General features: G+C 51.8%; 3 protein-coding genes across 21 annotated transcripts in view; 1 reads left to right on the plus strand and 2 right to left on the minus strand.

Annotated features, from left to right (window-relative positions):
* Positions 1-7,484: 7,484 nt before the first annotated feature.
* On the plus strand, positions 7,485-28,285 carry GPAT4 (glycerol-3-phosphate acyltransferase 4). Of its 2 annotated transcripts, XM_032838096.1 has the most exons (12): positions 7,485-7,702; positions 16,505-16,574; positions 16,947-17,247; positions 18,056-18,130; positions 19,275-19,364; positions 19,542-19,635; positions 20,231-20,346; positions 21,161-21,216; positions 21,739-21,824; positions 25,176-25,304; positions 25,398-25,477; positions 27,249-28,285. In XM_032838096.1, exons 1-12 carry the CDS (start codon positions 7,538-7,540, stop codon positions 27,355-27,357), a joined length of 1,371 nt encoding a protein of 456 aa, XP_032693987.1. In that variant the 5' UTR covers positions 7,485-7,537; the 3' UTR covers positions 27,358-28,285. The 2 variants fall into 2 exon arrangements, with proteins under 2 accessions (XP_032693987.1, XP_032693988.1); XM_032838097.1 differs by lacking the exon at positions 18,056-18,130.
* Positions 28,286-44,962: 16,677 nt separating this feature from the next.
* On the minus strand, positions 44,963-49,076 carry NKX6-3 (NK6 homeobox 3). Its single transcript, XM_032838084.1, has 3 exons — positions 48,695-49,076; positions 46,560-46,729; positions 44,963-45,202 (listed from the first exon to the last, which is right to left on the minus strand). Exons 1-3 carry the CDS (start codon positions 49,074-49,076, stop codon positions 44,963-44,965), a joined length of 792 nt encoding a protein of 263 aa, XP_032693975.1.
* A 4,065-nt stretch (positions 49,077-53,141) lies between these two features.
* ANK1 (ankyrin 1) overlaps positions 53,142-69,117 on the minus strand; it is a 206,343-nt gene continuing 190,367 nt past the window's right edge. For 4 of the 18 annotated variants that reach the window (XM_032837943.1, XM_032837942.1, XM_032837950.1 and 1 more), the window contains 6 exons: positions 68,175-68,733; positions 65,273-65,558; positions 61,159-61,242; positions 60,056-60,196; positions 59,711-59,844; positions 53,142-54,228 (listed from right to left, as the gene is read on the minus strand). In XM_032837943.1, the coding sequence (XP_032693834.1) occupies positions 59,746-59,844; positions 60,056-60,196; positions 61,159-61,242; positions 65,273-65,558; positions 68,175-68,733 (1,169 nt within the window). In that variant the 3' untranslated portion in view covers positions 53,142-54,228; positions 59,711-59,745. Of the gene's footprint in view, positions 54,229-59,710; positions 59,845-60,055; positions 60,197-61,158; positions 61,243-61,851; positions 62,279-65,272; positions 65,559-68,174; positions 68,734-69,117 lie in introns of those variants that run through there. The other 14 variants (XM_032837949.1, XM_032837945.1, XM_032837952.1 and 11 more) reach the window with 9 other exon arrangements.

Raw genomic sequence — 69,117 nt, forward strand, 5'->3', positions numbered from 1 at the left:
TTAACAGATGAATAGCATTCCATTGTATCTTCTGTTGATTGTGGCCGGTGATGTTTCCTTGGCTATTATAGACAGTGCTGCAGTCAGTAACTGTGCACACACATCATCTTGTATATGCATCGGTACAGGGTTTCTCAGTCTCATCACCCTTGTCATTTGGGGCCGAGTAATTCTTCGCTGCCAGAGGTGACCTACGTATTACAGGACGTTTAGCAATACCCGTGTCGTCTTTGTACTCATTGCCGGTAGCTCCCCATCCCAAGTCCTGACAACTAAAGAGGTCTGCAGACATTGCCAAATTGTGGGGAGAGTGTTGAGGGAGAGGTTAGGGAGCAAATGGCCCCTGGTTGAAAACTACTGCTCTAATTTATGGGTTTTTTGGTTTGTTTCTTTGTTTGTTTTTTGTTTAGAGAGAGAGTATGCAAGCAGGAAGGGGCCTAGAGAGAAGGAGAGAGAGAATCTTAAGCAGGCTCCACGCCTATGTTGGAGATCATGACCCTGAGATCATGACCTGAGCCAAAATCAGGAGTTGAATGGTCAGCTGACTAAGCCATCCAGGCACCCAGCTAATTTATCTTTTTTTATCTAATTTAAGATACATTTTTAGAGGTAGAATTGCTGGAGCTGAGGTTGTGTGCATTTAAAATTATGATGGCCGGGGCGCCCGGGTGGCTCAGTCGTTAAGCAGCTGCCTTTGGCTCAGGTCATGGTTGTCCCAGGATTCTAGGATCCAGCACCTGCATCGGGCTCCCTGCTCAGTGGGAGGCCTGCTTCTCCCTCTCCCATTCCCCCTGCTTATGTTCCCTCTCTCACTGTCAAATAAATAAAATCTTATAATAAAATTAAAAAATTCTGGTGGCCTTTACTGAATTCTCTAAAGAGGTCGTACCATGTTTACACTCCAGCCAGCAGGATTTGAGAATATTTTCTCATCATCACCATTATGGTGGTTTATAAAATAATTTTTTTTTTTTTTTTGCCATCTCACTAGTTAAGTCACATTTCTGTGCCTTATAGCTAACCTTTTTATTGTTTTATTGAGCACCTAGTGCTTGTTAGGCATGTAGTATTTTTTGGCGGGTGGGTTTTATGACATACTTTGAAATGCTTTCCTCCCTCTCTTAAGATTTGGTATTTATAACTGAAGACAGGGGTGCCTGGGTGACTCAGTCAGTTAAGCAGCCCACTCTTGATTTTGGTTCAGGTCATGATCTCAGGGTCCTGGGATCGAGCCCCATGTTGGACTCTGGGCTCAGCAGAGAGCCTGCTTGGGGTTCTTTCACTCTCCCTCCCTCTCCCTCTGCCCCCCCGAACTCACACATGTGCTCTTGCTCTCTCTAAAGTAAATAAATCCTTAAAGAAAAAAAACTTAAGACAATACCCTGGGTTTCTTCTGATCCTAATGGATTGATGGGACATACCATTTATTGAAATCTAATACGTGACAGACATTGTGCCTTATGTGCTTAAAAAATGCATTATCCCTGTGTTGCCTAACATTTATGTTTAAGAAAATTGTGTATTTTCTTCCTTTAAGTTGGTATGTGGCATCTCTCTGATCATATTCTGGTAGTTCTGGTCTCCTGAAGTAGGGTACATCTCAGAGAGGTAACAGAAGAAATGCAGTTGGCCCTTTAACAACATTGTTCTTAAAAACACCAACTCCCTATACAGTCGAAAATCTGTATGTAACTTTTAATCCTCCTAAAACTTAACAGCCTACTGACTGGAAGCTTTACTGATACAGTCGGTTAGATTAGCACATACTTTGTATATGTACCATATGCTGTGTTCTTATAAAAAAGGAAGCTAGAAAAAGAAAATGTTACTAAGAAAATCATAACAAGGGGAGCCTGGGTGGCTCATTTGGTTTGTTAAGTGTCCATCTTTTAGTTTCGTTTTTTTTTTTTTTTTTTTTAAGATTGTATTTATTTATTTATTTGACAGAGAGAGGGAATACAAGCAGGGGGAGTGGGAGAAGGAGAAGCAGGCAGAAGGAGCAGGAGAAGGAGCCTGATGTGGGGCTTGATCCCAGGACCCTGGGATCATGATGCAAGCCAAAGGCAGACACCCAACGACTGAGCCACCCAGGCGCCCCACTGCCCGCCCCCAGCTCTTGGTTTACGCTTGCTCGGGTAATGATCTCAGGGTTGTAAGATCTAGCCCTGCTCTGGGCTCTACCCTGAGCATGGAGTCTGCTTGAGATTCTCTCCCTTTTCCTCTCCCTCCCCCTCTGCTCCCTCTCTTGCGTGTGCATGCACAGATTCTGTCTCACATAAATAACATTTTTAAAAAATCATAAGGAAGTGGGGGGGCCTCAGTGGCTCAGTGGGTTAAGGCTCTGCCTTTGGCTCAGGTCATGATCTCAGGGTCTTGGGATTGAGCCCTGCATCCGGGTCTCTGCTCAGCAGGGAGACTGCTCCCTGCCCCCCCCCCCCGCCTGCCTCTCTGCCTACTTGTGATCTCTCTGTCAAATAAATAAATAAAATCTTTTAAAAAAAATCACAAGGAAGAGAAAATACATTTATGGCACTATATTTTAACAAAAAATCCATATGTAAGTGGACCTGCACAATTCAGACCTGTATTGCTGTTCAAGGGCCAGCTGTATTTGGTTCTGTAGTTAGAATCGTAATAGTCCTTGTCTTGTGATTGGGTCAGAACTGGTTTAAATGAGCTGATATAAATGAAGTTCCCTCTGTTATTTTCTCTTCCAGGATCCTCTTTTTCTTGCTAACAATCATCAAAGTGTGAAATTTTGCATATGCTTATTTGCTTAACACCTGTCTCTAGGCATATTTGTTCACCTCTAAATACCACCTGACCTAATGTGTGACATATACTATGTGCCCAGTGAATATATGTTGAATGAATGAACTTGTCACTCTGAGAACTGAGGAACACTGGAAATTGGGTCATTTGGGGGCCTAAAGCCTAAAGGCCCCATTTGCATTCAGTGGGCTAAAGAGTTTAGCTAGTGGTGGGTTGTGTCTTCTAAGAGGCTCATAACTACTTGGTTCTAGGTTTTTCTCTGGACCCTTTGGGCTGTTAGGGGTACTTTGGTGCAAATAACTTTCTGTGAGTTTGGCTGAAAGCTGTGGAAATTAAGAGAAATGAGCAAATACTACCTCATGGTTATGGAGTCATAGTTATATTTAGTTGAAGCAAAGGGATATCCTTTCCTAAGTGAGATTATTCTCCTAAGTGAAATTATCCAGATAATTTAACCACAATTATCTGGACATTGTGGTGTGGTAGAGCTCTGCCATGACTAATTTTCTGATATTATTTCCAGATATCAAAGTTTGTGTTAAGGGGGCCTAAGACAGCAGTCTTCTGGTTTCAGTGGCTGCTCTGCTAATCCAGCAAGATGTTGGGAACTCTGTTTGATAACTGCAGTTTGCTTGCTTTTTCTCTTTACTTCTAAGAATTTATGTGAGGATTGTTCAGTGTTGGCCAGATAACTTGTTTGGCTAGGTGACTGTTCTCTTTGTTCTGGAGTCTGGCACTCACAAACATGAACTCAAGGGGTGGGGCAGGACGGTAGAGGGCAGTTCAGTGCCCCTGGGTTAGGGAGAAAAGAGTGGCTGGGTCATGGGTTGGCAAACTGTAGGGTCAGATAGTAAGTATTTTAGGCTTTGCTGGCCGTGGTCTCTGTCACAAATTATTCTTTGTTTTTTTACAATTCTTTGAGGATATAAAAACCATTCCTAGCTTGCGAGTCTTAGAAAAACAGGCCAAAGCCAGATTTGGCCCACAGGCCCTGGTTCTCCAACCCCTGAACTAAGTGAAGAAATTAGTTTATTGCTAAATGTGTTTAATGTTTGGGGACATGAACCAAGAATAACCTTGGGAATTGTCAGTTGATTGTGACTCAAAGAAAAGAGATCTAAACTCTTGGATGGGAAGTCACAGTGACCCCAGTGTCTGTCACCTTGTGTCCATGAAACTCAGGGTAACCATGGCTAGTGGGACGGAGGGATTTTGCTGCTGCTTTCCCAGGGGAATGCTGGACGAGGGAGACAGGGACCGAAGAGTGGAAGAGATGTGGCCCTAGAATTAGGCAGGAATTAGGTTTAAAGAATACAGTGACTCAGCAAATTAATCAGGAATATTTCTAATTTCCTCAACCTCTGCTGGGTTGTTGTTAGAAATCTGGCATGTGAAGTCAGTTTGGCCAGTTTATAGAAAAGAGCAGGTTTGTACCTGGGATTCTGAGAACACCAAATTCTGATACGTGAATCCAGATTGGCCTTGTGGTTTTTCCCTGACCACAGAAAGTTCTGTAGAGCAGGCCTGGCACAAAGGAAGTGTTCATTTATTCCAGGGTAGTTTGGGAGCTAGGAGGGCATACTGGTTAAAGAGCATGGGCTGAGAGACAGATCCCCTGCTCCAGATTCCTGCTCTGCTACTTGGTAGCTGTGTCATTCTGGATAACGTACTTAATCCTCTAAGCCTCAGTTTCGTGCTGTGTCAGATAGCAGTGGTAGTAAAACTCCACCATAGGGTTGTGAGACTTAGGTAAGGGTCAGATATGGAAAATGTTTGCCATGTGAGCTCAGGCGCTGTTATGTTGTTAGCATGCAGTAAAAGTTAGCAGTGGTGATGACCGTGTGAATATGGAAGAACTGGAGGATCCAAAATAGGAACTACTGTTGGTGACTCAGTGCCACGAAATACCTTGTCCTTTGGATTTAATCATTAAATGTGTGGGAATGTAATGGGAGCAGTACTGGGTTAGGAGTCTGAAGAACTAGATCTATCTCTCTCTGCCTTCATTTTCTAATTGGTAAAATGGAAATAATACCGTTGGCAGGTTATAAAAGAAGCTATGAAAGGGCTCTAAGAGTTCTAAAAAGTCACTGGACAAAATTTAAGGTAATGGTAGTAACCTGCTTATTTGTTCAATTTCTTGACCTTTTGAATGTGTAGGAACTGAGCCAGAAGATGATTGGTGTGAAGCCGCAGTGTTTGCCAGAGATTTGAAAGGACTTTCCCAAGTGCAGGACTTGCATTGGTAACTTGTGGTTAAGGATAAGTAACTTGTGGTTAAGGATAAGTAATATAAAATTGAAATGCTTTTGTAAGATATTTAAAATACTGGAGTTCATAAGTGGCTGTATTAAGTGGAAAAAGCCAATCTGAAAATACAACTCCAATTATAAGACATTCGGGAAAAGGCAAAACTACCCAGACAGTAAAAGAGCAGTGGTGGCCAGGGTAGGGCCTCAGGAAAGGGGGGAATGAATAATCAGAGCCCAGGGGATTTTTAGGGCAGTGAAAATACTAAATGATACTATCATGGTGGATACATGTCATTATACTTTTGTCCAGACTTCTAAAATGTGCAGCACCAAGGGTGAGCCCTGATGTAAGCTGTGGACTTTGGGTGACTCTGATGTGTCAGTGTAGGTTTGTCAGCACTTGTAACAAATGTACCCTTCTGGTGGGGCTCTTGATAATGGGGTGACTGTACATATGTTAGTCATGTTAGGGATGGGGGTATGTGGGAAATCTATCTTCCTTTTAGTTTTGCTGTGAACCCCAAACTGTTCTAAGGAAAATAGTCTTTAAAACAAAAAAGAGCGACCAGTGTGGGAGATAGACAGCTGTAGTTTAATCTACATGTAGAAAATGAGATAATATCTTATAAAATTATAACTGTGTTTCCTTTTCCCCTGCAATTCCATTTCTAGGAATTTATCCTGAAAATATATTTATATTTCCATGTGCATTTTGTATGCTATCACGTATGCACAGGGTTGTTCATTACATTACTTAAATAACAAAAAAGTGGAAACATTGGTGTCCAACCTCAGGAAACCAGTTAACTGACTTATGGTACAGTCTTTCTTCCTTCCTTTCTTTCTTTTTTTTTTTGTTTAATTAATTTGTTGGAGAGAGAGTAGAGTTCAGGCATGCATGCAAATGGGGAGGGTCAGAGGGAGAGAGACTGTTAAGCAGAATCCCTGCTAAGCGTCAACCCTGTCGCAAGGTTCAGTCCCACGACCCTAAGATCACAACCTGAGCCGAAACCAGGAGTTGGCCACTTAACTGACTGAGCCACCCACATGCCCCTCTGGTATATATAGTCTTAAAGTTGAGAACTGTGCACCTGGAGAGAGTGAGGGAGCCCTGCCTGTGCTGATGGCGTATTCGTCCAAGACACAGTAAGCTGAAGACACAAACCGAAACACGAGTTGAAGAACAGTGTGCAGAATATGGCATCATTATTGTCAGGGTGAGGGGTAAGCAGAAAAGGAAGTTATGATTTCCTCCTCAGCACAGAATACCTTGGGAAGAATATGAAGCTGGTAACATGGTTGCGTCTGCAGACGAGGACCCTGGGGAGCTGAGGACAAGTAGGAGGGCGGTCTCCTTCTGTAGTATAAATGAAACGTGGTGTATATCCATACATGGTGGATTTTTTGTCCAGACTTCTAAAATGTGGCATATATCCATATATTTTCTCTTCAGAAAGTTGGCCACAGATTATTTGTTGGAATTGAAAGCCATATGAAACCTCTCCATTTGCTTTCTGCATTTGTGTCTGCCACCTGTTGCTGTGCCTGCTCCCTTTGACCTTGATGACTCAAGAAGCTGGCACTGACTCTAGGCTTACTCTACAACAGCCCCCCCCCACCTCCAAAGCATATTGATGTTTCTCCTCTTGATTTGTGTGACTGATGGTGTTTCTGTTTCCACCCCCAGCTTTGGCAGCATGTAAGCAACTTCTTGCCAAGAACCCAGGTCACCGCTGAGAAGGGGGCCTTAGGGAGAAGAATATCCAGAGGAAACCAATGCCAGACACGTCTGGAGTTACACTCAACTCAGGCAGCATGAGACATTCTGTGCCAGCATCTGTGTCCTGCTGGCAAAGACTGTAGCTCTCCCAGTTGGAGGGTCCTGGAAGCAGCACGCACCAGGAGCCTCTTGAGAGGAAGAATGGGGCCAGATGTGAACTCTCTACAATGAACACAGTTCTCAGCTTATGAAGGAGTTTTAAGTAAAACAATTATTTAATTTCCACATATTCAAGTTCAGTAGCCTTCTGTGTGAAGAGCCAGCAGTCACCCCCCCCCCCACAAAAGTTATCAGGATTGTTCTGGCACCAAGTTGAACTCTTCTTGGTACTTCTGGCAATGACAGATCTTCAGGACAGATTTATCTGTTAAATGCTCTTGAGCAGGAAAGAAAAAGTAAAACTTCTGGAAGGAGCGGAAAGTAGCAAAGCAGAGGTCCCTCCCTTACTACTCACTTTCACAGAAACTCTGCCTGGACTCGGATGCTTGTACTGAAGATTGGTCCTGCCTCATTCACTTCCAAAGTCCATCAGTTCTGGGGAGAGCTGGCATTTTCGGGCTGCCTCCTGTGGCCCTTTTTACTGTCCTTCTGCCTGCAGCAGGCAGTCGAATAATGTGACTTGGAACGGGGTTTGCTATCCTATGGGGACTCGCTTTCTTTCCCAGGCCGGTGCTGTCTGAAGACGGTGGTTTGTTCTTGGGGGTGGGCACTGGCCTTGCCTGGATCCTCCACCATGTTCCTGTTGCTGCCTTTTGATAGCCTGATTGTCAACCTTCTGGGCATCTCCCTGACTGTCCTCTTCACCCTCCTCCTTGTTTTCATCATAGTCCCTGCCATTTTTGGAGTCTCCTTTGGCATCCGAAAGCTCTACATGAAAACTTTGTTAAAAATCTTTGCGGTAAGTTGTACTATTTACAAATGGTTGCCTCACGGAGGAGGGGAGAAATGCTGTTATTAGTAAAGAGTTTTTCTTTTCTTTTTTTTCTTTAAGGTTATTTATTTATCTTTTTGACGGAGAGAAAGAGGCACAAGTAGGCAGAGCAGCAGGCAGAGGGAGAGGGAGAAGCAGACTCACCGCTGAGCAGGGACCCCCTCCCCCGCAATGTGGGGCTCGATCCCAGGACTCTGGGATCATGACCTGAGCCAGAGTAGATGCTTAATGGACTGAGCCACCCAGGCGCCCCAGTAAAGTTTTTTTCTTATTTGGAAGATTATCTCTTCATTGCATACAGAGAAATTTGGGAGAGTGGCAAGTAGCATTTTTAGTAAAAACGTCCCTAAATGTGTACCTGTGAAAGCATTTAACAGACCTTTTCTTTCCAAGCTAAGGTACTTGTATGTATGCTCGATTCTTCCAAGCAAAATTCCATAACTCCATACCTTCAAAGAGAGGGCTTAGCATTTAAGAAAAAATCACTGCCAGACTCTGCCTTATCTTATGTAGCAGATAATGAAACACAGAGCTGCTGCTCATGTATTCCCTCACTAATAGGTTTGGGAGAGACTTTTTTCTCTTTTTAGACTTAAATATCTTAAATAGGTTCTTGCATTTCAAATGAAAGATAACGGGGCAGGGCATTTAATGAATTGTTTGATTTTCTTAAAGATACAGGAGAAGGACAGTCAACTTCTTAACATTTGTCAGAAGTAGCTAATGATACCCTGAACAAAACAGTCCACAGTATAAAGGAACTATTTCTGGAAGTTGATCTTTGCCACAGGACTTTTATTTTTTTTTTTATTTTATTTTTTTTAAGATTTTTATTTATTTATTTGACAGACAGAGACCACAAGTAGACAGAGAGACAGGAGGAAGCAGGCTCCCCACTGAGTAGAGAGCCCGATGTGGGGCTCGATCCCAGGACCCTGAGATCATGACCTGAGCCGAAGGCAGAGGCTTTAACCCACTGAGCCACCCAGGCGCCCCGCCACAGGACTTTTAATATCTATCTAGAAAGTTGGTACTTTATTAGCAGTATCTGTTTTCAGTAGTCACCAAATCCTCAGGTATTCTTCTTCATAGCTGAGACCATATATAATTTGAGAAAACAAAAAATTTAAGAAGTTATTTGTTCATATAGTATCTTATGGTTCAGAATAAATTCATTCATTTTCCTTTGGTTCCTTATAATTCTTCAGTGGACAGGGTATCTACATTTTGTCAGTGAGAAAACAGAGACTCTGAATGATTAAGTGAGCTCTAGAAATGTTACTTTATAGTGGGAACTGTTTTTTATTGGGTTTAATTAATATTGGGTTTTGGTATTTAACATTCCTGTAAGAATGTTTTTGTCACATGTAAGAGTGGCATTTATTACATTCACAGTGTTGTACAGCCATTACCTCTGCTGAGTTCCCTGACACTTTCATCTCTGCCGGGGAAACCCCACACCCATGAAGCAGCTGTCCTCCATTGTCCCCTGCTCCAGCCACCATGAGTTTATGTTCCAGCTCCGGATTTGCCTGTGCTGGACAGTCTGTATTCGTGGAGTTCTAGCAGATGTGCTCTCTTGTGGTTGCCTTCTTCCAGTTAGCGTCTTTTTGAGATTCATCCACATTATGATGTATTCCAGTACTTCTGCTTTTTTAATGGCTGAATAATATTCCACTGTGTTTCTGTACCATGGTTTGTTTATCCATTCCTGTACGAGGGGAGGTGGCTGGGCCTGTTTGTACCTTCTGGCTGTTGTCAGTAGTGCTGCTAGAGTGTACGTGTTTGTGTCTGAGTACCTGTTTCCGATTGTATGATTTTTGAGCCCTGCAGATGGTCTCTGAGGTTATCTAGTTACTTGCTTCTTGGAAAGTAGTATGGATGCCAGCAGCTTGAGTTTCACCTAAGAGCAGGTTAGAAATGGAAGTCTCAGGCCCACTCCACACCTGCTAAATTAGAATCTGCATTTCTGCAAGATCCAGGTGATGGATGTGCACGCTGAAGTTTGAGAAGTGGTGACCTAGTCGGTCTTTGGACCCACTACTTTGCTTATGTGTAGTATTTATTTTAATTAGGAAATGTGATTTTCTTATATTTCAGTCCAAGAAAATCTTTATTAGAGCCCAGGATTCCTGTGGGCCATATAACTTAATACTCGTTTTGCCACTGTGGCCCTTTTGCCCACTGTGAAAAACCAGTAGAGGGGAAGTAGAACAGCTGGTAAACTTTTCAGGAGACAACATTGAGTGATGGCTAGCTTTCATTCAAGTTAAGAAGCAAGTGGCTAACTCACAGATCTATGGAAATCTTTATTTTTAAAACATAGAAATCATAGCATTAGCCTTTGAGTTATTCCGCAGTAGCTAAAATTTTCTAACTTGCATCACTTTGGGCCACAGAAGGCCTAGCATCCATGTATATTCTCTATTCTGTTTTGAATATGTCTCCTCAAGTTAATATTTTAAAGTTCAGTCAACTAAAATCCTTCTAATTATGACTGTATTTCTAAATGTATATTTTTGTAACATTTAATATAGATTATAATTACATAGCTGAAATTCATTAAATATGTATGGTTGGGTCGATCCATGGGGTAGGTAATCTTGGGCCATCAGAGAATTTTCTTTGCTGATCACGTCTCGAAAATCGCTAGTTTAAGGCACATTGATTTAGAAGTGATTTTGGCATATGTGTGTCTATTTATGTATGTACCCATTTTTGACCTCAAGATTTAGGATTTCAAGAACTGGATTTGTACTTCTATTTCCTAGAGATGTGTATATCAGGCACTGAAAGGATTCTGGGTACTCTGGGTGCTGTCCTGTTGAGCTGCATGGATAATTACAACTTGGCATATAAGCTAGAGTCGGCGGTGGGCTAGAAAGGACTGATACCATTCCAGCAAGGTTATAGGTGGCTCTGCAGGAATGTCTGGTCTTTTCTGACTCTGTTACTGTTCTGAGTTGACCTTAATGGACAGTTAAGAACTGAATGCTAGCAGGATTAGTATTAGACTCAAGTTGGATTTGGCCAAACTGGTTTTATTTTATTTTTTTTAAGGTTTTTTTTAAAATATTTTATTTATTTATTAGAGACAGCAAGGGAGGGAATACAAGCAGGGGGAGTGGGAGAGGGAGAAGCAGGCTTCCTGCGGAGCAGGTAGCCCCATGTGGGGCTCATTCCCAGAACCCTGGGATCATGATGTGAGCCAAAGGCAGACGCTTAAGAACTGAGCCACCCAGGCGCCCCTTATTTTAATTTTTTTTAGAAGATTTTATTTATCTGTCAGAAAGAGCACAAGCAGGAAGAGTGTCAGGCAGGGGGAGAAACAGGTACCTCCCTGCTGAGCAAGGAGCCCAATCAACTCAGTCCCGGGAGCCTGGTATCATGGACCTGAGCTGAAAGCAGACGCTCAACCAACTGAGCCACCCAGGAGCCCCACTTGTGGGTGTTTTTTGTCCTGTTTTGTTTTGTTTTAAATTGTAGCAATATTAATTCCATTTCCTTTACTATCCTTTGAATTATTATTGTCAAGCATTTTACTTCTACATATGTGGGTGTTTTTAATAGACTTATTTTACCTTTTTTAGCCTCTTTATCCTTCCTAAATCAGACTGCTATGTATAATTTTGGAGCTGGAGGAAAGCTCAGAGAGCACCTTAATTCTGTGGATATACCCCCCACTGCATATGAATTACCTGGGGAAGCATTTTAAAGTATTTGGGAACAGTAGAATCTCCCCAGATATCCTAACTTAATTGGTCTAGATGGGTATATTTTTAAAACTCCCCAGGTGATTCTGAGGTCTGCCATCAAAAGGTGGAGTCTGACTGACTTCCTCTTGAATAGGGGGTCCTGCCTTTTGACTTGATTCTAACAAACAGAACGTAGTGGACATGAATTATACTGTGTAATAGGGGAGATTAGGTTAGAAATGGCAGTATAACTTCTGCCTGTTGGGGTGCTTGCCCCTGGCACCCAGCCCCCGTGTTGTGAGGAAGCCCAGGCCACGTGTTCCGTATTCCAACTCACAGCCCCAGGAAGGCCCTGACAGCCAACATCGAGTGCTCCATGCAGGAGCGAGCAGTCTGCAGAGGACCCCAGTCCTTGGTCTTCCAGCCACCTAGCCGATGGCAAACTTCATGCAGTTTGCAGTTTCATGAGCAAAATAAGTGGTGGTGGTGTTTTAGGCCTCTGAGCTAGGGGGTAGTTTGTTATGTAACAATAGAGAACCAGACAAATAATATAATGTTAAAGAATTTTAAACATTCATTCATGTTTACATAGCTTCTAATACCTTAACATTCTTGTACATGTATTACCTTTCAGTATTTGACAACTGCATTCATTTTTAGTGGTTATGTTAATAGTGTGTATATCTAATTTTGTATCTGTATTTTCTTTTGGGATTTTATTGGCCATTTTTAATAAGTAATCTTCATAATGCATATCCTATTGGTCCATGCAGTACCTGGACTTGTGCTTTTGGCAGAACTAAGCAAGCCCTGGCTTAACAGCTAGTTTCCCATAATCAGCGCATCCTTGTATAAAAATGAATCCCGGTATCCCTGCCAAGGGGAGAAGGTAGGTGGGTCACTGTCTTCTCGGTTCCCTGTCCTGGAAGACTTAGTCGACTGAGTGTAGGTCCTGTCTGGTGCTGAGTTGCAGAAGGTTTTTGTGCGCAGAGCGCAACAGTGTTCTTTACAAGTGTTGTTTTCTTAATGTTGGTGCTTCATATTTACCCTCAATATAGTAATGATGGTATTATTGGGGTACAAGTCCTGGAAGTGGCTTTCCATTGATTTGAGAATGGTTTGGAGAGGGAGAAAATAGGAAGCCTGGAAGCAGAGAGATGGAAAGAAATGACCTGGGTGATTTTGCCTCATGGGCAAGGGCTTGATCAGGTCAGGTCAGAGACCATTGTAAACATTACAGCAATTGTAAACATGAGACTCTAGAGCGGAAGTGACTGATGGAGAGTCCTAGAAAGCCAGTGGTGGTTGTGAGGAAATTGAAGAGGACTGTACAGTGGGAGTGTGTAGTGGGATGGGCATGAGTTTTTGAGTTAGTGGCCCTTAGCTTGAAATCCAGGGCTCTTTGATGAGCTCTGAAACTTGACCTAAGTCGTTAGACTTCCCATGTGCTGCTTCATCTGCAGAGTAGAAGCCATAACCCCTGCTTCATATGCTTCTAGTGAAAGCAGTCCTGTCAATCAGGCATGTCCTCCCTACCCCAGTGAAAAGGGTTGACTTTGACATAACCCTGATGAGCTCAGAGGATGAACTGAAGAAGGTGAGAGTGTGACTCTGGCAGGGAAGGTGATGGGAAGTAGTTGTAGGTTGTATCCTTTCCGCTCTTATCTTTTCACATGGAGACCTTGATGGAGAGAAACACTGGGAGTTCAAGGCAGCCCTTAGCGACAGCCTACTAAGTGCAAGACCCTCTATCAGATTGCTGGAGTGAGAACACAGGTTGCTTCTGGCTCCTGTTCCTCAGGTTTTACAGTCTAGTGAGAAAGACAAGTATACGCATACATAACTAATTCACAGTTGGATGCTAATTCATATACACTGGGAAGGACGAGCGCCACAGGAATCGGGTAGGTGACGTTTCATAGCAGAGTTGGCATTTGAACTGGAATCTTAAAAAGGAAAAGCCATTCTTTTCCTTTTTAAGTGCAGATAAGAAAGTACAGTCTTACTTAGAGACTGTACTTCAGAGACTTACTTTAATTAGGGATTTACTTAATTAGAGGCTTAGAGACTGTACGTAGCTTAGTGGAGCAAGAACATTGGGTGCATAGAAGGGTGAGGTCAATTATAAAAGCAAATGTTTCTCTAGGCATTGAAAAGCCATTGAAGGTTTTTGAGCAAGGAAGTGACATGATCAGACTGGCAGCATGTGTCTGGTGGCTTGAAGGGAGGAAAGAGCCATTGAAGTGCCATGGCATTGATACAGGCAAGAGAATAAGCTAGGGGGCGAACGTGATGCCATCGCCCAGGAGGCAGCTGGGAAAGAGTGCCTTTTCAGGGCAGGATCGATAGGATGGTGACAGATGGGAAACTCGAAATTTTGGATGACCAGAGGGATAGTGATCCCACTGGCCCCAGGAGGTGGGCCAGAGGGAGGGGAGCACTTTCGGGGTTGGGAGGAGGTGTGCTGTCTTTAATTTGCAGCATGCTCGTGAGGGCTGGTTGGACTTGCATGGGGAGATGCCCAGCGGGCGATCGGGAGTGTGCAGTTGGCACTTCAGTGAAGTAAAGATTTGCACATTTGCTAGTAGCTACTTAGAGGTTACAGCTGAAGCAGGGAGAGAAGAGAGAGTTGTTAAAAGAGGTGGTGTTTGCAGGGGACTAGACGTGCTGGATGATGTGAGCCTGAATTTTCTAAGGGTCTTGCTCTTTGGGATATATATGGTTAGTTCATGGGACAGTGTAGCGGGGCTGACTGAAAAAGAGGTGGATTCTGCTGATATTAGGTTGCGAAGTCTGTGACTTGTGGTTAATTCCTAAATTGTAGTGTTCAGTTGAATGAATAACTAGCAAAAGTATACCATTGCACCCTCTGCCTTTCTGGGAGCTGGGCCTGCCTTTCACCTGCCAAGGTCTGCCTTGGCTTTGATGTTACCTAAGAGTGCAGCATTGTTAATGCCCTTAAATGGTCTCTTCTCTGCCTGGGAGAGGCTGAGACTGGAGTAATTGAGTAATCTGATGCTCAGTAGCTCGGTAAATGGCATCTCACGTCAGGGGGAGGAGAGGAGGTTTATAGGAATGAGCTCTGAACCTAGGCTTCTCAGTTTTGTTCTGCATGTCTGAACGCTATAGCTCTGCAAGTGAGTACTCAGAGAAGCCGGCTGTGGAGTTACCAGACACTGCTCATGGGCGGCACCCCTTTCCTTCGGTCTTCTGCATCGGGCCACAGCTTTCCGGTTCACCCATCAGCCTCTCCTCCTGAACAGGCTCTTCCCAGCTAACAGCCAGGTCCCTCCAGCCCTGTGACTGGGCACTTCTCTCCTAAACACAGAAGCATTTTGTAACATACCTGAAGTGTGAAAAAGGGAGGGTAAGGCAATGTTGGTGACAGCTCTGTGATAGAGCTAGGAGATGGAGGGGCTCATTTAATCTATACCTTTCCAGGTCAAACACCACAGCCATCTTGAGTTTTGCAGAGTGAAGCAGTCCTCACAGACTTCAATTCTAGTGCTCAGAGGCTGGATGTCATATATGGCAGCCTCCTCCGAGTTTCAGAATTGTCAGTACGGAACCGGGTTTTTCTGGTTCTGACTGTGGTTGCAGACTTGGCCAGAGTGGAAACCCACAAACTCCAGCTGAGAGGCCTGTCTATATGTCAGCCTTGCTAGATCCTCTTGTCCCTGGTCACCAGTTCACCTCTTCCCTAGATGGAATTCCCAGGTGGAGTCTACCTTCCTCCATTGTAGGAGTTTTGTTTACATTTTCTTCTAGAAGAGATCATCCATGCGTAGAGCCAGAAAAATCAGCGCTAAATATCTGAAGTATAGAAAATGGTCTGTGGGTTTTCTTGCCTTAGACCCCTTCTGAGCGAGTGACTCTAAGCTGTGTTTTTTCTAGACAGTGGTGTTGTGTGAAGAAATTTCCAGATGAGGTCAGATCACTGATGAAAAACTCACATCCTGCTTTTGGCTCTGCCGGACCACCCAGAGCCATCTGCTGATACTTGAGGCTCTGCCAGCAGAGTATACACCAAATGCTTAGGGCTGTGTGGGTTTTGCTGCGTCACGGGATGACAGGGTTCTCTCTCACCTTGCATAACTGTAGAAACAAGTTTAAAAAGATGCCTTTTAAAATATCTGTTCCTTCGACTTGCCATGGACTTCACTCTCTATACGGTGATAACATACCCCAGTTAGGGATAAGCGAGCGCGTTTTCACCTGTACTTACGGGGTAGTGGGTGAGGCCCTGGCTCGCTTACTGCAGCTAGGCTTCTTTTCTAGATGTCTTGTAGAGGCCATCATTATTTCAGTCACAGTGAGGACAGTTAGGGCGTTTTGCAGTTTCCCAAGTTCTGTCACATATATGGTCTCATTTGATCTTAAGCGACCCCATGAAGCAGGAGGTTGACATACTATCAGTCCTATTTTATAGATAGAAAAGATGAGTTGGGATGAGTTGCTTAAGGGACTTAGTATTAGTGTCCAATTAGATTTTTTGTTTGTTTGTTTTGAATCTCCAAATGGTGTTTTTGTGTATTTTTGTTTAACACTAAGCCCTTCTGTATCAGGTGGGGGGGTCCTTCTATTACAAGGCTGCTCAGAGCTGGATGGACAGTTTAGACATAAATATTATTTAAATTGTTGCTTCAGGAGTAATTGGGGAGGTAGGCAGCGTCAGGTGGTGGGCGGTTGCTTAAAGGATGCTTGGTTCTGCTGTTTGAGAACAGCTGCTGTTCAGCAGGGAGAGAAACACTAGAGGTCTGTGTGCTGCCAGCCTGTGGACTCCTTAGGTGCCCTGAAGACAGATGTAGGCGGAGAGAACCTAGGCCTGAGAAATTTACCCAAGCTTCTCGAATCTCCAGGCCTCTACTGTAGGTGACTCATCTTCTGTTCCTTGTCATCAAGGGAGGGAGATGGCTCTAGAAGGAGAAGCTTTGACTTTCCTTTTAGAGTGGGTGCTTTCTCAGCTACAGTGTGATCTCAGGTGACTGGGATTGAGGCTTTCCCAGAACGGATATGGAGTCAGTTGCTGTATGAAGAAGGATCTCATTCTCTGTGTTGTCATTTCTCCCTACAGTGGGCCACCTTGAGGATGGAGAGAGGCGCCAAGGAGAAGAATCACCAACTTTACAAGCCCTATACCAATGGTAGGACTGGCTCTTTCTCCTTATCTCACAAAGTCCCTTTGACATATGTTCCTAAGTGCTTTTAATTCCACACATACTCTTCACTCTATCAAAGGGAGTATATGGACTCTGTATATTTTAGAGACTTTTACTCATTTATTTATTTATTTACTTGAGAGACAGAGTGTGAGCAGGGGGAGGACCAGAGGGAGAGGGACAAGCAGACTCCATGTTGAGCACAGAGACTGACGAGGGATCCTGAAATCGTAACCTGAGCTGAAACCAAAGAGTTGGCTGCTTAACTCACGGAGCCACCAGGTGCCCCTGGACTCTGAATATTTTTAACATGCTTCCTCCCAGCATGCTGCTTGACACGGGTGTTCTCTGTTACAGGAATCATTGCAAAAGATCCCACTTCGCTAGAAGAAGAGATCAAAGAAATCCGTCGAAGTGGTAGTAGTAAGGCTCTGGATAACACTCCAGAGTTTGAGCTTTCCGACATTTTCTACTTTTGCCGGAAGGGAATGGAGACCATCATGGATGATGAGGTGACAAAGAGGTTCTCAGCAGAGGAGTTGGAGTCCTGGAACCTGCTGAGCAGGACCAACTATAACTTCCAGTACATCAGCCTTCGGCTCACTGTCTTGTGGGGCTTAGGAGTGCTGATTCGCTATTGCTTCCTTCTGCCACTCAGGTGAGGGCAGGCCTAACGGGGACAAAAGGCTTGAGCGGCTGCTGCCTAAGCCCAAGGTGTGGCTGACCTCCCTGTGTCACTCTGCTTTGCTTTCCCCCTTCAGAAAGGAGCAGAGTTTGATTCTGTCACTGGCCAGTCTCTTGGGAGGGAGACCATCCGACTCTTGGAAGGGTACACTGGGGGTGATCTTTTAAAGGCCCTTGGATTCTCTGCAAATCAGACAGAAATCGTGGGGTTTCTTAAAATGCTTGTCTAGGTGGCCTAAACACAGGGACAGGGAACATGGTGTACTTTCTGGCCACTTCTCCCTGGACATGACCAAGTCTCTCCTGCAAGCTTGCCTCTCTAATACAGAGGCAATATTGAACTCTCAGGTTTTCTGTACCATGTGCTATTCTGAGTATGCCTTGCCGGCTGCCGGTACCTTCAGGCTCTACTTCCTGTTGCTCCACAGAGAAGCTCTGCTTTCGCCAGGGTGTGGAGCCAAAGGGAAGGGTAAGACAGCAGGACAGCAGGTGCCTGGGGGCAGAGCGGCCAACAGCAGGCTTTTCCATCCTTCTGGCTGCCTGATGTTGGGGGAGATAGCGTCTGCTGAGAGCCAAATCCATAGCCTACTGTCAGTTTAGAATTAAAATGATATCTGGGTATGCTAGGCCTGCTCTCATTTCTAGATGAAACTCTTACCTGGATCCTAGGTGATCTGATGGTCTTGGGGGTGGTTTTCGTGATGTCCACTTTGTCACACATTCCAGTCTGTCAGTAGTGCAAGGGTTTGTTTGCTGTGTTTTCACGTGTCTTCTTCTTACAGGATAGCTCTTGCTTTTACTGGGATTAGCCTTCTGGTGGTAGGCACGACTCTGGTGGGATACCTGCCAAATGGGAGGTGAGTTGTTTGCGAGAGTCGGTGTATGGAGGACACTTAGCTCCGCAGCTGTGGCTCCAGCCGCACTACTCCTCAGGGCACAGCCAGACCTGCAGCATCTTAGGTAGATAAGATAACCCAGTGATAACAGTGTTATTTTTCACCAGTCTTGATCTGTGACTTTGCTCTTTACCCTCTAACGCTCACACTCTTATCCCTCTAAGACAAGCGAGGAACCTCCCAACTGTGGAGTCCAGGGCCAGCAGATTTAATGGCACGTCATTTAGTTTTGAGCCTTCTACTGTGTTGATAAATTGGTAAAAGGAAAAGAAATATAGGTAGGGCTTTTTTGTGTTTGTTTTGTTTTTTTTAAGATTTTATTTATTTATTTGACAGAGATGACAACTAGGCAGAGAGGCAGGCAGAGAAGGGGGGGAAGCAGGTTCCCTGCTGAGCAGAGAACCCGATGCGGGGCTTGATTCCAGGACCCGAGATCATGACCTGGGCCAAAGGCAGAGGCTTAACCCACTGAGCCACCCAGGTGCCCCTTGTTGTTGTTGTTGTTGTTTAAGATTTTATTATTTATTTGACAGAGACCACAAGTAGGCAGAGAGGCACGCAGAGAGAGAGAGAGAGAGAGACGGAAGCAGGCTCCCCGTTGACCAGAGAGCCCGATGCGGGACTCAATCCCAGGACCCTGAGATCATGACCTGAGCCGAAGGCAGTGGCTTAGCCCACTGAGCTACGCAGGAGCCCTGTTGTTGTTTTTTAAGAGAAATTTGTTCTTCTGGAAGTTCTGGGGCTAGCTCTCTTCTTCCCCGGGCTGGTGAGGTTAGAGACTCTGTCCTTTGCCCTGCCTGTAGGCATTGACTGGAAGGAAAACAATCAAGGAGGCTCATATTTGCTGGATATTTGAGGGCTATATAAATTCTAAACCCAGTCACTTTGGTAAATTGAAGCAATTCTTGTCATTTCTCTGTTTCCTCATATGTAGGCATAAAGACACTTGTGCACTGTAGAGTTTTACCATATGCACTAATGTTTATAAAAATAGCCTGCAGTCCTAAAGGGCTGTAGGCAGGGATGGTTACATCGTTCCAGCCGGTAACTTCTCTCGACTTCCTATGTGTAAAGTAAAAAAAAAATCTGTGTCCTGTCGTACCAGGTTTAAGGAGTTCCTGAGTAAACATGTTCACTTAATGTGTTACCGGATCTGCGTGCGAGCCCTGACAGCCATCATTACTTACCACGACAGGTGAGGGCACCTTGTGTGACATGGGGAACTGGCTCTGGCCAACCACGGCTCACCTGCACCTTGCCAGTGAGGGCTCTTCTGAGCTCCTGTAGCCCATGAGGTGGGTGAAGTAAGGGCTGAGTTCCAGATCACTTGTTTCACATGGATTTTATTGCTTTGCATTCTTTGTAAACACAGAGAAAACAGGCCCAGAAACGGTGGCATCTGCGTGGCCAATCACACCTCTCCAATCGATGTCATCATTTTGGCCAGCGATGGCTATTATGCCATGGTAAGACCTTTCTCTGTTGCTTTCTTGGGCAAGTAAGACCTTTAGCATGCTCAGGGCTGGGATGTTTCTGGACCCTTCAGAGAGCTCTTCCTGAAGAATATAAACATGGGACATGTAAGACTGTCGCCTCTGTTTCTGTTGCTTTGAGAACTCCGTGGGACTTTGATAGGAGGTCTTCTGAGTAGGTTGATAACGAAGAGCGCGTTTGGAGGTTATCCTTTGGGTATTGAGCAGACCATAGAAAGGGGTGAAGGACAGGGAAGGGGGATTTGAAAGGACTGGGTTCAAGGGCATTAGAGAATCTGCCCAGGAAAAGCACTTTTACACGAGGTATTACTCAGCTTCATTATTTCTTTTCGGGTTTTCAGCTATGTTTTTAATGATGTATCTTTGATATCACTGAATAAAAGGCAAAATTAAAGATTCAGAATCTAATAATGGTTTCTTAACAGTGAGAAACTTTACTCTTGTCAGTAAAATGTTAGAGGGTTAGAGGTTGGGATACTTTCCTTTTGGGATCTGGGGCTGTCTCCACATAGTGGGGATTGTGTGTGAGGGTGGCTTCACTCCCGGTTATTCCTTTGTGTGAAATCAGGTGGGTCAAGTGCACGGGGGACTCATGGGTGTGATCCAGAGAGCCATGGTGAAGGCCTGCCCACACGTCTGGTTTGAACGCTCTGAAGTGAAAGATCGCCACCTGGTGGCTAAGAGGTAAATCCACAAAATGCCGGTTGCTCTCTGTGATCAGTTAGGATGTATGTGCTTTAGGGGTTGTTATCCCTCCGCAGTAGAATCATAGGGTCTTCTACACTGAGTCCTCACTGCTTTCATAATAAAACACTTTCCCTAAAATATGGAATAGAAGAGGTATAGAAATCTTGGTATTATTTGTCAAGTTTGTAATCTCTCTTAACCTTTTTTATTCCTTGTACTCATTGTAATGAACCACATATGAACTTTTAATGCTATTTGAAATCTCGGGATGAATTCATTATCACAAATAGAAACAAACTTAAGGCAGCGGGAAAAAGGTAGAGCTGATGTACATAATGGCAAGAGCTTTGCAGGAAACTGAGAGGAATGAAGGCTCAGTTGGGACCATCTTCTTCAGGGACAGATGAGCCTGCCCCGGATTCCCTTTACTGCTTTTCTCAGGGACGGTATTAAGCCAGGTGGACTGCACGTTCAATCCAACGTGGCTGTCTGGAAGTCCAGTGACAAGTGCTTCTTGAGAGTGCTGTTAGCAAGGCCCTGGAGCAGGCATGTCCTTTAGGTTGTCCCAGGTCTGAGCAGTGTCCTCTACATAGACCTTAATACTTCACTGAACAGCTGTACGAGTTAAACTGCAGTCATCTGATTTTCCCTGTCTTTATATGTTTGGTCTTTATGAGATCCAGACTGGGGTTTGTCAGAGATCATCACATTTGTGGTTTGTGTGACATCCATGTAGCATATTTACAAGTACATTTTGGTGATGATGGATGTAACGCTGTCTGAGCCTCTGTGTTCTTTTTCCCTTCCAAAGACTGACTGAGCATGTGCAGGATAAAAGCAAGCTACCCATCCTCATCTTTCCAGAGGGTAAGAAGGGGTGGGGCCCTGCAGAGGGTTTCTGTATGGGAGGGTGGGGAGGCCATGCAGGATGGTGACTGTGCTGTTGCCTCAGAACCAACTCCCTCAACCCTGGCTGGGGTTATCTGTTTTCACTGTCCCCCACTAAACTGGTTGTGAGACTTAAAAACTCTGGGAAGTGCAGCATTTGGACTGGGAGTGCCAAAGTGCGACCTTCCCAGTACAGGAATCCCTTCTGTGATATGCCAGCGGGGTCTCAGCTTCTTATAGAGTTCTTCCTGAGACTTCCCAGGTCCACTCAGTGGCTCTGGCCTTTTATTGAGGCTGGGTGTGTTAATTGGGAAAAGTGATCTTGCAATAGCAGAATGAGAAACAGTACAGTGTTTTGCTTATCCCTGTTAAGTGTTCATTCCTAAGATAGGGAGATTATCCTATTTGAAGAATTTTTCTTACTATATTTAGTTCTTAAACTCCTAATCTCTGAGGTGAAGGACCAAAAGAAATCGCATTTTACTCTCTTCTGTGTTTTAGGAACCTGCATCAATAATACATCAGTGATGATGTTCAAAAAGGGAAGTTTTGAAATTGGAGCCACAGTTTACCCTGTTGCTATCAAGGTACGAGACCTCTGAGGGCGCATGTGGTCATTGTCGCAGCTGCTGTGAATGGGACGCAGGAAGAGAAAGGGGAGGAAGAAGGTGGCGTCACCAGTCAGCGGGTTGATCCTCCAGTGGGGCAGCTTGGGCCAGGATAGTGTGGGTAGAGTGTGCTAGAGGAAGAGAAGGGACATGTTCACGGTTCAGAACCCGCTGGGCTAGAAGGGACAGGAGTGTCCGAATGAGGACCATCAACCAGATCACAAGCTTGCATGTTGTCCCCCACTTACGACCTCTCCGTAAGCCTCCCAGGTGGGGAAGGTACTCCACTACAGAGGGGCATGCTGCGGGGAGCAGGGGTGTGGCCCCACTGGATGTGTACGTTTGGTGGAGAGGTGAGCATGTGTGGCTGCGGATATGTCCTAATACTGAAGGAAGAAGCAGCCGCACAGCTTTGGGCTTTGGTATCACTGTAAATACCAGGAGCCACTGATAAAGATGAAATACATCTTAAGAGCTTGTCTAGGCTGTCCCCCACTTTAGGAGCTTGTACTTCAAACTCACTGGGAAGATGGGATTCAGTCAATCATTTTCCTCTTTTCTTCCTCTCTCCACCTTTACATCCATCTGGTTTTATGAAGGCATACATCATGCTGTTGCTAAAAGAATGTTATTACTCACGTTATTACGTCTACACAGCACAGGCTGTTGTCGGTGTGTTTAGTGCTTAAGCTGAAATCGCAGCTAGGTAGAACAGCAAGGACGTGTGTGCTCGTTATACTTAGCATTTAGTGTCCATCCTCTCACGGGGTCTGCGTGCCATGTGCAGAGCTTTCTGTTGAATCAGCGTCACTTAGCTCAGCCAGTGCAGGGGAGGCAGGGTGTTTCTCTTGGGAAAGCCAGTGCTTCCCACCCAGCACTCCCCTCTACCAGGGAGGCAGAGCACTGGGGCAGGAGTGCCAGGTGCATAGTGGCTGGAGGAGAACTGACTGATCCATGGTTCGCACTCCCCAAGCCACCTGTCGAGGGTGCTGTCTACCGGAACAGCAAGAAAGCAAGCAGTGTGGTAGCAATGTCTGCTGGGGGAGGAGAGCCTGGGGACTGCTGTCCGTGTCACCTGCATCCCATCCTGCATTCAGTATCCAGTGCTCCCCGTCCATGTGCATTAAAAACATAACGAGAAGAGCCCTTCCTTAGTGTTCACTCCAGAACATCAGTTCTTTGTAGCTGTATCAGTGTCACCTGTGGCGGGACTAGGAAAACGCAGACTGCTGGCTGTTTCTGAACTTGAGTTTCTGACCCGTTCCTGGGTGCTACGGATGGGCCGGTGGGAACCACACTTGGGGAGCCCTGCTGTGGAGCAGTGGGTCTTAAACAGTTTTGAGACATGGACTCTTAGGACAGTTATGGCTCCTCTCCAAACAGAAAGTCCCATTAGTTTTACATATAATTTCATTCTGTCCAGATTTATTAAAACCCATTCAGGATTAAGAACTTCTCTACAACAACTTTGCTAGTTTTTATAAAGCCTTCATTGGTAACCAAATTTAGATAACCTTAGCAGTTTCAGGGCTGTTATATTTCCACCGAAATTAAGCCATTATTTGATTTTGAGAAATTTATCACGATTTTGAGTTTTTGCCTCATTTTTCTCTCTACACTATCAGCCCAGCGTGGAACAGAGATTCCACTCTAAACAAAGGGCTCTCACGTAGGATGTCAGCTATTTTATACATACAGTGCTTTATCAAAGATAACACCACTTTCTTCAAAACATGGGCATTAGTTTCTATTTAAAACTCATTCTTCTCCCCGATTTCCCTTTGCTATTATAATGTAATAGTTGAATCTAAATTTCTTCATTTAGTCCGTAATTCAGTCTAAATGTCCTCTCTCCTGCGTAGTCAGGTCCACGGCTAGGCACAATTATCCAGTCTCTGTTCGAGAATCATAAAATCTAGGCTTGAGGAGCCTACAAGGCCTGTGGTTCGCGCCCAGCCCCGACCCCTCACGTGGGGCTCCCGCAGCGTCCCCGCTGGGGCTCCTCTCAGGCTGCTCCTGGGGGAGAGGGGCAGCCTGAGAGGCTCACCAAGCCTGTGAGCCTTTCTGACGCCAGCGGCAGCCTGCTTCTGCACCATCACTCTTGCCGTTCTTCTCTTCCCGTTTCCACACTCTGGTCCTCCTCTTTGCATTACAGTCACAGCCTGAGGTCGTGTCTGTGGTGGCGCCTCGGACGTTTGCTGGCGGTTGCAGGACACTCCGTCCAGGTGTTCTCTTCCAGGACTCCGTTCCTTTTGTCGCTTCTTGTATAACTTCCTCCGGCACCTTTCGCCCCGCCTTGCTTACCTGCTGCTTCAGCTTCTCTTCTGTTGGGTGAAACTGCAGGTCACAGCTTCAGCCACATTTCCCACAGAATGCCACTGACGTGCAGCCTCTGCTTCCATTAGAGTCACTGGCAAAGGACAGTGTAGTGGGTCTGCTGCTTGGCGGGAAGCGCGGCACCTGCGTGGCGGAGGCCTCGGGAGCTATTGTGCGCGCGTTTGCCAAGGAGGAATGCCAGCGACGCGATCAGAGCAGAGCCTCCTGCTCGCACGGTCAGCTTTGTTAGTGGTGTCGTCACAGAATCCTCTCAGAAGCTTTGTCATTTTCTCCTTGGTCAGGGGCACCAGAAATAAACAAGTTGGTGTCTTTGGGTGAGGCACATGTAGCAGTAGGGATGAGCGAACGACGCGGTGTTGGCGATAGGCAAAGCCTGTGTGGTGGAATGTTCTAAAGGTTAAATCTGGGGAATGGAGGTATGAGAGTATCTTACCCTGTTCTCTTTGGTTTGGGATATGCTTGAACATGTTTTAAGAATTACATCTGTGGGCGCCTGGGTGGCTCAGTGGGTTAAGCCTCTGCCTTCCACTCAGGTCATGATCTCAGGGTCCTGGGCTGGAGCCCCGCATCGGGCTCTCTGCTCAGCAGGGAGCCTACTTCCCCATCTCTCTCTGCCTGCCTCTCTGCCTACTTGTGATCTCCATCTGTCAAATAAATAAAATCTTTAAAAAAAAAAAAAAAAGAATTACGTCTGTGAGTGAGGAAGACGTGAAATGGGTCAAAGAGGGGGCTCACTTGTTTGAGAAAAGCAGGTAGGGGAGTCCTCCCTTGTGACCTAGAGCAAAATCTTGAGTCCATTTGGGGGCCTCATGTTGCTAGAGTTCAGAACTGCGCGAGCATAGAATGGCTTCAGAAGTGTTCATGGAGGGGGTCTGGGAGCTGCTTTTTGGAACTGATACTGCCCCAATGAGCAGTCAACACCAGTTGCCGTCGACACCCACGTTGTGTTAGAATTGCTGACTTCTTACCGTCCAGTTTTCCACTGCTTTTCAGTATGACCCTCAATTTGGTGATGCCTTCTGGAACAGCAGCAAATACGGGATGGTAACATACCTGCTGCGAATGATGACCAGTTGGGCCATTGTCTGCAGCGTTTGGTACCTGCCTCCCATGACCAGAGAGGTAGGTCCTCGTCCTGACACCATGCACAGGTCTTGGCTTCCTTCTGTGGGATGCCAACCCGTGTTGAGGGGTCTCATTTATGCTTTCTTACAGACCAATGAAGATGCCGTCCAGTTTGCCAATAGGGTGAAATCCGCCATTGCCAGGCAGGGGGGGCTTGTGGACCTGCTGTGGTGAGTCAGAGCCAGGTTTTATCAGCAGAGTCGAGCAGGATGTGAATTTCTGAAGTAGATGCTGAATTGTTGACTCCTTTTACAAAGAATCCTCCTCTCCCTGGTGTGGAAAATTAAGCTCATCAGCCTTGGAGAATGAGCAGTGTGACTGCTTTCTCCTAGTTCCAGCTCAGAAGTGCCCCATGCTGCCTTGACCTTAGAGACACAGAGCCCAGAATGCTGGGCCTGAAGCAGTTGATTCTTCATATCTTCCGGGGTTTGTACCCATCTGCCAGGGCACCCAGACAGTCCTTGTCTCTTTAGGTGGGGGTGACTGGATGCTGGTCTGGAAGCTACATTAACTGGTCCCTCTGATCTTGAATATTTGGTAAAACTGGGCCATCCTTAGAAAGGCAGAAGTTTCATTTATTACATTTAGTTTGTTAACCTACTAGAGCAGGCGTTGGCAGACTCTCTCTGTGAAGAGTCAGTAAATATTTTAGACTTTGTGTATCGTGTGGCCGCTGTTGCAGCTGCTGCCTCCGGCACCCTTCGTTTTAAGTGCAAAGGTCAGCTCTGTTGGGCACTTGACTAAAGTGGGCATTTAGGGAAAAGGATATAGAGATTCAAATTTTAAACTGACATGGGGATTCCTAGGTAATGGCATGTCCTCAGGTATGGCCTTTTAAAAAAAGCTCACGTTCCTCCAGCTCTCGTTGTGAGCCAGGCTCCGTGCCGCTGGCGCCGGAGAGGACGGCCTCCCTTGGCCCTCGCCGTGGACCCATGCGGGATGGAGATTATCACTCCCGTTTCACATGTGAGACACCAGAGCTCAAAGAGGTCAGGTGACTGTTTTCCAGAGTCCCCTGGTAATCAGTGGACCAGATTCTGAGCTCAGGTCTGACAGGCTGCTCAAACTGGAGTGTCAGTCCACACTCCCTGGCCGCAGGGCCCCAGGAGGACAAGTGGGGCTCCCTTTAAAAGAGAGCCTTTGCTGTGGATCGTAAAGGGTATCGCACATATAAGAGCGTTGGGTGTAAGGTCTGTCCAGCGATGGGGGCGGGCTTCATCATACCTCAAAGGGGAAGTCCGGGTGTAGCAGAAATCCTGAAAAGGGACTGGGGTTTCTGTTGGTCACTGAAGGTAGGTGATGCTAATTCTAGCGTGAAGGCGAGCAGTCGGGGTGCCGGGTAGGAGTGGGACTTTGAGGAAACAAATCCCAATGTGGGGATAGCAGAGGGAGGTCTCGCCGGGGCCGTGAGCACAGGAGTATGGGCGTGACTTGGATTCCTCTCCAGCACCATCCCTCAAGCGCAGAAGAAGTAAGGACTCGCAGTTCCCTTACATTCATTGTTGGCATGAATCTCTGGGTCTGAATTTTACAGACTTCATTTCACAGATCAGATTTACAGATTCATTACAGTTTCAGTCGTTCTTAAAGCTGGCTCACCTTCCGTGATGCCAGAATGCCTCCTTTATCTTCAGTAAGGTGAGGGTGAACGTTTGAGTAGAAAGCGTTGTAAACTCCTTGGTAGGTAGGTTTGAGCAATGACAAAGTACCCTGAACGTGAGTACTGACTTATGACCCCAGGGCAGGAGTGAAAGATTTAAGGCAGAAGTGGTAAAATCGGGGAGGGCCAGGTCAGTATGTGAGGTCACCCTAGGAGGGAGAGATCCGTGGAGTGCTTTTGTTTCGGAAGGGTTCTTCTGGGGTTTTGAGCAGCGTGGTGCCATGATCTAAGGGTGGATAGGAGGCCTTCTTTGCTGTGACACCAGACTTTTCTCTCATCAGGGATGGTGGTCTGAAGAGGGAGAAGGTGAAAGACACGTTCAAAGAGGAGCAGCAGAAGCTGTACAGCAAGATGATTGTTGGGAACCACGAGGATAGGAGCCGGTCCTGAGCCCGCGCCTTGCGCTGGCGGGAGCCACCGCTCGCAGATCCTGACCCTCGAGCCAGCTGGAGCTGCTGCCGCCGCTGCCCCTGCTGCCCCCACTGCTGCATCCTTTCCAACTCCGGGGCTCTTCAGGCCGCTCTGGATCCCAGGACTCCAGCTGCTTCAGAACTGCCCCAGGGATCCCTGGGCACACCGTCTGCAGTGGGCACTGCCGGGGGTTGCTGCCCAGGACGAGATGCCTTCTTGTTTCTTTTACACTAAGTCCATTGGAGGAATGCCATTAAAGTCAGCTCTCCACCTGTGCACGTGTGGGGCTGAGTGGTTGGGAAGCCTTGGCCACGTGCCTGTGTTCAGGACATTAGGGTGTCAGTCTGTCACAGATGCCATATGCCAGGGACTTTGCTGAGGAAAGGCCCCCCTGCTTTTGAGGAGAGGCAGTGCCAAGGCAGTGTGACTTGCTTCAGCCCAAACATCACCGCCCTGAGCCTCGGAGCTCTGCAGACTGGGTGAAAGGAAAACTGTTGTCTGCGGGGGCTTTTGGCAAAATGAGGTTTTAAATCCTGTGCTCCTGTCCACAAGCAGTCACCAAAGGGGATGGCAGGAAGCACGGTGGACCAGTGACTAGGGCGTGGTGGGAACCAAGAGTCATTTTGTGTTCAGACTCCAGTGCTAATCCTGAACTCCCATGTGACTTGCTCTCTGTTAACTTGTGCCTCAGTTTCCCCATCTGTTACCTGGATCAGGAGGGGAAGGTGGTCATACCTACCTCACAGGGTTGTTGTGGGGATCGAAGTGCTACTTTGAAGGACAAGTTGCTCAGTGTTACAAGTATAGGTCCATGAAACGTGGCAGGAAAGGTCTGAACTCAGAGCTGCTGCAAAGGGCTTTGAGTTTGTTTTTGTGAGTAAATAAAATGTCTTTGATGGTCAATTAATTGAGGGGTTTTCCCTTCACTCTTTTCCCCTATAAGTAGCCCTAAGCAACATGCTTCATAGAGTTACAGTCCTCTGACTTGACCATAACCCCGAGACTGTCGGGAATCCATTTGGCTTCTGGAATGAGGAATAGTACCGTTCAGAAGAAGCTACTCCCCCTATCAGATGTTTGCCTCTCTGACGCACTTAGAATTTCTAGCACAGACAGGTGTGGAGGTCTCCACCGATGGGTGCCTGGGATTAGAGGCGTGTGAAGAGGTGCCATTTGTTGGGGACAAGGGTAGGGCAGTCTAGATGTAAGTAAGGACTGTGGGAAGCAGCAAGGTAGGAACAGAGGCTCTGGAAGGGTTAGTGAGGGGACAGGGGACAGGATGGCAGGAGGGGACACTGTGGGCTTCCACACAGCCGGAGGAAAGCTGGGAGCTTCCTGGGTCTCCTGTGCCCAGCTGCAGTCACTGTGAAGGCTGATCCCAAGCCAAACAACCCTCACCAGTTCTGGCTCTCAGGGTGTACCAGTTTCATGCCCCCCCCGACCCCCCATCTACCTATCCGTCCATCCCTTCACACTCCTGCCCCCGGCTCCAGCAAGGCATAGCCGTGACACCTGTCAGGATTTGCACCAGCCGCCGTAAGCGTCGCCTCTCCCAGGCTGCCCTGGGCCTGTGCCTGGGGCTGTGGCAGGAGGGTAGCCCTGCTCCTGAGACACTGACTTGATAGCACTTTGTCTTCCTCGCCCTGACTGCTTCCTGTTCCTTTACCTCCCTTACTGGCCTCCCGTTTGCTCTCACCTGGCCTGTTGCTAACCAGTGAGAAATGATTTTTCTTTCCAATAAAAACCCTGTTTTGACTGTTAGGGAACAGCCTCTTATGAACTGTTTTACAAAGAGTAAACAGCGGTTTTCAGCTTTTAGAGGAGACAATATAGTGTTTAAAAACCATCCAGAATGATCTTTAAAATCAGTTTTTGAGGCTCAGGTTCCTTTTTTTTTTTTAAAGTTCTTTTGAAAAAAGCTCTCTGTTGTTTAGTATGTTTACATCATGATTTTCATAGGTATGCTGAAAAGAATGTGAAAAAACTAAAAACAGAATATTAAAAATATGCCTGTCAGTTACCTAGCAGAGTATTGCAAGAGTCTGGGTTAGAATCAACTACTGTGTAAAGAAATACTTGTGGAAACTAAGCAAGGGTTATTGTACTATTTTACAAAGAGAAGAGATGTGAATTACGCCCCCCCCACCAGAAAAGCAATTTCTAAAATTTTTATTTGGTTCTTGTTGAAAGTATGGAGACTCATCACACTACACCACCTTTTTAAATTGGGGACCTGCAGGCCCCCCATTACCCCTAAGTCAGATGCTTGGTTTGGGATAGCTGGACAGGTTTTGGGTGGTAAAGCCTTACAACACGTAGGAACAACCACAGAATCATGTAAAGCAAAGCCAAGTACAGAAGACTCCGGATCCTAGCAGCAGTGAGGATGGTTCTGGAATAAAACCAACGGCATCAGTTGGTGGGATGAGCCCTGGCCAACCTCTAATCCCACTTCTAAACCGGCTACTCACTTGCTATTTTGACTTTATTTCTCCATTCCCTGACCCACAATTAAGGACTTGGGCCAGATGGCCTCCAAACCTCTTTCCATGTCTGTAAGTTTAAAAACCATGGTTCTAACTTTAGCTCTCATTTCCCAAGTCATCTGGTTCAGATCTGATTCGGATGCATTTGGTTCCTCCAGAACATAGAGCTAGCGAACGCTCCGCCAGAGGATGTCCCTGTGTGAAGGGGGGGGGGGGGGCTTCCAGGTTTCAGGTGAAGGGGGGCCGGGTGGATTTGAATGTGGATCTCAGCTGTTTCCACTCAACCATGAGGTCTCTTTGGTTCAGCTAGTTAGAGAAGGAATTTTCTTGAAAGGCTAGTGGGATTCCCCTGTCAGAGGAAGCTCGGTAGACGGCTATGGGCCAGGCCAGATCTCAGCAGCCTCAGCTTGATGGAGCAGTTGGAGATGATGGCCTTCCAACAGTAGAAACAGCTTTCGAACCTGATTCTGGACCGCGTCAGCCCCGGCTCCCTGCTGCTGCCCTGCCCAGGTGAGAAGAGGCTAGCGGTGAGGGGGCAGGGAGTGCCCCACGGAGCCCTGCGTGCCCAGCCCTTGGGGGCAGCAGCCTGCCAACAGCAGCCTCGAGCCCTGCTGTCCTGCAGAACTGTTCTGGGTCTGGAGATCCCGCCGTTCCTTCTGGGAACTGCCCGAAAACACCGTGGCCTCTGGGATTGCTGCTTCCACGTCGGTGACACACCAGCGAGAGCGAGTCCGCCATGGTGCGTGTCCCCTGGGCCTGCTGTACCTCTCAGGCAGCCAGACTCGATTTCTCCCGTTGCATGCACGCCTTGTGGCCTGGGACCCGGGGGCCGGAAGGGCAGCTGCACGCACACTGGCTCTTGGACAGGCTAAGAGACGACCAAGCGGCCATCCATCTTCCGTGGCGCTAACACCCCCTCTCCCCCCAGTCAATATGTCTCTCTCCGATGGGAAAGTTAATAAATTTTGCTCTAGATTAAAAGTATTGATCATTTCATTTGTAAACGATAAATAAAAAGGGGGGACTTTTCATTGCAGCAGGGGTGGCGTCTGGTGTATTTTGCCGGTGCAGTTGCGCCAGCCGTTGGGGGGGTGGGCTTCTCATATGCATTCCGGCCGGCCAGCTGCATTGATTTCCTATTAGTCTCCCCAGCACCACCCAGTAACACATCATTTCAGTACCTGCTATTAATGGTCTTTTGATAAATAATCACTTGTAAGTCAATAAATTTTTATTAAACAGTGTGGCTCTTTGATTTATTAAAATCCGACCGTGTTTGTCTGGGAGAAAAGGGATGCTGAATTGAAGTGGAGGCTTTCATACATCTTCCTGACGCCGAGCAGTCACCGCACACTCCAGAGAAAAACAATTGCATTTTAACAGAAACAAAACAGCCGACTTTGGAACTTGGGCCCGGGGAAACTTTATCTTCGTCAGTCTGATCCTTACCCTATAGGGAGCAGCCACAGGCCGGAGGGCGCCGCGTCAAGAACTTTGCTTCTGAGAGCAGTGAGGTACCTTGGCCGGGCCGCATGCGCGCGCACCCAGGGGTGGCACAGAGCCTGCATGGTCCCGCAGGCCACCCCACCCTCCAGCCCTTCTGGTGGAGAGCTGCACCCCTGAGCAGACACCCCCGACAAGCCGGCACTGGGGACCCATGAGAAAAGTTGGATGACAGGACCCTTTAGCTTCTATACCAGGTCTCCCAGGTCCCATCTTGTGGCAGGAAACACCAAGAGACCGTTTATATTTTACGTAGAGATCTGGCTGTATGGATGATTTTTTTTTAAGTGGGCCAATCGCCGAAGACTGGAAGTCTTTTCTTGTGAGATTGGCATTGGCATAAAATTTGCTGTGAAGGGTCGACAACTTTTTGTTGAGACCAGTAGGGCCCCACACGGATTGTCATGTATACAGATGCCCAAACACTGAATACAGAAGCAGAACTCCCAGCCCAGAAAGAAGTAGGAGAAAGGGGGGGAAATGTGACTTGTGAAATGCTTTTATTAAAGCTCACAGTTGGAACTCTCTGACCCTGGCCCTATCCAGGATACTTCTGTGACTCCTTTTCCCTCCCTGTTCAGTGTGACAGGTGTTAACAGGAAGATGTACAAAGCAGGGACTGCTAGTAAGAAGTCCAGGTGAGGGCTTTAATGTTTTTAAACATTTTAGGTTATTTAATGTCTAAATCACGTTTTTAAATGCTTTTAAAATGTACTGTCTTAAACCCACTGCAAGGTTGCTTGGAGTTCCTATTCGGTCCTGGTCTTGGTGGGAAAAGCTTTAAGGGAACCTCAAAGGTGAACAGAAAGCTGGAGAGCAGAAAATAAATGTGTGACCGTCCCACCAGGCAGGTGAGTATGAATGCGGGTTTTCAGGGCCGTGGCCCATTCTGCCTCCACACGCAGGAGGCTGGCCAAGGAGCCCAGATCCCCCTTCCAAGGAGCTCAGAGACTGTGCCAAAGGCTTGAGCCTCAGCCCAATCCCCGGGGAGTTGTAGTGATGTGCCCGGGCAGGAAAGCCACAGAGCAGCATGCACCTAGCTTTCTAGAACATGAGTAACATTAAGTATATTCTGTACCTTATGTGTGCAAGACTCAAGTCCACTTTCAAGGTAAAACAGGAGACCTGTGAAATGTGTCACTTAGGGGTTTTCCCTCTAGCCTTTGTTAATTGCCCCTCACTTCACTTCCCCTGTCCATGTTCTTTGGACTCTGTTTTTAGGACTCTGGTGGGGAAGTTGGGGAAGAATCATCTTAGGGCTTCTTGAGTTCCATGCGTTTACTTCCAGTGATGTGGAATCCAGTACATTAAACTCCAGCCCAGGGTGACTCTCGCTGCTGGGCAGCTTCCATCGCAGCTGCTGGCTGGGGGCCGCCGGTGTGAGGCTGGCACAGGAGTCACAAGGGGTTTCTGGGCCATCATAACATACCTGCACACCTGTGGATAGAGCCAGGTGCAGTAGAGGCCTGGGGAGAGTGGAGACTGGGAAAGAGGAAGCGGGGGAGACCTGAAGCTTCCAGATTGGAGGATTTGGTAATCCTAGAGAGCTATGACAATGGGTTTCCCTCCCTTGACCCCACAGCTCCCCAAATGCATATGCATTGCCTTTGAACCCCTCCGCATAGCACAGACTCAGCTCTGACTGGCTAGAAGTGAGGTCAGGAGAAGGTTAGCAGGTTTCTTCCCATCTCATCCCATCCAGAGTTCCAGGCCAAGATGGTCCTCGGCTCCTCATGCTCCCTTCTGCCCTGTTTTCCTCGATAAGGAGTGGTTCTGAAGGAGCTAGCGGCCGGGGGAGGTGCCCAGCCTCCCGGGGTCTCCAGTTCCCACCGCTGCCGCGCCCGGGCTTGGGGAAGGACCGCCTGCACTCAGATTGATCCACCAGCCGTGATTTGTCATTCCTGCGAGGCGGACGCTGTTTTCTCTTGCTTCAGGAGGCCCCTTCGACACCTGCTTTATTTTTCTTCCTGCGCTGACGTGACGGGAGACAGGTGTTAAACTACTTAATCACTTTAAAATTGTTTTAATTTTCTGTTTTTTATTGATCTTTCCAGCACCAATTAATCAGCTCACTGGACCAGGCAGTTAGTACATTAAAAATTGTCAGGGAGGCCGTGCATCTTGCAAAATGTCTAAAAAATATTCGGCTAGCAAATTTCGTTTTTCTTGGGCATGCAACAGTCCTTGGCCCCCAGGGCTCCCACCTGCAAAGGACTTTCTGCCTCAAGGGCCTGCGTCTGGGAGTATTCAGGGTACAAGAGGGAACCGGCCAGAGAGGCATCCATGGGGGAAATGGAAGCAGGTGCCCTTTTCCGGACCAATTTGCCACCTTTCCTTCCACTTTTGTGTTTCTCACACAGCTGGGTCTCCTTTCCCCAAGAGTGCTGGGCAATTTTGGTGGAAGGACGCACTGGCTCTGCGACCAAGTGTCCTGACCCCTACAAGGGCAGGAATTCATGGTTTGTAACTGTCCCTGCAGCTGGGCACCCAGCCCACAGGCGCTCTCCCTGGGACGTCAGCACCTTTGATGTGTCCTTCTGATGTTGCCAAAGCCACCTGCCTGGGACAGGGGGCCTGCTAAACTTGGAGAACTCTGTTGGCAGGTGGCTGTGTGTCACACTGTCTTGTCCCTCGCATCCTGGCGATGAACCTGAAGCCTTTCCACAGAATGTTCAGGACAGCTCCATCCCCACGGTCACCTGGTCCTGTGTTGCAAACACCTGGCCATTTATCTTTTATCACCCCTCTTGAAAAGTATTAACTGCTTGGCTGTACTTTCTGAATTAAATAAAAACATGGACGGAATAACCAGGGACTCCAGTGTCATTTCTTGGGGGGTAGAAATTTGGTTTCTGGTGTTCCCATTTTTGCTTGACTTTCTATCACTCTCCAGAAGCAAGCGCCTTATTTTTTATGTGGCAAACGAAACATCCAGCAGCCCAAGCGCACGCGCTGAGCTGACTGGGCCTTCCCAGTGGGTGCCGCCCTCCCAAAGCGTCTCCAGGCCCTTCTTCCTTCCTTCTGCTCCCAGGACTAAAGGCTGCTCTTCCCACCCCACCCCCACACCGCACCCCGCACCACTCACACAAGCTCCCCCCAGAACCTTTGGGTGAGGCCCCTTAGAACCAGGGCTGGCAGCCCCCACCTGAGGAGGAATAGGGCAGGAGCCCCAAGTTGTGGGGACTCTGGGGGCAGGCTCGGTCAGCCCCTGCATGCTGGCCAGCCGGACTTATCTCCCCCAAGCACCCAGCCCCACCCGCTCTGTATTAATTGGTATATGATTGGGCCAGGCATATAATCTAGTATTGATTTTCTCTCCGGACGCCACAGCTTTATTTGCTCACATCTGCCCTGTGTTTAATTGGCGCTTTGCTCTGGAAACGAGAGATCTTATCGGCTTGTTTGGTTTCTTTTCCTGGGGCACACAGGCACGCACACACCCTTGCACTCTCAACTTGGCCGGCCCAGCCCGGCCTCTCCCTGGCCCACCACCCCCCAACGGTGAGGCATTCCTGGGGATAGGAGGAACACAGAATGACCCCGAAGGCTTCCTCAGAGACTTCCTGTCTTTACACTTGACCTCACCCGCAGAGGGCGGATCGTTCCTGGTGTGAAAGTCTGTGTGACCATTACTTGGGGGGAAACACTGCCATCAGGGTCAGACCTGGGCTCAAATCCACCTCTTGCCTCTACGTGGCCTTGATGCAAACCTATTGGATTTTCTGGCCTGCAGTATCATCTCTGAGGCAGGCAGGGTACCTTTTTGCAGGATTCCTAGAGAATCACTGTCAGTCACCACACACAGTATCTGGCACTCAGTAGGTATTCAGTAAACAGCAGCTCCTGGACCAGTAACGCAGGCCCCATTCAGCCTATGCAGCTACAATGCTGACTGCCTGGCATGAGAGATCACAGCCATGTGTACTGGAGACAAAACAGTCACCTGAGGCCACGTCTGTCCATGCAGGGTGAGGGGTGCCTGTCTCCTTAAGGCTCACACTCTGGCGAGAATCTCTGGCCCCAAGGCACTGTGGTCACCACTCACCTTGTCTGAGGCTGGCAACATCTCCCACAGTCTCCCGGCACCAGAGAACTCCCAGCCAGGCCTCTTCTGTCACCTGGCCTCCCACCAAGCCTGGTCCCAGGCGAGCCCCTGGGCTGTGGGGTTTTCTTTTTCTTTCCTCTGACTTTGGTCCTGCATTTGGGCAGGTACGCCCCGGGCTTTTTGTAGCAAAGGGAAGACATAAAGACCAGAGGTAAACACTCATTTCCTATTGACACAACATTAATTCTCTCGCTTGGACAGGTGAGTGTGCTTTCACTCACGTGGCCAAGATTAATGATGTTTGTTTGCCTGCTCAGAGAGGCCCTAATGAGGGGTTTCTGAATGGCATGACTTCTGGGTTGGCTGTGGAGGAAGAGGCTGGCAAAGGGCTCTACACCGAGAAGAGCCAATCTCTCCCCCCACTTCCAACGTCGTTGTCGTCCCTGTTCAGGCTCTGGGGACTTTCCTGGAAGAAACAGGGATGAAAGCATTATTGGTTAAAGAATGTGAGCTCAAAGAATGTGAGCTCTTTGGGTCCTGCCCCCATGGGGTTATTACTGACAAGGAGACCTTCTCAACACCCAACACTGGGCTGCGGTTGGCCCTCCCCCACCTAACACTTGAAGCTCTCCCAGGGGGGCCTTGTCCCATCTGCACTGGGATGAGGGAGGGCCATCACTGGGGGGCGGGAGGGTGTCAAAGGTCGGGGCCTGAAGAGCAACAGATGCGATTGGCCAGGCCAGCTTCTAAAGAGTCACCGCTGGTGGACAAGCATAAGGACAAGGGAGGATGTCCCCCTCTGCCGCCAGGAGAGCGGACTCCTGTAACTGACATGGTCACTAGACGGGATCTGAGCTGCTTCTGTATGTGACTCTGCAGCCTCAGCGCAACCTAAATAGGGCAAGAAGGAGTCCGACAGCTTGATCCTTCTTGGGCCGGACAGCCAGGTAGATGGGGTGGGGACGGTGGTGGAGGGCTGTGGAGGAACCAAGGCCCTCCGAGGGGTCCAGGCTGCTGCAAATCCATGCACTATGGGGAGGGAAGGGTCTGCAGGGGGATTTCCTCATGGTGCCAGCTGCTGGGGTAGACCAGCCAGCTCTACCAAGGCAGCATGGCCGCAGACCCTCGAGGAGCTCAAGTGTCATCCCCTTGAGAGCCAGGGCTGCTCTCGTCAGGAATCTGAGCAGGGCTCAGAACTGACCAACACCGAGGAGGGGAGGAATCGCTTAATGCAGCCCCGTCCTGTCACTAAGGAGGGTCCATTCCCTCCAGCCTGGTCATCTGAGCTGAGGGGGCAGCCGGGAGTCAAGAGAAGAAGAGGGGAGCCGCCAGCGGTCAGTGTGGGTGGGAGGGAAGGAGCGTGGGGAATTCTCACCAGGGCGGCCCCCTCTGTCAGTGTACCCCAGGTGCAGGCCCCCGGAAGGACCAGCCTGTAAGAAAACAACAGGGTGGTTCGTGTTCTTTCTGTTATAAATGACAGAAACCCAATTCGACGAGCCTCGAGACAAAAGGGTATTATCTCCTGAAAGGAATGGGGCCGGACTGGGCCCGGAGGAGTTTGGCCTGAAACGGCGGCCCTCGTTCAACCCTGCTCTCCCTCCGTCTCCAGCCCAGCTTCTCCCGAGTTGGGTCCCTGCTCGGGCGGGCGCAGCCTCCCCGCGGCCAGCCTGCGCGGCACCCGGAAGCGCGCCCCGTGGAGAGGTAGGACGGGGAGCCCCGAGCACAACCTCGGTCTTTGCTCATTGGCTGCGGCTGAGCCCCGGACCAATCCCAGAGCCAACCTAGCACGTGACCGGAGAGGTGGTCTCCGCTGTTTGGCTCAGGGCAGTGTCACTCATGCATCCTGTGGGTGGGGTCAGCCCGCCCAAACTCAGTCGAGAAAGAGGCGGGAGGGTTGTTTTTCCCCTGAGGAGAATGAGGGTGGCCTTAGCCCGAGAAGGCAAGGGTCGGGGCCAGGCCAGCCCAAGCCGCAGACGTGCGCTGCGCGCTTTGACAACTCTCAGTGAGTGTAGACGCTGCCGTTTACCGAGCAAGGCGCAGTACTTCTCAGGGACCCCCGCACGTTGCCGACAGACCCCGCTGGTGCCGGCTCCTTTCGCCCGGCGCGTGGTGGGCCCAACGGAAGCCGTGTGGGACGGCAAGGCCGGCGTCGCTTTCTTTTCCAGGACACAGCGACAGGGGTTTACCCATCTGCAGAGCAGCGTCTCTCCCCGGAGCCCTTGAAGGACTGACTGTATTAGACCTTCTCGCAAGCATCACAGCCACAGAGCTGACTGGGCAGCAGGAGGCCCGGAGCGTCCCGCCGTCTCGCCCTCCCTCACTGGGAGGAGGACCCACAGCCCTTGCTGCTTTGCTTCCGTCGCGGCTGCCTTCCCTGTTTGAGTCTTGGTCAGCCGCGGAAGAAGAAACCCTACGGAACCCGATCCAGGCCCTTGTGAACAACTCCGAGCCCGGCAGGGAGAGCCAGAACTGTGGGTTTAAGTCAAGTCGGGCTTCTTAAGTCACTGTTAGCCAAATTTGTCCACTCCGGTGCCCTGGGGCACTGTCCCGCTTGCCCAACGGAGCCCGCAGATCCGAGGGGCCCTGGGAATCCGTATGCCGGAGAAATCACAGGTCGGGCGAACTGGGGCAACTGCCTCTGAACATCTCCAGCTGTGGTGTATCTGCTCCTTCCAGAGCCACCTGCCGTCAATGGCAAAGCCCCAGAGACCAGGCCGAGAAAAATGGAGTCGACTGTAGTCGTGCGCTACAACGCATTTGATCAGTGTGTCTTTGATTAGAGGACATCATCTGGTCCTCTCGTGTCCTCTGTACCTTTCAGGTCTCTACACGTCTGCGGAGGAGACGCAGCCCAGACTTCGAAGACAAGCAGTTTTGAACTTGCATAGATCTGTTTCCTCATAGGCAAACTGGGGCCAAAATCCCATGGCCAGTCTATCGGAGGATCAAATGAAAGCATGTTGTGGAAGGGTATGGAATGCCGTAGTGAGGATCGTATGGCCGTTTCATAGGAGCTTTCAGGCATCGCTTTTCATACAAACTCTGTAAATTCCTTTTTTTTTTTAAGATTATTTATTGATTTGACAAAGAGAGAGGCAGTGAGAGAGGGAACACAAGCAGGGGGAGCAGCAGAGGGAGAGGGAGAAGCAGGCTTCCCGCCAAGCAAGGAGCCGGATGGGGTGCTTGATTCCAGGACCCTGGGATCATGACCTGAGCTGAAGGCAGATGCTTAACGACTGAGCCACCCAGGTGCCCAGCAAATCCTATAAAGTCTAATGGTTAGGTCACATAGACACAGATTCTTACTAATGAAAGTTGCCTTTATTCTATAGTGCTCCTTCGTATAGGACACAGGATATAATGCTTTTGTTGAGATGTGGTATCGCATGGATCCACAGGGAATTGCGTTTTTGTTAATGGACATTGCCATTCATTAAGGCCTCTCTAATCCTTAACCACTGCCTCCTGGGGATCCCTCTGTTCCTTGTGAAGACATTCCTTACAGCACCAATAGCGTTGTGTTCCTGTTCTTTCTTGGCAGCTGGTCTCCTTCTAGACTGTGATCATCAGGAGGGTACGCAGCTTGTCCTCTGTTCAGATGCCCAGGAACAAGTACAGTGCCAGGCAGAAAGCAGACCCCAGATGTTGACAGCATGGATTTTAATTTATTGATACATATAATCCTGATTTTCTTTTTAAACGTTCATAGTCCAGCCCTCATTCAAATGGTTCCTCTCTCTTTTCCCTTTTATGGTAGTTAGAAGCAGAAGCTCCAAAGTCAGATTTGTTGAGCTGTGTGATATAGGGCGGGTTACTTAACCTCTCTGTGTCCCAGTGTCCTTGGCTATAAAATGGGTATCGTATTTGTGCTTATTTTATGTGGGATGTTTCTGAAAATGAAATGAGAGAAGCCTATGGAACTATGCATGGCCCTGTGAGTGTTTAACGAATGTGTGTGAAAAGCAAGGAGAGGTGGTAGATGCGATCGGTGCAGTGAGTGGACAGCGTGACTTTGAAGTCGAGCGGAATCACTACTGTATATCCATGGACTTGGGGTCAGACTCATATCAGTTCATTTCTCTACCTCAATTTCTTCATCTGGAAAATGGGGACACTAAATCCTATATGGCTTTTGGAAGACAAATGAGTGGGTGTGAGTAAAGCATTTGGAAGAAGTCACGTTCATAGAAGGTGCTGAATTCTTCTTGTGCCGTATAGGGAACAGACGAATGCCTCTTTGGCATTCTGGCCTGATGCCAGAGCTCTTGGCCTGGAGTCAAGGTGATCAGAGGGGTTCCCTTAGCCTCATTCCCATGACCTCTGCCTCCCGAATGACAGAAGTCCTTCCCACCACAGCTTTGTACTAAATTCCTCCATAAACTCCCAATCCATCCTCTGAACCAGGTTGAAATGACATGATCTGATAGAACAGCACATTTCTTTTATTTGATACCGTTTCCTTTATCCGAGCATCATCAGAGAGTGAATTGTTCTAAGCAAAATAATTTCCTGGTGAAAAGCTTTCTAAAGTACGCTCTTCCAGCACCTTACGCAGAGGATGAAGGACAGGGTTTAATCTTTCTGAGACAATCTCTGGGACATCATTGTGAACACTAACCACAGTACTGTCTTCAAATACCTCTGACCTATGTTGGGTTTTCAGTCCTGTTACCAAACGCTCGGAGAGGGCTATGCACTGGGCTTCCTCTTTGTCCTTGCGGGCTGTTGCACACACTTGAGCTACCCTGCATCTAGGGCCTCTTCCTCTGGTCTTGTACCCCAGGGCTTCTGGCCACCTGGGAGAGCAGTACGGGTAGCTGTTTTCTTGTCCTTGAGACTTTTAAAAATGTTTCTGTGGTCACAAACACTATGACTGTCCTTATGCTCAACGATATCAGGTGAACGACATTTTATTGAGGCCAGACTCTGTGCTCTGAGAGGAGAAGGGTTACCCACACACATTCACACAGCCAGACCCCCTCTGGCCCCTGTCACATGGTGAATGGTGAGCCTGGGAGCCAGATGGGGACCTAGTTAAAACGCAGATCTGGGCTGGGGCCCGCAGGTCTGTGTTTCTAGTAAGTTCCCAGGTGAGGCCACTGCTGGGGCCCAAATCAGGTCCCAGAGTAGCAAGGCTTCCATGCAGAAGAGACAGATCCAGACGTCTCAGGGGAAGGCAAGCCAGGCAGCCTTGTGGAACCCAGGTAGGTGGAAGTGCCCTGGGAAGTTGTGGGAACCCCTCACTGCCCTAGCTGACATTTCTACGGAAGCACAATCTGCCCCTGAAGAAACACATCTGTGGGCCACAGGCAGCTCTCCACGTCTGGTAGTGCCCAGAGCTACTGGGGGGATCCTGAGTCTCAGGCAGTTTGCAGGTTAAGAACCTGGTCACACGTGCCAGTCCCTCCACAACTGCGCGGAGAGCAGGTACACTGCTGGGGCCAAACCACTGATGGTGCCGGGAGCTGGTCCATGGCAGGTAAGAACCGTCTGGCTCTGACGCTCCCTGAGGGCAAGAACTTGAGGAGGGAGAGAGCAGAAGCATTCTCATATTTTGGTGCCCACACAGGTCAGCTCACTCTAAGAGATTTCCTTTCACCTTTTCTGTCTTGCGGAGTGCGGTGTCAGCCCCATTTTACAGATGAGGAGACTGAATTTCAAGAGGTTAACTAGCTTGGTCACATGACCCAGCTACTAGTTGGCGACAGGAGGACTCACTCACAGCCTCAAAGCCGTCCTTGGATGATGCAACCGGTCGAGTGTTTCATTAGTTCTTTCTTTTTTTTTTAATTTTTAAATTTTTTTATAAACATATAATGTATTTTTAGCCCCAGTGGTACAGGTCTGTGAATTGCCAGGTTTACACACTTCACAGCACTCACCATAGCACATACCCTCCCCAATGTCCATAACCCCACTGGTGTCTCATTAGTTCTAATCTGACCGAGCCCCCTCGAGGTCTGTGCAATTATTCCTGTCTCCCAGATGGGTATACTGAGGCTCTGCGGCAGAGCGACCAGCCCAGGCCACAGGGCAGTGGAGCTAGGATGGAACCAAACACCGTCCTCTATGTTGTGCGGCAGGAAAAGGGCTTGGGTCAACTGGTGTCCAGCTTCAACCCCTAGAGGGACCTGAGTAATGGGGAGGGGCTGCTGGAAGTGGAATTCCAATACCCTGTCTCCTCTTTAATGTCACCATCAGGATGTGGCCATCCTCAATTTGGTAAGACACTGCCATGCCCAGACTCGCACCCAGCCCAGCTCGGACGTGTCTCGTGTCCTTCTAACACCGGCAGCCACGATAATGGGTCCTGTGGCCGAATCTGCGCCTGCCTGTCCGAGCCTACTGGGCTGCCCATCAGAGCAGGACTCTGTGGCTATTGGGAGCACAGGCTTTGATTTCTTCCCTCTTGTCTCATCCCTGAAAAGTTTGCGATTTGGCAGGAGAGGAGTCGCAAGAAGCACGGATTGCCAAAATAACTTGGATTTTTGCTGCACTCAGGATATACAGGAAATCCCTTTGATAACCAGGCATAAAATGTCTAGGGCTTGTGATTTCTGTATGAGAGATGAAGGGCATAGCCTTGAGCTCTCCCCAGCAACACACAAGCACACGCACATGCACACAAGCACACAGGTGCACACATGCATACACATGTGCACACAGGTGCCCATCTGCAGAGAACCAGTCTTGTTCCAATTACCCTCAGGAATCTGGGCCATTCACCTTGGGCTCTTCTCCTGCAGTGGGTGCGGTGGGAGGCACCAACTCTGCCTGTGCTCAGGTGGTGGGGGGAGGGGGGAGGGGTGGAGTCTTGGAGCCAGAGGTCCCAATGGCAGGTGTCCCAGAACTTTGAGACTGGAGAAGATTTTGTTTAGCTCAGCAAATGTCTCCCCAGGGAAAAACTTCCCCCGGGCTTGATTTAATACTGATCCCAAATGACTAGAATCAGACATGCAGGAATCACACACAGCTCTAAGAGAGCAGTTGGGAATTATAATACACTTAAAAAAGATGGAGACAAGCTCCGTTTGGGGGCGGTCACTGGCCTCCTCCTCTATACCTGCTTCCTGACTATACCTGATTATGTTAGCAGCCTCCTCCCAGCCTGCAGGTTCCATGCTCTCCTCCAAGTGCTCAGGGAGACACCAGGCCACACCTGGCTTTTCATCTTGGGGGACTGTGTTGTGACTCCCCAGGAGCTCCCAGGCTGCTGTCCCACCTGCCCCAGCCTGGCTGAGCCCCCTCCACCCCCCCACCCCACCCCCCCGCAGGCCCCACATGTCAACAGAGGGCTCCTCAATGCCGCCTGTGGCCAGGAGTTTCCAGAGATGACGCTCCGTTCTTCCCAGCTGTCTTCTCGTTTCCTTCGTGTCTCCCACCTCACCTCCAGGGACACTGAGTGTGGCCATCGGTTTGGTTGAGGGTTAGAGCTTAAAAGCATTCCATGTTTTCTTGTCTGTCACTCCTGTCCTCTGGGAACAGTTTGGTGCCTCAGTCTCCAAGAGGCACGAGCTGGGGTCTTCCTCCTGCCCTGTTCCCACTCCAGGCTGATACCCCGGGGCCAAGTTCTCCCACCCTGGGGGCTTAAGGGATGGACTGGAGGACCTGGGACAGCAAAAGGAACTCAGGCCATGCTGGTGTTTGCCAGGATCATTCAAGTTGGAAGGTTCTGAAATCACAGCTTGTTTTGCCTCTCATTTTACAGAAAAAGACTTTGAGGAGCTGCTTCTTGAGCAAGAAGACTTGAGAGCCTTGGAATCCGCTCTCAGCTTGGTCACCTTCCCACTTCTGGGACTTGGCTTAGGTACCTTCTGAGCCCTGGTTCCCTCATCTGGGTGACAAGCGTAATACCTACCTCTTAAAGTTCTTTGTGAGGTCAAGTAAAGTCATTCAGGCCTTCCACGTGGGAGAATTTAGTAGGGGGTGTTCAATTAACATTAGTGCTTCTATTCTGCCCCCCCCCAGCTGTTCTTTATGGTACCTACTTCCCCAAATGGACCTTTTCCCCCACTAGGCTATTAATTCCTGGAGGTCAGGAACCCTGTTCCAGTCTTGGGTTTCTCAGCACCTATGACAGTGCCTGGCATTGAGCCATGAGATTTCAACTTGACCAGTGTGATGCCAGGTTTCCAGACTCCCTGAGCTCGAGCTCAGACCCGCCTATCTATCCTGGGAGTGGAGAAGCCTGCTACCCCCCACACCCGCCAGGGCCCCTCATAGCCCCCATGGCTGGGATTCCTCAGCCAGTTTCACAGAAGCACAGCAGCCATGGGGAGGTTTCTGGGACTTTTATTTTTATTCTTTATATTGTCAAAGCCAGTAAAGATGGGCAAACGCTGTCCCTTTTGGGCTGCCAGCCCCCACCCGCCTCCCTCACCCCTCCCACCTGCTGGCCACTACGAGTCACCTGGGCTAAAAAATGCCACCCAGCCAGTGTCCAGCACTGCACCACCCCCACTGCCAGGCTGCGGGCAGTCTAAGGAAAGGAAGGGCCCGGAGCAGGAGTCCATGCAGGCCCTGGGTGCAGCCCATCCCTGCAGGGTCCTCCCCTTTCCTGTGTGGGCCCCAGTTGGCAAAGCAGGGGGTTCTGAGGTCCCTTCCAGCTGTGCCAAGCTCCCCTCTCTCCAGGTGATCTTGTCCATTGTATCAGCACAGAGGGAACCCTAGGTGGGCGGCTCTGGGTGGGGGCAACATCCGCCCCTCAGATTCTCTCATCTTTTCTCTGCCTCCAACCTCCCTCTTTCTCAGCCCAACGGAGTGTGTGTGTGTGTGGCGGAGGGGGGGGCTGTCTTGTCTCTTTCTGGGAAATCCCTGCTGAGGGCAGAATGGAGGGAGAAAGGGGTCCGGGAGGACTTGGCCCTGGGGTGGTGTGTGATCCTGGAGTTAGGGTGTCAGGAGCGTTTCTCCTTCGCTGGGACCCACTTCCCCTCCCTGAGGTGGATTTCCTCCAGCCCGGTTTCTGTCATTCGTTCTGGCCCCTCCAGGGGGATCCCTCCTACGCCAAGGTCGGAGGAGGGTACCTGGACATGCCCTCTTTTCTTCTGCGGCCAGCCAAGAGCCCACTCAGACCCAGCACCCTGGTCTCTCAGCTCCCAGACCACAAGGGAGACCTCTGCCCCGGCCAACTGCCTCCGAGGGTGGGCCCCCTGCAGCAGCTGGATCCCAATGGCACGTCCGGAACCCCCCAGCCACTTTCCCGGTGGCAGAACCTGGTCATTTGCATCTACCTGTGCACTCAACGCGTTTGCGGAGCGGGCAGGGCAAGGCCTGGGCCCCAGAGGAGCGGGATGGCCGGCCCGGTGGCGCGTCTTACGCGGCTTGGACCTCCCTCCCCGCTCCCTCCTCCCTCAGCGGGGCTGGCCTCACCGCCGCCGCCCCGGCCCGCGCCCCTTGGCCTCCTCCCTCTCGCCCTCCCCCTGCTTCCGCCTCCACCTTCTCCTCCTCCGTGGGGGGGCCCCGGAGCCCCGTGCAGGGCAGCGGAGGGGCTGCAGCCGGGGGACGGGGACCAGGACGGGGACCGGGAAGGGGGAGGGGACGGGGGCGGGCGTCAGACGCTGTGGGCGCCCAAGCTGAGCACCGAGAAGGCGGCGCGGTGCTTGCGGAGCAGCAGCCGGATCTTCTCGTCGTCGGAGTCGGGGTCCAGCGGCTTGTTGTACTCGTCGTCCTCGTTCTCCGAGGCGGCGCGCTCCCCGCCCGCTCCCGCGCCGCCCGGGGCCCGGGGCGTGGAGGACGACGGCTCCAGGGCGCTCTTCTTCCGCCACTTGGTCCTTCGGTTCTGGAACCACACCTGGGTGGAGAAGGAGGCTGAGGATAGTGCGCCCACAGCGCACGCGGCGACCCCCTTTAGGAGGGTGACCCCACCGGGCGGCAAGGACCGTCGATCCTTATTTTTATAGTAAAATAAATGGCTCAGTGATAGACCAGGTGGTAATATTCACGCCGTTTGTGCGGCGGGAGGTGGCGGATAAAGTAAAAACGAACGCGGGTCAGTGCCGCAGCCCTTTCTGCTTAGCCAGACTCTCCTCGCGGTGGATCTTCTCTTTTGCCACCCGGGGCACGGGGATGGAAGATGCCGGAATGCCCAGGTGGGGGCCTTCAGTAGGTGCTCAAGGGTGGTCCCTTCTTCAGCTCCATGGACCTTCCCTGAACTTCATGAGTAATTTCCCCTAATTATAAAAGTAACGTATTTTCATTGCTTAAGATAGTTGAAGAATGCAGAAAAGTACCTAAAGAAGCAGAAAAGTATGGAAGGGGTCCCTCGCTTCCCTCCACTCGGATTCGGCAGATCCGAAGTCTGCGGAGGCAGGTGGCTGGCAATGCTGGCACAGCCCAGAGGTGGTCCCAACCTGCCCTCATGCTTCCCTCTTCTACCCTTGAACCTGTCACCATGTCACAGAGCTGGGCAGTTCGGTCATAGTGTTCTTTTGGGAGGCCACCCACCCAAAGTATCCCAGAAGAGATCTAGCGTCACGGTGGCATCTGGGAGCCTGGAGGGAGAGGCCCCGTCACTGATTTCAGGCTCCGTGGCTGTGGCGGGCTGTGTGAGCACGGCCCTTGCCTGCCGCGTGGAGGCTGCCTACCCCCTTACCCCATCTGAGCTTCATTTGGATGGACCTGAAAGGAGGTGTTATCTCCACCTTATTGGCAAACCAAGGCCGGCCCCTCCTGCCTGCTGGTGCAACAAGCCTATAAATTCAGTTCCAACATGGCCCCGAGACTGACTCCTGATACAGGCCAGAGGCCACCACCAGCCCTCAAAATTTCTGGTCAACACCGTGCAGAGGAGGGGAAAGCATTAGGTGGATGTCGCAACTTTGAGCCCCAACTCTGCATTTACCAGCCTAGTGACCCTGAGTGATAAAAGACTCCCCACCTCCAGGTTGCTGGGAGGCTTTAAATGAGCTCCTGAACTCAACGTTCTCCCAATAGACAGCAGTACTGACAGCCATCTTTTGGGTCATGGTCATTATTGCCACCTCTGGGGTGAGGTGGGCAGGCCGTGCCCAGACAGCAGGACAGCTTCCCACTGAGAGCCGGAGTCACCCCCCCCAACCCTCCCCACTGCTGCCAGAGAGCAAAGCTGCCTTTCCTCCACTGGCTGGCTGCTCCCTGGAGGGCAGACACGTTCTCCTGCAGAAACTCACCTTGACCTGTGACTCAGTCATCCCCAGTGAGTATGCCAGCCGTGCCCTCTCAGGGCCAGCCAAGTACTTGGTCTGCTCAAAGGTCTTCTCCAGGGCAAAGATCTGGTGGCCCGTGAAGGTGGGCCGGGTGTGCTTTTTCTTGTGGATGCTGTCGCTCAGGGGATCTGGGGCTGGCAGGAGGAGGAGAGTGTGTGGTTAGCAGGATGAGTAGGGTACAGCCCTATCCTGCATTTCCCACGGGGCCAGCTCCCTCCTACAGAGAAGCCACTGAGATTGTGGGGGCATTGTGACACCGCTAACAAGCAGCATTCCTGGCATTCAGACAATAGTGACCATGACCTCTGCCCCATCTGGATGGACAGAGACCCCCAAGAGGGCAACTGGCCCAGATAAGAGCTATTTAGGGGGAGACGGTGCTTGAAGCCTGCCCTGGGCTCCTTCGCTCTGTAATGTTTTTCCTACTCAGTGATGCTGCCTTCCCTCCAGGGGCAACACCAGGAGGCTCTTCTCGGTCTTCTCAGTTTTCTCACCAAGACACCAAGACAAGACACAGACCTTCCCCCAACAGTCAGGGCCGCAGGGGGTCTGGGAATTCCTTCTCCGCCTAATCCCTTGTTCTTGGGGTCCCATTTTCCAGGTTCCTGGGAAAACCAGAGCTTTAGGCCCCAAGTTACTGCACTCCCTTGTCGCCAGGCCTAGAGGTCATGTGACCCCAACCACACAGAACTAGGACCCTGCCTCCTGCTTGGCTAGGACAGCGGCTCAGGCAGGAGCAGGGCTGGAGGGCAGCAGGGCTCCGGGGAGGCAGAAATCCCACCTGTTGGGCCTTGTTCCGTGCAGCCCAGCAGCTCATGTTCTGTCTCCTCATGTTGCAGAGAAGGAAACTGAGGCACTGGTTGGGGCAGAACCTTCCCAAAGACTTTCCTCTGCAGTCCTCTGTCCCTTTGTGTCAATTCAGCCACTGACTTAGATATTTTCCTGTGTGTGGCCGTGCACTTGGGATTGAAGAGTAGGAGTGTGGAGAGAGTGTGTGTGGTGGGGGGAGGGGGAGATGGAGGCGAGAGAGACCAAGGCCCAGAGCACCCCCAAAACCAGTTCTCAGAGAGGAGGTCTTCACCTGCGTGGAACCCGCCATGCTTCAGGCTGAGTGAGGGGTGCGCTGTCAGGCAGTGTGACCACCCCGAGCAGCACAGCAGATGGGGAGGCAGGCGTGACTTGGGGTTTCCTTGGTGGGCCCCAAGCCCCTATTGCAGTGGGGCAGCCCCGAGGTCAGAGAGAAGCGGAAGTTCCCTCCGCCTCTGCCGCAGCTGGGCCTCCCTGGCACGGGGATGACTCCTGCAATTCCTGTCACCTCCCTGCCTCCCAGGTGAGCCTCACCTGCCCGTGCATGACCTGCCACCATCTCTGGGCCCTGCCTCGACCCCTGGGGTCCCCACACCCATTCTCTGAAAACAGATTTGGGCAAGGTAGGATAGGGTGACCCCCCACCTCCAACAGCGAGGACCAAGTCTGACTGGACTCAGCAGCTGCTCGTGGAGGCTGGGCGGTGATCACTGCTCCTCCTGCTGCCATAAGCCCCGGGGAGGATGGTGGGAAGCTGCCCCCTTGATGGCGGGCAGGACCAAGATGGAGTCGGCGTGCATGCCGTGGCCCTGAATGGTGTCAGGGCAGGAATGGGCTCTCTGGGAAGGTGACGCTGGGGCAGCTTCTCACAGGGGACAGCATTGGTCCACTTTGGGTGAAGATGTGACATGGCTTCTGGGTGGGAAAAGGAACCTGGGCGGCTAGGTGGACCTTACATAGGGCAAATGTGGGTTATGTGGTCTTCTCCAGCCCAGGAGACCCCCGGGTTTTCTGGGAAGGCAGCTGAGGCGGCCACTGGTAACGGTAGGGAGTGAGGGGCAAGACACCTGTCCAGGTAGAGCTGGGGTGGGTCTGAGAGGGGAGAATTCAGTTGTGTGCCCCAGTGAGCCATGGATCCAGGTGGCTGAGGAGAGGTGGATGGCAGGTATGGACTGCCCTGTGAGCCTTCCCTTCGCTTCCCACACCTCCTCCTCCCCAGATCCTGTGGGTGGTGGGGGTGGGGGGGACCTGGGGGCCGGGGTGGGGGGTACGGAGCCTTGCCCTGTACTCACTGTTGCTGCACTGCCTCCCGCCTCGCCAGTCCTGGCCCGTGTCCGCCCAGCAGTTCCGGGTCCGGGTGGGGTACTCATTGCCAGCCTTGGGAAAATTCCCCACCTGGGGTCCATAGTAGACCCCCTGGGAGCTGAGTCCACCAAAGCCTGTCACGTGGGGGTAGCTGGAGAGGAGGCTGCTGTTCGGCGTGGCCACGGGCCTGCTCAGGATGTCCGTGATCCCGTGGGGGGTGCCGGCGGCCAGCTGGGGGCCCAGCCCCGGAGGGCTGAGCTTGTAGAAGGAGTTCTGCACGGAGTACTGGCACACGGGGGCTTTCATCTCCGAGAACTGAGCCAGTGGCGTGTTGTTCAGCAGGAACGTCCCCTGCAGGTTGGACTCCATGATCCTCGGGTCAGGGCGAGGGAAGGTCAGAAGCCCAAATCCAGGCCCCCTAAAGCCAGAGACCCCGAGCTCTGACCCAGAAGCCCATGGCAGGTTTGGAGGGTCAAAAGCGGCCCGAGCCCCAGACTGCCCTCCTACCTAAGGCATCCGGCCCGGCCCTGGCCCGGGGGACCAGCACCTACGTCAGCGGCTCGGAAGTCAGGTGCTCCTGGAGCAGGTGAGAGGCCTCGCCGGCGCCCCTTGGCTCTGTCCCTGTCCCTCCTGGAGAAGGGTGGCTCCCCAAGCCTCAGTTCAGACCCCTCCTCTGCCTGTGAGTCTGGGGACCCTCCATGAGAAGTTTTAAGTTCAGGGAAGCAACATTTCCCTGATAAAGATATGGCCCATTAGAATACAGACCCGAGACTGGCTGAGCTGTGAGAGACGCGGCGCCATTGGTCGAAACCCACACAGGCCTCACATTGGCTTTTCCAAGACAAATTGCACTTTGAAAGATTGACTGTAAAATCAGCCAGGGTGTGTGTGTGTGTGTGTGTGTGTGTGAGAGAGAGAGAGAGAGAGAGAGAGAAGGAAAGAGGGAGGGAGGAGAGAGAGAGAGGGGATGAGCGCTGGAAGCTCTGTTCCTTCTCAGAGGGTCTACTTGCTCCTGGTCCCCCAAGCGCAGCATCTAGGGAACAGAGGGTACCTGGGGCTCCCGGAGGCTCCCGAGGCAGCTGGAAGTTACAGCTCCTGCAGCTGCTCCCCTGAGGGTGAGGAGGCCAGGCTCAGGAGGCACGGTCCTGGGGTGCCCAGACCCCTTTATGTGCAGTACCCAAGCCAGCGGAGGAGTATGGAGTCTGAGTGTGGATGCTTCTCTTCCTTTCTCTGAGCTGGGATGGGTAAGTGGGGAGGCTGGGCTTTGGCCCGGGGTGGTGGGGGGTGGGGATGTGAGTCTCTGCCCCTGGCCTGAGAGCCTGGGAGTGGGAGCCTGCCAGGAGACTGGGGCGGGGCAGGTGGGGTGTGGTGGGGGAGTGGAGCCTGGCCCTGCTGGGCCTGTGCTCTTCCCACCTCTGCCTCTGAGCAGCTTTCCTGATTTCCTCTGTTCTTCCATCTAACTCCTCCGAGGAATCATGTGTGTCTCTGCTGGAGCCAGTGCCATGTTCTGTCTGGCTTGGCACCTGGGTCGGAAAGCTCTGATGACTGCGACTGCTGTTGATTCAGTGGTAGGTCCCCCTGGCCGGCATTTGGTTGGTGCCCAGTCATTATTTGATGGTGGGACACCCATATGCCTTTCTTTCGAATGGATTTTTACAACATGCAATGTTCTACTGGGGGCCATCTTCCACTTTACAAACAGGGAAGCTGTGGGGAATACTCTGTTGTTTTTGTATGGGCAGTTCTTGTTTTTGTTTTTTAAAGTGGAAACCAGCCCCTGGTCTGAACGTGTAAAATGACAGGACATTAGGGACTGTCAGGCAGACAGACTTCTGTCCCTCCCCTGCCGGGCAGTTCCAAAGCCTTTCCGGAGCAGGCTGTGGGCTCCTTGGCAGTCTCAACACGCCGTGGTCCCACTGTGACAGGTGGGAGAAAAGAAGGCCCTTCGCTGGCCTTCTCCTTGGCTTCTAGTTGGAGATCTGGACCCAGAACTTGGGGAGGGCTCCCCTCTCACACAGAGGCTGCCTCTCCCGATGCGGCTGGTATGTTCCTGGTGGAACAGGCTGCTCTGAGCCATGTTCTCTGTCGTGGTAGGTCAATGCGAGAAAGACCTTACACAGGCTGTAGAGATTATTTCTCTAGAAGTTTAGACTAAAAACGGGAAAAAGGGATCTTACCCCTCTGAGCTGGCTGGGCTACTGGGCTGCCCATCACAACTGTTTGGGAGACTTAATTCTGATTTGGCCGCCTGACCCCACCCCCACCCCGCCCCAGGCAACTGTGATCCTGAAACTATGATTTTGAAACCCCCTGGGCCATGCAGTTGAGGACCCTGGGACTGTGACTCAGTCAGCCCCTAAGGATGGGAACTTATGAGGAAGAAAAGGTGCAGCAAATGATTTGATTCTTACTTAATGCCAAGCTTGACAAAGGCATTCACATTTGGGAATCCCAGGATAAAATACGGAAGAGACTTGAACAATTGTTTAACCCATTCCCCTATTTGACAGATGAGAAAACTTAGGCCATCTGGGTGACCAGCCTCATGAGGTGTTAGGAACTATGGAGGAACAGGGCAATCTTCTCAGAAGTTCTTGAACTTTGAATGACATTGAGTGCAGGGGCCAGACACCTTCATGAGGGGCGGGGACTGGGGAGGGTCCCCCTTAGTGTATACTGTGGGTTCAGCCATGCACCCTGGGATGTGTGGTGCCCCCCCTCCACCCACCTTGGACTTGCCCCCATCTCGTAATCCTTAGGAGACAGAAATCTGTCCTACCATCTCCCCCCACCCCCCAGGCGATGCAGGCCTCCCTGCTGACTGATCCCACTTCCAGACTCCTTCAGGCCCCAACCCCAGCTTCACTCCTGCCCCAGCCACCACCACCCCCAATTCCCCCAGGGCTGAGCCAGGAAGGAGAGATGGAGTCCTGTGCTGTGAGTCCATTTCTTTATTAATTTTGACATTTGTTCAGCTGGTGTAGGGAGAATGGTCTATACATCCGAGTGGGGTGGGGGGATTCCCTCCCGATAACAGAGCATTGGGGAGAGTCAAGAAAAGAGTCATTTTTCATAACAATTAAAAAAATCAAGGTAATTCCAAAACTTCTAAAAAGCGTCTAAGGTGCAGACTGCAGCATTCTCTAGGCATCGTGTGGAGACCCCAAACTCCTCCTCTAACAGCTCCTACTAGCAACTGGAGCGCGCAGCCATGCCGCCCAAGGCCTGGGGCCGGCGGGCCAAGCAGCCATGCCAGACGCAGCGGAAGGTGCCAAAGCATAGCCTGGAGCCGCGGGACCCCCGCGGGGGCTCTACGAGGGCTAGTGGGGTGGGCTGCGGCGGCCGCCTGGGGGGACGGCGCGGGGTGGAGGGGAGGAGGCGGGCCCTGCGCCTGTCTTCCCGCGGCGGGGCTCCCGAGCGCCGCGCCCGCGGCGCCCCACTCCCCGACCCCCAACCCCCGTCCGAGCCCGCCGGCTCCGGCAGGTGCGCCCCTTCGACCCCGGCCCGACGCGGAGAAGCGCGGCACTCGGGAGCCCCGCCGCGGGGGCCGGGGCCGCAGCCCTGGGCGCCCCCTTGGCCTCCGCGCCCAGGCCTGCCCCTCGGAAGGCGGAGCGCCAGCCGCCCGGCCGCCCCGGCCGTCCCAGGGCGCGCGGGGCCCGCGGCCTCCGCCGGGAGAGCAGTGCGCTGGTGACGGGCACCAGGGCCGGGGGCCGGGGGCCGGGGGGGGGGGGGGGGGGGCTTCTGTGCTACTTGGAAGGTCTGATGTGTCTGCGGTCCCCTCCGCGGAGCGGCGGGGAGGAAGGCGGCAGGAAGTCCACAAACAAAGGCTCTCGCAAGCGACCCGAGCCCGCCGGTCTCTCTCCTGGCCCTAGAGGGCGCCCGCCGGGCCGGGCGGGGCGGATTGTGCTGATTCGGGCCTCGCTCTGCCGGAGGCGCCACTGTCACTTTAAGGCTGTCCCCTGGTGGCACCGAGGCGAGGAACAGAGGGACAGCCAGCCGCCGGCCTCCTTCCTGCCCTGACCGAGGGCCTGGCCTAGGAGGAGCTCCTTCCTCGCCCGGGCCTCCAGGTGGCCAGCTGCTCTCTCCTGCCCGGCTCGCCCCTCCCTGCGCTGTGGTCGGGAGTGGGGCCCTCGCCCGCCTCTCCGAGTAGGGCAGAAGGGCTTGGTCAGAGTGGGGCCACTGAGGCTGCCGGGCCTTGGCCCCTCATCCTGTGGGCTGCCTGGACTTAGAGCACCAAGTTGGCTCTGGGAGACGTTTTTTTTGGAGGGGGGGGGTGGTGGCTGACTTCTAAGAACTGGCAGATACATTCACTAGCCCTACTCACTTCCTTCCTCTTTCACTGAAAGACAGGCTGTAGCTCCTTCTCCCGCAGCCTGGAGAAGTCCTCAGGAGCTGAGCTGTTAGTGCTTTGTACATACTGCTAAAGTGTTTCTATTGGTTTGCATAGTATTTATTGTTTTTTCATTTACACAAGGCTGATAACTGTACAGTTTACACTTTGAACACAGACTATGATAGAAGTGCTTGAAGATATAGGAAACCTCTTCTCTATTGAACATGCTGGTGCGATCCTGGGACAGCAGCCACTGGCCCGCCCCCAGCTGAGAGAACACCCTTTCAGAGGGGGCATGGCTCCCTTGGAGCCCTACAGCTGAGCCTTGCGGGGGGCGGGGGGTCCTCGCCTCAGATTCTTAAGTCCCTAACACAAGGAACCCCGAATGCACTCTCAAGGTAATGATTTTCCATTGGAAGATGATTAATACTGAAACTGGCAGAGAGAGAGAGACAACATAAAAAAATTCCAGTTTGTCCACAGGAAAGTCTATCCAGCTTCAGACGTCACAGTAAAATCTGTGTCTATACTGAGGAGAGGGGAGAGGTGCTTGTGTATGTGTGTGTGTGTGTGCCTATGCGCATGTCCAGAATGTCATGTAGAACGGTCTGGGAGGAGTGGCCCCCTGGGGAGTGGGATGGGATGTCACAAATGGAATGGAGGTGTGTGTCGGTGGGGAAGGCTGGCAGATGAGGACATGGGATTAAGGTGCCGAACTGATTTTGTGCCTAGTTTTCTTTTCTTTTTTTTTTTTTTCCTTTCCAGGAAACCCACATGGATTTCCTACAGATGAGGTTGAAAACAAAGTACCCTGTAACAAGTCAAAATTAAAATGATTTTAAAAAATAGATCATCCCCAAGCACAAAAAGAGCCCTTGTTCACTTTCGCGTTCACACGCTCTCCCGTGCTGGTTTTCTATCCCTCTCTCTCCCCACCCCCCTTCTTGAGGCGTTTGTCCTGATTCCCAACAGAGATCCATCATCGCTAGAGGCAGGATTGAGGACTGTAGGTCATGCGTCTACAGTCAGTCATTCATGCGAATAGGAGACTAAAGGAAGTCCCTTACAGAGATCATGCCGTTAGCCTAGAGGAACAGATGCGCCACTTCCAAGCCCTCCGCTCCAGCTCTCCTCCTGTGTGCATGGCAGAGTGTGTGGAGTTCAAGGGTTGGGTGTCGAGGTGTGATCCTGAGGGGGACAGAGAGAGAAGGAGTTACTTAGGATCTAAAAGTCCAACTCCCAGCAAAAACCCCAGCTCCTGAGTTCTGCCCCGGGGGCTGAGGCAGGGTGGGATTCAGGCAAAGCAGCCTCCCCAAGCAAGGCAAGGAAGTGAAAGACTGAGCGCAGAGCCCCTGACCTTCCTGAACCCCCAGCCAGCCTTCTCCCGCTCCCCAGCCCAGAGGCTCTCTCTCAGGGGTGGCTACCCAAGCCTGCCTGGATCCCCCACCCAGGGGGACAAGCTCCCCCAGAAAACCCTCCTGTGCGTGCGCTCTGGGCCTTAGAGAGGAGGCAGGAGGCTCCCACGCCTGTGGTTGCTTGGGGAGAAATCCCCTTGAGTAGATCCTGGGACCTGGGCAAGGGGTCAAGTTCATAAGCCAGGGCATGTGCTAAGAAAATGGAGCGGTGCTCTTCACTTTTTCATTTCAGTTCAGCCAACATGCATGGATGATGTCTGTCAGTGCCAGTCCTGGAGACCCAGAGATGAAGCAGACATGATCACAGCCAGCCTCAGGAGCTTGGGGCCTCAAGGGACAACAGTCCCTCTTTGGCTCTGGTCTACAAGCTCTTACTGTCAAGTGCCTTTGGCTCCTCTCCCCATGCCCTGGGGATGGACAACCTCTGCAGTGGCAAAGAGATTCTTTTTTTTTTTTTTTAAAGAGATCTTGGGGGAAAAAAAAACAAGTGCATTCTTCCTAGGATATTATGTATCTTAGGCTGGAGAACAGCAGCTCTGCCTGCAGAGTGAAGCCCACTTTCTGCAGCCTGGAATTCACAGAGAGACACTGCTCCAGCCCCCCCTCCCCATGGTGCCTCCTCCTTCTCCTCCACCCTGGGGTGAGCACTCGGCGTTTCCAAGACTAGCCACTCAGGATTCTGCCTGCAGGACCTTGGGACAGATGGGGGAAAGGAGCACACTGAAATGAAGAGGAGATGACAATCTCCTGGGTGGGGTAGGAAATGACAGAGAAAGGCAGAAACTCATGCCTTGACAGAGCAGTCCCCAGACAGGGAGCTGTCCCCGGCCCTGCAGGTGACATGGTTATGGAGGAAGCTGGAGGGGGTCAAGGTGAACTCAACTCTGAGAGTGGTTCTCCATGGATGGGAAGGCCGGGCTAGTCTCCTTGCCACAGAGCGCAACACCAGGACTTCTGCTGCTGCTGTGGCCAGAAACAGCTGTCACCCCAGAGGGCAAGACTCTTTCGTCCCTGCCTGGGCTTCTCTATGGGCAGCCTGGTCTCCCCCAAGCCTTCCGAGCACACGGTGCCCATCAGCTTCCTGCCTTGTTTGAGGCCATCCCCTCACGGATGGCGTCAGTCGGCTCTCTGCTGAAGCTCTGCTCACCAGCCTCAAGACCTCTCCTCCAGGAAGCCTCCCTGATAACCCCGGCTCCTTGTCATTTCTCTCGTCTCAGCTCTGGAAGCTTCCCACTCACTCCACTACCTTTTATTCAGAGCAATCACAGGGCATAGTGGGTAAGAACAGGAACTCCAAAGCCAGCCATGTTGCCTGAGTTCATATTCTGTCTGCCGATTTCCCTAGTCCTGTTACTTACACTCTCCGTGACTCAGTTTCCTCCGCTGTAAAATGAGGGCAATGATAAGCTGTAGCTCATTAGATGGTGGTGATGTTTCAAAGAGCTCGGGACAGTGTATGTGGATGCGTGCTCTGATGGGCTCTCCTTCCTGTCTCACACCTGCTGCATCTCCCCAGCTAGAGCAGAAACACTCCGAGGGCCAGGGCCCGGCTTTACCCTTCCCAGGGGTCTGTGCCCTGCTCCAGGCTAAGCACGCCTCAAACAAGAGACCGCGTAAAACCCTGAGCCTGGGGAAGACAGCCGACTATCTCCCGCTCTTCTGCCTGGACACAGAGCGGCGGAGAGAGGCCAAGGCTTAGACAGCATTCTCTGGTGACCACTTTGAGCAGAGACTCCAGGAGGAGCAATGATGGGTCTAGTGGGGGCACCCAGCATTGGCAGGGGTAGATGGGAGGGCAGCTCTCATGGCCGAATCCTGGACCCTTCCACTGCCCTGTACCTCTTGCCCCAAGAGAAGGTCTCAGCCTGTAAAGAGTGGGGAGAAGGGTGGTTCTGCTCCGCGCCTGTCCCGTCCCCTCCCTCTGCACAGTACCTCCTGCTCCCACCCTGCCTGGCATCTGTGGCCCTCTCTCCCTCTCTACCCACCTAGGAGGTGGGTAGCCCAGCAGACGTTGGGACTGCCCTGCCACAGCACTCCAGCTGCCTGCTCCACGCCAGCGCTCTCGCACAGCTCACACCCCAACTCTTGGGCCTACGTTGTGGAGCACAGAGCAAAGCTCCTCCTGTCACCTGCAGTCAGGCAGGCCTTGCCTAAACAGCAATCTGGTAGCTTCTTAAACTCCACGGGAAAGCACCCTTCCCCCCACTTGCCAGGCCTTAGATACAGAGTCCTTCCCAAGGTGGGGGTGACTGGGAGGGATCGATGGGTGAGGGAGTCTAGTCACCCCTCATCCGGATGGGTGCAACCTACCATCTTTGAACAAACTTCTATCCTTCATTCCTGGCGGCCCACTTTTTAAATACCAAGTGAATAACTTGGTATCAAGTCCACATCACCTCTAGGAGGTTTGGAAGGAAAACCGAAATTGGTCAGAAGAACGCAGACTTCAATACACTAAAAGGCACTCGAGGAGCTTGATACAGAATCCCGAGTTCCAGAATTTTAATTCAGTAGGTCAGGGGCAGGGACCAGGAATCTGCATTTTAACCCGACTCTCAGGTGACTCTTTGAGAAATGGTGGGTGGGAATTTAACAGGGTACACTGCCTTTCACAAACCCGCCCCATCCATCATCAAAACCACGACCTGCCCTGGGTAATGCTAGGATCCCTCCCTCCCTGACTGAGCACAGCTGTCCTGCCCTCCTCACCACAGCCTGCCCAGGGACCACGACTATTTCTAAACCTCGCCACTGACGTGGAAGGGACCGTCTCCAAACTCCCTCAAGGGGACGGAAGCTCAGAGCAAATGATGAGTACGAGGCCTGGAAACAGGAGGAACCAGGCCTTGCATCTAGGCTCCTAAGCCCCAGCCTGGACGCCCTCTGAAAAGGACACAGTAAATTCTCACCATTCGCAGTGGTCATGTTCGAGAAAGTTGCCAGAACACTGAATTAGCCAACACTGCACCACTGCTCTTAAGGAAAATGCCCAGTTAGGTTCTTGCGAGCCTCTGTTCACATCTTTGTCAGACAAGGAACACTTTGTTTCACGTGTGTTTCTGTATAAGGACACCTTATTTAATCCACTGTTGATCCCTTAACTCCCCACTGACAGCGCCCTGACTCCTGGCCAGTGAATTTTATCTAACACGCATATTTGTCCCTTCGGGGCACAGCCCAGCCTCCCTGCTCCTAGGAACACGAGATAACACTTGGGTGCTAGGCTTGGGAGCCATTTTAAACAACAAAATCAACAAAAAGCACGAAAAATGCAAACAACGTGGCACTGAACACAAATTTTTCAACCTGGTGTATGTCTGTGAATGACCACAAAAGCCCTGTGGTGGGGGAGGCGGCTTTGGGGTGAACATAATTTTAGCCAGTAAGTGAACTGGCAAGTGCGGAACCTGCGAATACTGAGGGATGGTTGTATGGGCCTGCGAGTGGGGGGCAGGCAGCACTGAGAGGATCAGAGAGCCATCACTCCCTCACTGTCTGCTCTGTGGTCTCTGCCCTGCTGGGAGGACGGAGCGCTGCAGGCTGCCCCACCAGGCCCTTCAGAACTAGACTGGAGTCTGCTTCGACCCTGGCTCTCTCACCATCATCCCCACCATGTGCTTCTCTGGTCTATTCTTGGCAGAGGTCCCAGCACAGAGCAGGAGCCGGGCTGCCTGGTGTCCCCCCACCGCCCCCTCCATGCTCAGTGGTCTGGAACGGTATATCTCCTTTAGAGGTTTCAGACATCTTGCAGAACCCCCACAGAAATTTTTTTTTAATTTCTTTTTTGCAGAACATCCACAGAAAATTTAAAAAAAAAAATTGTTTTTCTTAGGTTCCTCCCTTCCTCCCAGCCTGGCTTCTGGGCTGCCTTCTTCCTATTCAGGAACATGAGTAGCATGAACCGGAGCCAAAGAGAAGCAGAAAGGTATAGCCCCTGCTTGCCCCTGTCACCATAAGAAAAAAATCAGGCACTGATTTTCAGTGCACTTTGCCTTCTCCTCCCTGTTCCTTCAAATTATTTGTACCTTTAAGCAGCAGCCCAGCAAGACCCTTGGCGATGCCAGGGTTAACACTGTGACCTCCTTAAGCTGCTGAGGAGTCAGGTCTAATTTTATCCTATAACTGGATCCGCAGTCCTTTTTTTTTTTTTTCCCCAAGTGTCGAGGTATGTTGGGAAGCCCAGAGCCAGCACTTCTGGTAGCATGGGAGGAGAGGACCTGCTTTTTGCTGAATGCAGAAAGCCAGGAGCCTGCTTTCTCCTTGGCCCAGAGCCAGGCCCCAGGTTGTGGGGAGTGGGGGTGGGTGCTGAAACTGCCAAGAACCCGGTGAGGGCTGTGCTGGGGCCACCACGCTTCCTTGCTTCCTGCTGACTCCCACCCCGACGCATCCTGTACTGAGCTGCCCCGAGCGGGGCACAGTGAACGGCCTCGGGGCAGCTCAGTACAGGATCCTTCAGGGAGGACGGAGGTCAGAGCTGGCCACCGGAGCCCCCAGCACTGCGCCAGGCCTGCTGGAGAGCCTTCTCCGCGGCGCTGTCTTCAGGGCCCTCCCTCATCACAAATCCCTGCCCAGCCCGGCCCCCCAGCCTCAGGGCCGCCATGCTCCTATGCGCCATGCACCAGGCTGCCATAACCCTCCTAGCTCAGGACGGCGCCATCGGCCCCTCAGGCCTGTGCATTTCACCCTTTCCTAGAAAGCAACGGAGCGACCTGTCTCCAGAAACACCAAGGACAATGGTCATCTTGGGTTGATCAGGACTTTCAAAGGGTTCCAGGTTCAAGAGATAAGTGCTGTTCTGAGTCTATCACGGCTGGAACTCTGCCGGGGGATTCGCGTTGAAATGGCCCAGCCTAGACAGACTCTCTGGTGCTCCCTGAGGCCTGTCCACCCACCTCCTCCAACCCCATCACTTGGCTTTCAGGATACTATCATCACTGAAGTTTACTGAGTGTTTTCACGCATCAGCGCATTTTCTCAAATCTGTGTTTTTGCGCTCCTGGAGAGGTCAATCCGCAGCTACTGTTGGCTGTTTTCTTAGGAGGAAATCAAGACTCAGACAGTCAGCAGGCTGGGAAATGACAGTCTGTGCCTCGAGGCCACGCCACCCCTGTTCCTCCCCCATCATGCCAGGGGTGGTGGAGCGGGCAGCTCCTGCAGAGGACGGGGAGACGTGAGGAAGGGAGCAGCCATTCCTAGCACCAGCCACTCCGCAAGGACCAGGCCATGCAGAAAGGATGCAAAAAAGACAGCGTTACCTCCCAAGAGGCCATTCGAGGGGAAGGGCTAGAGATCACTGCTTCCCCCGTTTTAGGCTGGCCCGCTTCACTATCTGAGCCCCCTTCCTGCTCTCTATCAGGTCCGGCTGCAGGCTACTCCCTCGCAGCTCCACCTGGGGATGGCAGCAGAGACAGAAGGCAGGACAGATCACACAGAGAGACAAACTAGAGAGAGGCATGAGATCCTGTGGCAGCCATGAAGACACTGCCTGCCAGAGGGCGTGGAGGTGCAAGGGGGAGATGGAGGGAGGAGGGGCGGGCGCCCAGGTGAGCAGCTGGAGCGGTGTAGGAGCCTCAGGAGCGAGGCTGCAGCCACCGCAGTACCTGCACGTGTCTCATAAAGGAATCAACTTCAGCTTCCATCTCCCTGGGGTCCTCCAGGGGCCCCTCAGCAATCACCTCCTCGTGTTCCTGGCTGGCCTCCGCGCCGGACGAGTCTATCTGCCGAACGACTTTGCGGATGATCTGGAAAACAGAAGGAGGGGACCAAAGGCCCGTGAAGCCACGGAGACAGACAGAGGTTGGGAAGAGCAGGTCCCCAACGAGGAGGTCTGGGGGAGAGGCAGCCTTTGTCCTAAGGTGCCCCTCCTTGAGGGCCCAAGAACAGGGACAGGTCTCCTGCCGCCCCGCCCCATCCTGTGGAAAACCAGCCTTGGGCAGCTTCAGAGGGGCGAGAATTTGCAGACAGGTCATCGGTGATCAGGGTTTTGTCTCTTGGTATCGTTGGCAGGTCCTGCGGTCCTCCCCACACCTTTCATGGGCAGGGATGCCTGGCAAGTGTGCTCTCTTATTCACTCACCCAAACATTCTAACACTGTCTACTCTGAGCTTACACGTAGTTGGACTGGGGGGTGACAATACAAGACACCTGCCTGCATGAGGCACACTTGGCAAGAGGCAAGATGGACACCTGAGGGGTCTTGCCTCAGTTTAGCGGGAACAGCAACCCAGAGGGAGCACATCCAAGGTCCCCTCTCTTCTCCTTCTTCTCCCTCTGCCCAGACCTTGCATGGTGCCTAGTACTTGACAAGCAAAATCAGGTCTAGTGAATTAAAATCAGAGACCAATCTATGCGTTTCCACAGCCCTTTTGCTGTCTGAGGCCTGTGGTAGTCTGGGGACCACCACCCTGCTGTCTTACAGCTGTGTCCAGGGCTAGACATCCCTGGGCTGGGTTTGGGCTGTTCCTCGGAGCCTGTTGTGCAACAGTAGCAGGAGCTGAACTCAGGTGGAGTCAGCTAAAGTGGTTCTGAGGAATGTCAGGCCAGACTCAGAAGACCAGAGCTCCCAGCACCTGCGCCAGCGTTCAGAGCCGTGCTAAACCTCTGTTAGGGCAGCAGTGAGAAGCAGGGAGTGAGTCCAGCCCCTTTATCTTCTAGCCCTGCTGACTCTCCCAGGCTCAGGGGTGGGGGGATGCCATGCACCCACCTTCTTGGTGACAATGTTGCCCTGCTCATCTGTGAATTGTTCCTCTGTCACCTGCTCCCCTGGAATATTCTGGAACTCACTCCCCTAGAATTATAGAAAAGGAGAAAACTCAAGGTTAGTAAGTGGGTGGCCTGGGCATCAGGCAGAAGATGAGGGAATTAAAGAGCACCGGCAACGGCCACAGTTGGACAAATCTGCACCACGCAGGAAACTCCAGCTCAGCAAGGAGCAGAGGCCAGACTGAGGCTTCCAAGTGCGAGAGGCACCCCTGGGAGCCATGGAGCCTGAAGACCGGAGGGAGCCGCACACTTGCAAGAGTCTTGTGTGCCTGATCCCTCCCCAGCACCGGGGCTCGGTCACGCAAGTGCTACAGAGGAGGCCCTGAGACAGGAAGTGAGGCACCGAATTGAACTTTGGACAGCCCTTCGCAGCATGGAAACCCCTTCCACAGACACCGGCGCCCTAAGTGTGACCAGCTGGGGACAGGAGTGGGCCAGGAACGGGCTCTCCCAAGTCCCAGAGCTGAGCTGCCCATGCCACCACAGCGTGGCAGTCCCAGCGGGCACCACAGCCAGCTCTGGTCCCCAAGGGCAGTGCCCGGCTGCTGACTTGGGGTCCCGTCCCTTCCCCCAGCTGCTGCCCATGCACACCGTGGTGCCATGCCCTCAGCCCTGCCTCCTGCCTGGTGGTTACCTTGAGGAAAACCCGACGCCGGACCACCCTGGTGGAGATGGTCTCCTCGTCGTCACTCACGCCCTCGCTCTCCCCCAGCTCCTTGTCCAGCTCCTGGTGGATATGTTTCAGCACAAAGCACAGGGAGCCCTTGACAATGTGCATCACGTTCTGACAGCTGACCAGAAAGAAGCCCAGGAGCACTAGGGTGACCAGGAGCTGGGTGACGAAAGTCCACATCCTCACCTCTTCAGCAGCTGGGCCCTCCGGGGACTAGCCAGGGCTCCGGCCACTGTGGGGGTCCAACCTCTCATTCTCCCCTCAGACTCCCGGGTGCCCCTGGGACCCCCTGCAGGCTCTCTCCGCAGGAGACTGGATGGCCCCTCGCTCGTACTGCCTGCCGAGTGCCCTCCTGCCGAGCAGCCCCAGGCTCTGCCCTCACGCCTGGGTGACATCAGGCTTCGATAATTTTAGCTTCCCGAACCAGCTGCTAGGGCTGTCCAACTGGGCTAGAAGGGAGCAGGCAGGTGCGCGTGTCCTGGGCACTGAAAGCGCACGTCAAAGTCACTCTGTGGGTGACGCCCCCCCCCCCCCAACAACGAGGCCTGCATAGCCCTATGCGCACTAGAAGCAGCTCTTTCTGGGACTCCAGGAAATAAGGTGTCCGGAGAATGGGGCCCTTTGTGTGTTTCTCTGGGCGGTTACTGCCGTGATCAGAACGGAGTTCACCCCCACCCACAGGGATGGCACCGGCTAATACCCTGGAGGGAGAGTTAAGGATTTATTTCAAAAATAGCCCTGGGCGGAGTGATTCGCTCAGGCCTGGCCAAATTAGCTCAGCGGGGTTCAGCACAGGTGGTGGGGCCACCTGGAAGCCCATGCATTGCTGTCTCCACCCCTTCAAGGGCCCTCAGCACGGCCCCCCACCCCCGACCCACCCCCGGCCCAGCAACCCTATGCGTAAGTGTAACTGGTGTGTCTATTTAAGGCCTGTCCTCAGAGGCTCTTCCCAGGCTGGGCTCTCAGTGCCCACGAGCCTGACAGAGCTTTACAGAGCTGATTCAGAAATGCAGCCATGGCAGCTGTGGCCCACGGGAATTTCGCTTTCCGGATCAGGCTGTGCCGGTCTGAGGAACGGTCCCCACAGCAGAAGGAACAAAGATCTGGGGCCCAGCCAAGTGACCTGCCGCTCGCTCACCGCGGGGGCTGGGGAGCTCTGGGAAGCAGGCCCGGACTCCAGTGCTGTCCGCACCCCACCCGGCGAGGAATGCAGGTGTGGGAGCATTGTCATGACAGGAGCCCGAACAGGCCCTCACACGGGGAGCATTGCTCTGCGGCCACTACTCACTGTGTACTCCCCCTACTGACTTGGTAAGGCCCTCCGACAGCCCTACCCGACAGGCCCTATGACTTCTCCATTTTACACAGAGGAAATGGAGGCACAGAGTCAGAGTGAGTAAGTGAAAGGGTCCGATTTCAATACTGCCTCATTTCCACGGGGAAGCTCCTAAAGAAATAGAAGCCCGTCGCACATGCAAAGGGGCTGGGCGCTGGAGAGCATTCAGTTTAGGCCCAGCCAGGAAGGGTCCAACTTCTCATGGTTCCATCTGGGGCCTCAGAGAAGAATGTCTTACAGTGATTTCAGGCTTTCCTGCCTAGCCCCAAATTATAGGGCATCTCTCTTTCTCTCTACCCCCGTCAGTGTTTTCAGAGATTCACCGGAAATACTAGTCAATGGGGGCTTTGCAAACCTTTGGCTTAAGCGGGTCTCATGACTAGCCCTGGGGTCCTGTCAGGTGATTAGGATGACAGCTCACCTACACCATCTAATCCTGCCCCGGACCTGGAAGGTGTCAGGCCTGGCGGCCCCGCACACCCCCTTACTCTCACTGGGAAGCATGAGATCCGGACTCCCCTGCCCCTCACAGTGGATGGCTGTGTGACCCTGGGGAAGTCCTCAGCCTCTCTGGGGCCTCAGCCTTCTCATTTATAAACAAGGTAGTTAGACCCTATGACCTAGAAGTTTTCTCCTGCGACCCACTGGAGTGCTCCTGCTTTCTTCCCAGCCCTCCCCTCACCAAAGGCTAACTGCAGGGGGGCCACACAGAAGGAGGCTCCTAACACTCTTCTCTTTCCCCAGGAATCCGGAATTTGACCCAGTTAAGAGCGCCTGAGCTCTCAGCCAAGTGCTTGCTGTTAGGAGTAGTACAAGTGCGGAAGGACAGCCTGCTGGCCAAGAATGCGCGGGCTGGTTTGGGGTGAAAAACGGACACAGCCACCTGTCCTGTCCAAGGCACACACCTGGAGGGAAGTAGTCTAAATAAAACCTTATTGGAGTCCTAGCAGCTCTCTGCAGCCGGCTGCCCAGGGCTGTTGTGGAGCTGACCTAGCTGTGGGGGCCCCAACGTGCCCTCTAGGGCTCAGGTTAAGGTAGGCAGAGGGACGAAAAGAGTGGCAGAAGGGAAGGAAGGAGGGAGGGACGCAAAGCTCCCGGGTGAGGAGGAACCATAAGACACCAAATGAGATGCGGAACACATTGTTTCTGCGCACACTAAAAATACACAGGCGTGGAACAGCAATGAAAATTTTTTAAAAATGCATATATTCAAAAGGCACACCTTAATGAGATGTCTTGGATTTGTCTCAAAAAAATATGTTGGGGAGGGAGGGAAAAGAGAGAGGTAGGTATCCGTGAAATGGGATTGGCCACAATTGGGTAACTAGCGCTTGAACGGTAAGTGCATGGAAATTAATGTGCTATTCTGGTTTTGAATTTATCTGTGATTTTTCATAATAAAAAAATCATTCCCTGAATACATTAAAATGGATGTGTATGGGAATGGGAATGGGGAGTGAAGTCACAGGGAATAGATAAAATAAGTACCGCTGGGCACACCCCGAGTGGGGAGGGAGGTCTGAGGGAGGCGGGGAGCCCCCCACCCACCCACCCACTGAGCCCCGCCGAGAGGACCCCAGCATTCCCAAGCCCAGGCAATAACCCAGGCACCCCTCAGGTCACCTGAGATGGTGACCGCAGCCAAAGTGCTGAGAACCGAGTGGCCTGTCCATGGCCACGCAGACCACGGTAGGACTGAATTAGCCTAACACCCAGGTCTCTCCGCTCTACACCCTTCCTAAGACACGCAATGGAACAAGAAAACCAACAAAAACCGTGGCTTCGGAATCAGCCAGACCTAACTCCAAAGCCCCCTCGGATCCTGCGACCTCGGGGCAAGAAGCTCAGGGAACATCAGCTCCTCCCCTCCCTCAGCAGAGACCGTGACTTTGTATCCTTACTTGTAGAGACAGCAAAGTCACACCACAATTTTGAAAGAAAGGAAGCTGGCTCGGCCTGGGGCTCGCCTGGAGGAGAGGCCGCCCTGGGCCTCAGGCCCCTCCCGTGCCCCTCTGGGCACTGGCGGGCACCTCGGTGCGCGCTCACCTCTGCCATCAGGGAGAAGGTGCTCCGAGCCTCCTGCACCCACTCTTGGTGACTCTGTCGTCTCCGTGCCCTGCTCTCAGCCTCTGGCTGCCCTTCCCAGACGTGCTCAGCTGCTGACACCAGGACCTTCTCATACTCCTGCGACCCACTGGGCTCCAGCTCTTGGATGGTGGTGACGGTACTCTGGAAGGAGTGTGGGCCTTGGGTAACCTCCTCTGGCCAGGAACTTCGGGCGGTGTCTTGTAGGTATGAGACAATGGAGCCTTCCTCATCCCAGTGTTGCAGTCTGGGGTCCAGGGAGAGAGAAAGGACACCTGGTTATCCTTCGGTCTCTGGCTGCTCAGACACCCTCCCAGAGCTGGAGGGATGGGACAATATGAGCAAACTCCACAGCCGGCACACGGCTGCCTGTCCTGCCCAGAGAGGCCCAGAGGGGCCATCCCTGCTGTCCAGGAGGAAAGGGCCATGGAGACAAGTACCACTGGCCCTGTCACTTTAAGTGGAAGGCTCTCCACGCTGGGTTCCTGAGGCACTTGGCTCACCATCATGGGCGTCACCCAGGCCTCCATGCCCATCACCTCACCTGCCTCCTCTCAGCCCTCCGGCCACCTGCCTGCCACGGTCCTTATCCCAGTGCTCATCCAATAAAGCCGCCACACTCTCCCTCGGAAACATGCTCTTCTATGGCTTCTAGGACACCACATTTGCCTGGTCCCCCCCACCACCCAGCCACCACTTCTTAGTGTCCTTTGTTGGTTTCTCCTAATTTCTCTGACTCCTGAACATGGAAGCGCCCCAGGGCTCAGTTTTCAGAGTTCATCTCTACCTACGCCCACTTCCGAAGTGGGCCCGTTCAGTCCATGGCCTCACACCTCATCTGTGTGCTCCTTATGCCCAGATGTGCACAGTACCTCCTCCTTGATCTGTGGATGTGTAGACCCAAATGCCTCCAGCACATCTCTGCTTTGGGAGTCTCACAGGCATCTCAGGGACAGCATAGTCAAGGCCACAATCACGAGCCACTCATGGTCAAGGCCACACTTTCTCTCTGACCTGTCCCACCCAGTCTTCCCTGCAAGGCCTTTGTGTTGGCTGGGCCTCCTGGTGGATACATGCCCTCAGCATTCACATGGCTCGCCCCTTAATTCTTTCTGCTCTTTACTCCAACGTCACAGTCTTGGGCTTCCGGGCTACCTACCCCTCATTTTAGCCATCTGCTCTCCACATGGGTACATACGACCTACCCCCCCCGCCGCCCACTTATTTTCCTTTTTAGGACCATGACCTAATGTTTCCCTTCTTTTGTGGAGGAGAGGGCAAAGAGGGAAGGAGAGAGAATCTCAAGCAGGCTCCACACCCAGCATGGAGCCCAACATGGGGCTTGATCTCACAACCCTGAGATGGTGACCTGAGCCGAAATCAAGAGTCAGATGCTTAACCAACTGAGCCACACAGGGTCCCCTAACTTTTCCTTTTTAATTACTTTCCATATCAATAGTTTTACCTCATTTATTGTCCGTCTCCCCAATAGAACATAAAATTTTCAGCAGATGGAGACTTCTGTGTGTCCTGTTCCATGCCACAATCCCGGCACAGTTTACAGGTGCCCGGCACCCAGCAGGGGCTCCACACATACTGGTGGGGGGAGTGAACGAAATTCACCTGTCCCCACTAGAAGGCTGACTGCAGTCAGAGAACCAAACCGTACCACTCCAAGGCCTAGTACCAGGCCTTCTGGTTCCCCCTCGGGTGGCCAGGCCAGCACAGTCAGTGCTGCTCAGTGACTGGCTGTCACGGGTTGTTGGGAGTGGCCTCAGCCACAGGGTTCCCACCGTATCTCTCGGAATTCTCACAGGCCACCCCCCCGACCCAAACTCTCCAGGGTCATCAAAGGATTCATTTGGGAAACGAGAATACAATGACATAAACCCTTTTTTCCCATCTTGTAAATGGCTTTCTTTTTCCTCTGCCTACAGTATTTGGGCAACACCGGGTGGATCCTGGGGAAGGGCCCACTCAGATTAGGCTTCTGAGCAGGCCAGAGAGCCAGCTGGGATGGGAAGAGGCCACGAGAACAGGTTCCCTGCAGCCTGGGCAGCCCTGAGCTGTGGGGTGTGGTGGGTGTGCCCAGCCTTCAGGGAGCCCGCAGACCATCTCCTTGCTTTAGGGAAACTTGAGGATGCAATTTTGGGGGAAAGGGCCACTGTCGCTCAGTTCCTGTGCCAGTCCAGGAAGGCCAAAGTGTCCTCTGCAGTCTACCCAGCCCCGCGGGTGTGGCCCCCCCCCCCCCCCCCGCAGCCACAGATGTGAATTGGACCTGAGCCCTGAGACCCTTGGCGTCTGCCCAAGGCTCCCTGCCTGACCTGCCCACACTGCCGCCTGTTGCAGGCCCAGGAGAGCCCCAATGTCTCCACAGCCACAAGTTCTGCCCCGCCCCTATGAAGCCCCCCAACCTCACACTTTCAGCAAGGTAGACCAGAAGGGCACCTTATCAGCTCTGTCACACGCAGGCTGTGTGATTGCCTGAGTCACTCGCCTGGCCCTCCCTGGTGCCTCCAGGTTTCTAAATATGGTCTTCCCCAACAAGCGCCCAATAGCCCCAGGGCCCAGAGTGCCTACCCTCACCTCACCAGAGAGGTGGCTGGCCCGAGCCTCATCATCTCTCTCCTCACGCCCACCCTCCAGCCTCCCTCCAGCAGGCCACATCCAGGGGCATCTTGGGCAAGGACTGGCCTTTGCAGATCAGGCTCCATGCCCACAGGACCGAGGCCCGAGCGACAGCGGGGGAATCCAGAGGCCAGCCAGCGCCCTACCAAGCTGCTTCGCCTACCCCCCCTCACCTGCTCACCCCCAAAGCCCAGGAAGACGGAAGTTACCCTTCCCCAGCCTCCCAGCCCCTTACCTGTCCTGGCTCATCTCCATCACCCGACTCACGCTGGGGGATTCTGTGATGTGGGCTTGCACCCTCTGCTGGCCTGCAACAAGAGACACTTGATTCTCTGAGTCCTGCCCTGCACCTGGGGCGTCCTCCTGCCTCTCGTGACCTGGCAGCTTCTCTTCTGACCTCTGACCTTCCTCCTGGTCAAGCAAATCGATAAGGCCATTTATGGCATCTGAATCCACTGTGTCGTCCTCCACAAGGTCCAGAGAGCCCAGCGTGGGGCCCTGGGGTCCCTCGGAGAGCACCCCCTCCGGCTTCCACTCGTGGCCGGTGGCGTCAGAGTCCTCAGCCTTGCTGCACTCCAGAGAGGAGTCCTCAGCAGTGACCAGGGAGGGTGTGAGGCCTGCGGACCACACCTGCATGTCAGACATCTCCAGCATGGCGTCATGCTCCGTAGCCGCCAAGGGGATGGCATCTATGACTGCCACCTCGTTCCAGTACTGGTCTGCGCGCAGCGGAGAGGGAAGCGCGTAGTGCAGGGAGGCAGGGGACAGCAGCTCGTCCTGCAGCGAGGAGTAACCTGGATGGGCAGATAGAGGGCAACATGCTCCAGAAGCGATTTTTGTCACACACGCATACGTGCAAACCCACGCTCACGCTCACGCACACGCACGCACAGGCACGGCCATAGACACGCATGCGCATTGCGGGTAGGGAGGCTTTCCAAGCTCAGTGTCCAACGCTCAGGCCTGTGGCTGCTGCCCAGGGCATGGGGGCAGGAGGAACAAGGCTCTGGGATGGGTAGGGGACAGGCGGGAAGTAGGGGGGAGACAAGGGCTCCTTTGCTGAATGGCAAAGAGCAGAGACTGGAATTCTTTCTTCTCCGGTTCAGAGCGATAGATCAAGAAGGCTTGATCTGAAGGATTTGTGCTCCCATCTGTCTCCAACCGGATGAAAGCCCACT

Source organism: Lontra canadensis, unplaced genomic scaffold (genome assembly GCF_010015895.1).
Source record: "Lontra canadensis isolate GAN:19392208 unplaced genomic scaffold, GSC_riverotter_1.0 scaffold101, whole genome shotgun sequence".
Lineage (NCBI taxonomy): Eukaryota > Metazoa > Chordata > Mammalia > Carnivora > Mustelidae > Lontra > Lontra canadensis.

Coding starts and splice junctions, on each gene's coding strand:
- GPAT4 (XM_032838096.1), top strand. CDS start 7,538: ATGTTCCTGTTGCTGCCTTTTGATAGCCTGATTGTCAACCTTCTGGGC. Junction 16,575..16,946: donor TTACAAGCCCTATACCAATG/GTAGGACTGGCT, acceptor TCTCTGTTACAG/GAATCATTGCAAAAGATCCC. Junction 21,825..25,175: donor TTTACCCTGTTGCTATCAAG/GTACGAGACCTC, acceptor ACTGCTTTTCAG/TATGACCCTCAATTTGGTGA.
- NKX6-3 (XM_032838084.1), bottom strand. CDS start 49,076: ATGGAGTCCAACCTGCAGGGGACGTTCCTGCTGAACAACACGCCACTG. Junction 46,730..48,694: donor CGGGAGGCAGTGCAGCAACA/GTGAGTACAGGG, acceptor TCCTCCTGCCAG/CCCCAGATCCCCTGAGCGAC. Junction 45,203..46,559: donor TGACTGAGTCACAGGTCAAG/GTGAGTTTCTGC, acceptor TTCTCCACCCAG/GTGTGGTTCCAGAACCGAAG.